The following is a 71,328-nucleotide window of genomic DNA, read 5'->3' as shown; positions in this document are numbered from 1 at the left end:
AGGTTGTTGATTCAAGGGTGGTGATGACTTAATCTCGGACGAACGATTGAACGATTGCTTCAAGTTTTGAGCTTGAAACAATGTGTGGATAATCTTCACTTCTAGCTTTGCATATGACCTGTGGCAAAGGTGATGTTGATGTAGGATTTCATTGATTCAAGGGTCTTGACGACTTGATTTTGAATCAAACGTCGTTACAAGTTTTGAGCTTGCAACAAAGTCTTGAAAGAATCGACACAAGTGCTTGTAGATTCTTCATGGGAATGTATCGGCTTTGGTTGTGCGTTCTTTGAAGAGATCTTTGGCAGCATATTAGTCTTCAATGATTTGGCAAAGGTTCTTCTCAACGTGAGAATTTCGGCCTTTGAATGTAGAAATTGTAGACCTTTATACTTGTATGAGGACCTTGTATTTATAGACTTCTCAAAGCTTGCCTTTGGATGGATTTGGTATTGATTTGTGTCTTAATTCATCCATGGGAGAATTTAGGCATGTTTTGTGTCTTAATTTCAGCCACTTTCCCTTACTTGGCCGAAATCTATAGGGCTTTCTTGCCTATTTTGTGAGAAATCTTCAATTCTTGCTTGTTTTGTGAAGATGTTTTAGCTTTCTTTCTAGTTTTTGGGAGCAATTTGGGCCCCTTGCCGATTTTAAGGAGATTTCTTTCCCTTTGTTGCATTTTAGGATGCTTTTGAGCTTCATTTGCTTGATTGTGCCACGTGGAGCTTTGTGATGTATCATGATGAGTCAATTTCATATTATATATTTTACCCTATTCTTAGTATGTTTTGGTAATTATTTTGGTAGAATTTTGATACTTTGATTTATATTTTCAATATAGGACAACCGACTTCCTCTAGAGAAAAACATGATCAAACGGACGAATTTTAAAGTGATTCAAATTGGAGGATGAGATGAGTTCATGGCCTTCTGGAGATGTGTTCAAAACGCCCCAATCTTCAAAACAAGCTATTATGAGCCGGATTTTGAGGATATTTGAGGCTAAAATGTGGCTGGACAAATACTTTGCAGATTCTCCTAACTTAATTAGGATTTTATTTTCTAAGATATTTTATTATTATTTAGTTTCCTATTGGAAAAAGAAGGCTTTGTTTTCTAGAGAGTGTGCGATGGTTTTTGGGGGATTTAAAAAGGTTTAGCCGGCCCTAGTCTATGGTACGCTTTGTTTTATGCAACTTTGGAGACAGAGAGAATTGCTAGGATTCTTGGAGATTTTCTACTTTAAAGTGTTTTCAATCATTTTCTTAATAATATTTTCTATGATTTTAATTATGAATATGCGTAACCAATTCCTTTTGCTAGGGCGAAGCCTTGAGCCTTAGCATGAATATGTGATTTTTATTTAATTGCTTATGATTGATTGCATGATTATTAATCACCGGGATTAAAATTATCTAATTATCTTAATGCCTGATCACCATTAAGATCTTTAGAAAAGTAATTTGATACAATTTTGGTCGGAAGGTTCCCTGAAATTGACTCTGGCTTCTTGTGATTAATAATTGTAATTTCACTTAGGATGAACACCACATCTTAAGGGTTGCATGGTTTTTCAAAGGGTTTTCATAAAGCATAATGAGTCTTTCATGTTCACATAGATATACGTTCTATGTTTAAGGTTCCAAGTAGAATATAAATTAGGAAAACCTAACCTTCAAAGTGGCATGTGTAGATCATAAATGATTGGTAAAAGTTCATAAGATTGCTAGGTGATGGTGGATCCCTAGTGCTTTCTTAATTTGATTTCTCCAAAACTTCTCCTTTTTTTTCATCTTTAATATTGCAGATTAGTTTACTTTTATTAATTAAATTCGTTTTTAATTTAAGTAGTTTCTAAAATCAATCATCTCAATTTCTACTTTACAATAATTCATTGGAATTTGGTTTGCTTTGAATTATTTAATAATTCATGTGGAGAACGACCTTGCGAGATCCATTTATACTACTATAACCTTGTAATTCTTGCAAGTAATATAGGAGATTTTAACCCTTTTGCGTGCGTGGTAAAATCCTTATCACATCATTTGCATGCAACAAAATTTACGTGTCTACACCTATAATCTTGGAGTCCTTACAGTATAAGGATTGGCATGCGATGCAAGTGATTACTCCTAAGATGATGCAATATCTACTATTTAGATATCCTCATGGATTCTCCCGCTTTAATACGGATTCTACTTTCCTAAAAAGTCATATCCTCGACTATTAGAAATACACCTTTCTAAGGTTAAACTCTGGTAATGCAATATCTCCACACTTATCTCTTGCCCATTGCTTAAGTCTTAATATTTCATACTTACTTGACCATCAAAAAGCCTTTGACTCGCATAACCCCCCCTCTTCTGGTCCTAGGCTTACTCACAGTTATGCGTTCTTTCATAGGTAAACAAATTCGAGCATCTCTATCACTCATGGTGATGCACGAATTTGGTTCCAACAATTGGTATTTTCATTAAGAGCTGAACTTAAGAACCTCTCGACCATATCACTCTACCAATGAACCATGAACCTTGAAAAAAGCTTTGTCAACACTGGCATTGACCAAACACCCAATAGCAGCCTAGCCACATATAACTTGTTGCGCAGGTCAGCGGTAATCATACCTGCAATACTATTACTACCACTTTTGAAGGAATCAATCAAACTTCTAAGGACACAACCACCCCATGGAGTGGCGAGGCTAGTGCTAATAAGTCCCCTCCTGTTATGGAACATGTGTATGATACTTTGTTAAAGATCAACTCTACTGTTGACAAGTTGCAACAAGCCTATACTGCTTCTTACGTGAAGAACTGTGCAAGCTTAGTGGATGTGGAGAAAAGAATGAAGGCTCTGGAGAGCTCCAGTGGAACCAACCTGCAAACTCAATTCCTGGTGCAGGCTGGGAAAGAGGCCACGAAAAGCACACTTGAAGTTAAAGACAGAGAAAATTAAAAAGCCCAAAGCCCAAAGGAGTTAAAAGAAGATATTCTGAGAGCTAAAGTTGACCGCCTGATGGCTTAGTCCAACTAGGTTACATAAAGTACGTTCCAACCGTGAGATGCACGTGGACAGGCTGACATCTTTATGGCACAAATTTCAGGAGCAGGCCTACTCAGATAGTAACTATTTGCCACTTGTCATTCCACGATCAAAATCAAGGGTCTATGAGGGACATAAAGGTAGTCGGATTGCTGCTCAGAAGGACAGGGTTGGTTAACTGAGGCCAAGCAAGTTAGGCGGCACGCATAACTCTAAGAAGGCGTGCAATCCTGAGTGAGAAAACGTCACTTCACTCTCCCAATATCAAATTGATGGATAAAAAGTTGTCAGCAAGTTAGTCAAGAAAAACGGCGCATTAAATGAGAGAGTAAGTGAGGTTAGGTGAGCCCAAGACTTCCGGGTTCATAGAGAGCATATAAAGGGGTGGGAATCTCTTGTAAGGGGATCGGAGGATTGATGTAAGAGAGATTTCTTGTGTTAAGTTGAGCACTATTTGTAATCTTGAAATCAATATAATCCGAGCAACATAGTGGATATAGCCAAATTTTAAGAGGCAAACCACTTAAATTTGAAGTCCATTTTATTCCAATTCATATTCCAAGCCCACCAAGGATTAACTGTTGTAATTTGTTAACTTGCAAGTTTTGAGTGTTAGCAAAATCAACTCATAAAAATAATGTACAAAGACTTCAAAGCGTACTCAAGCTTGGAGTTGCTGACCTCAAAGAGGAGTAAGCGGAGCAGAAAATGGAGGAGGTGGGATTGGTGTAGAGGTCGAGGCAAAGGGGAAGACGATGGTGAACCCGCAGCTCCCCCTTCGACTCTACGCTCCCCCTTCAACTTGTTCCAATAGAATTCTTGAATTCTAGAAAGTTGTTGGAATTTTGGATTCAATTGAGATGGGAGAGTGCGACGAGAGGGAGAGAGGGATGGAACGAAGAGAGCTATGGACGGGCAAAAGTTTTCGGAACAGTGCCATTACGAAATCAACAACCGAAATTTGGGCCCAACAAATCGAAAGAAAATTCAAATTTCTAAAGCCTTCTGTACATTCAAAAAAATAATAGACAGCCTTCTGTACATCCTCAAAATTATTTCTTTTTTCTCATCAACTCCCTAATCCTGATTACTTAACTTCCTAATCCCATGTTTTCGTTTCTGGCTTTATACTTTCAATCGAGCCTGCTAATCCCAATGCGCTTAACCCCAGCATTCCTCACGCCCTCACCCTGTGAGCACGCTGCTCCCTCCATGTAACTCCTCACTTCCTTTCTAATCATCTCCTGCATCACTGACATAAACTCCGGCCCAAACGACATCGTATTGCTGTTATTGACATTCGCCTCCTTCTCCGGCTGCAACGACGCCGTTCTCTGTCCTCGGTGAGGGGCCGATTCATTGGTTGGCAACTCGTGCAACGCCGACTCCGCTCCCGGTAATGACAGAGTCAGCAGAGTCGACGGCTCGCACCACTCAGTCTGACTCGGAGGCGACTCTCGAGTTACGATAGCGGCGGTTCTTGCCACGGGCCGGAATACCTGAGAGGATGAGCTGGCGGGAACGTCAGACTCGCTGACGTCGGATCCGGACGGGCTCCCCGGACTGTAACAGAGACCAGAAAACGACACCGCCGCCGTGGTAGTTTTCTTCTCCGGACGAAGTATACCTTCGTCGATCGTCGCGCCGTCTTCGTTCGGCGAGAGAGCCGAGAACTTCCGCTTCAACGTCGAGTTCCAGTGGTTCTTGATCGCATTGTCCGTACGGCCGTTCAGGAGTCTGGCGATGGTGGCCCACTTATTTCCGTACTTGGCGTGGGCCCCGGAGATGATCTCATCCTCCTCGGGAGTGAACGCCCGGTGCTCCACCTCCGGCGATAGCTGATTGCACCACCGCAGCCGGCAGGACTTGCCCGATCGCCCCGGCACCGACTTGCTTATCACTGACCAGTTGCGAGCGCCGTAACGCTGAACGATTTGCCGTAGCTTCTCATCCTCGTCGGGGCTCCAGGGACCTTTAACCCGATCCAGTTCTCTCTGCACCATCGCAGAAGACTCCATTGCTGCCGACTCTTGTTGATCCATGAATGAATGAAAAACCCTAACCCTAGATAAAAACGAAATCAAAATTTGAAAGGGGATAAATAATCTACACAATTGGAGGAGAGAGGAAGGGAGAGAGAGTCTCGGCCGTGGAGGCTCGGAGAATTGTGAGAGAGGCAGAGACGAGTAGGAGGGGTTTATAAAGGAGGGGCCTAGGGTAACCGAATCGGGTAAAAGGCGTTATGGCAACCGGTACTGCTGCGTTACCCGTTACCCGTTACATCACTCTACAGCTGTATAACCACCACGCGTTGCCACGTCGACCCCTCTGGATTGCTGAGAACCCTCCTCCCCTAAAATATCGGCGCCACGATATTTCTCCAGCGACAGCGTTTTGAGTTCGTTTCCCGTTTTGACTTAAGGAAACAAATTTATCATAATATCGCGACAAATTGGGGAGATAATGGAGTGGCAGTTGAGGATAAGTTTGACTGAGCCAGGCTGGAGAGCATTTACGTGAGAAAGATTTTAAGATTTTTGGTTCCGTTTCGTAAACTTTATTATTTTATTTTGTTTTTATTGTTCTTTTGGGGCGCACGGAACCGCTGATGTGGAGAAAACGACAAGAGCGGTCGCGAAATGGGAAATCGGGTCCTGACTGACAAGCTGTCAGTCCAGCTGTATACCTGGCGCTCGGATGAGACTGTGAGACGCCAACGGCCTTCACTGTCGACCGACACCAGGCGGTCATGATTTAAATTCTAACAGTCTACACCATGGCGTTTTTCTGTGTTTAAAATTTGAATTGGGTTGGGGCAGTGCAAATATGGGGAATTTAATTAATTAATTAATTAATGGGTTAAGCATTTAAAAGATGATAAGCATGAAGGGATTAGTACCAGATTTGAGTCGATACAGCTACCTTCCGACCGTGGGTTGGAGAGGGCACGGTCCAGTTCGGTTTGCTCCACTTTCAAATAGGAATTGGAATCGTAAAATATTAACAACTCAAATTTATTAATAAAATCATACAATTTGATTCACGATGATTTCGGTTCGATTCATATCGGTTTACAGTTATAACCAAAATTATACATATTTAGACAAATCTTCTACTTCTCCAGATATTATGCCCACCCCTATTTAATTTTACTCCACCCCAATACTGAGCTAGAGCATGCCATAAATACATAAATCTGTGCTAGAAAGAAATATAAATTCAATTAATGTCTAACAATACTACTTCCTGCAACGCTCTTAAATAAAATAAATTCTAATTTTGGTAAACCATTAGAAAAATATCAAGGAGAGCTTATAAGAAAGAAAACTTATGCCTGGGATATTATGAGATGGAGGCTACATGTTGGGATAATTGATGAGAAGAAGAACTGAAGAAAATGGAAAAGTGGGGTGGTGCAAAAGAAGAAGAGAGGAAGAGATGAGGAAAAAAAAAACAATAATGAGAGCTTTAAACATTAAGGTTCATTTGGGAAAATATAAAAAATGGGCTAAGTGAAATAGATTTAAAAAATAAATAAATAAACAGTTCGATCCTATTATGGCGGTTCTGTCAAGATGAAAACCGTAATCAGAATCGATATGAACGACTCAGTCCAGTTCTTGAACCTAAGTTGACTTTTTTGTCAACACAGTTTTTTACAGTTTATTTTGTCGCAGTTCGATGCAGTTTTGCAGTTTTTATGTCCACCCCTAGATGCAAGCTCATTGCACACTCGCCTTCTCATTCATTAAATTGTTTAAGAAAAGAATCATTCGGTTTATGTGTGTCTATCTACATTAATTTTAAATTAAAATAATTTAGCATATTCAAAATAAAATACTTGTTGCCAAAAAAAGGGGAAATCAATATGATAAACTGTGTGTTGAAGTTTGGTTGATCTTGTGTATAAAAATAATAGTTTAATGTTGAAGAAAAATGGAAACAAGTATATATATGGCTTTGACTAAAAAGAGAATAAGCATTTCAACTTTTGGTCCTTTTTTCAATTCTTTTTTCCATCATTATCTTCTTAGTATTTCTCTTTGAATTCGTTGATGAATTCATGCAAGAGGGTTTGGATTTAAGCTTTGGGCCGCAAGTGATTGATGAGGCAAGCCTAAAAAATCAAATAGAAACAATCAAAACGAACGAAATCAAGTCGAACCAGTGACATTGTTCGGTTTTATTTTTACAATTTTAACAAAGATGAACCTTTTGATATTTGAACGTAGAACCTATAATACATGAATCTTACTTGTTGGAACAACTTGTAAGTTAATAATCAGCTTTGGGCATAAGCGGTACCACTGTACCGGCCAAAGATTGTCCGACGCACAAGTTGATGGATCAGATCTTTTGATATTTAACCACCTTGAAATGATCATTTACATAAACTAAGGGAAGGCAAAGTAAATAGAATTTAATAAAGGGAAAGTTGATGTACAAAATCAGTACATGTGGTTTGAAATCTTTGTGGGCAATCGAGGATGTTTCGTCTGAGGTAAGTGCATCATGAACAGTGAAATGAATGCTGCTTTTCCCAGGCATTGCACATGATTGCCTTGATTATCCAACACAATGCATCATCATCACCACCTATTTCCTTTACTTCCTATATTTTCATTTAATATATTTAATTATGTTCGCCCGGTCATCGGATGATTTACGAATACATAGTCTATCATTTTTAACTGTGAAGAAACTCTTGTTTACTATTATTGACAGGTAAACCATAATATTCACCACAATAAAAAAAACCATAAAATTAAACTCAATGTAGAGTAATAATAAATGTTGGGAATTTTAACCATAAGCTCCTAGTACTGTTCACTTTAACGAAAAACCACATTTTTACACTAAAAAATCAATTCTGGTGCTATTCACTTTACTTTTTATTTTGTCTTTGTTGCAGTCCTATTAGAATAGGAATGTGATTGTGTAAATCTTAGTATATCTTGGAATATCTCTTATATTCCTATTAGGAGTTGATTACCTATTAAATGTTGTAATCTTAAAGGGAAAGGTTTTTACCTATCCTACTACTATAACTAAAGGCACAATAAGGTGGAATAGAACACACCTACAGTTACACATCTCTCTCTTTCTCTCTATGTGCCACACCCCCTCTCTCTATGGCCTCCTTAATTGTTCAATAAATTATGTCTACAACACGTTATCAGCACACTCTTGACGTTGCGCTAAAGAGAGTTTGATCCTCAATCTGGGGAGTATTACATTTTAATCATTATTTTTATGATTAATTCTTATTTTATTGAATTGATCTACATACTATTGATTCAATTTAATTTTTTCTGTGTTGAACGTGAAACAATGCATTGGAGATGCAATTCTGGCTTTATGAGAAGGATCTTCTACAAATTCAAAGGTTCTTGTTGTTTTCTGCAATCAGGTACGCTTAAAATAAAGTAAGATATTTGAAACGACCTTGAAGCACGAAACCATTCCCCATGATTCATGAATCTCCCTATGTTTATATTTTCCTTCCGATATATATATATATATATATATACACACACACACATATATTGTATATGTTCATATATTTGTCAATATATATATTTGTTTCATGCATTACGTAATTATAAAATCACTATGTGGAATTTGTGAGTTAAAGAATTGAAATAAAATAGAAGCATGATTTTTTTTGGGGTTCTAAAACCCTAGAAATCTGAAGAAAAAAAATAAGGGGAAAGTTGTTGTGCTGCGCCTCGCTAGCCTGAAGCCAAGCCTAGGGGCGTACCCAAAACAATATGGGCTTCTGCATCTGACTGCATTTAGGTCTCGGTTCGCATACCAGCAACCCTTTTCGCATTACTGGGCCTTCTCAGCCCACCTTCTATCAGCCAGCAGCTAACTAGCCCACTCCTTGTTGCAATTACAGATCGCCTAACTTGCATGGGCTGCTCCGTGCCGCCTGGTCATGAGCCCAACAAGCAGCCTTTGCTGCAGGACCCTATTTTGGACAGCAGCTAGCAATCCTTTGTTGGGATGCCTTTAGTTCTCGGCCCAAAGCCATTCTTTGGGCTTGTTTTTTTTTTTCAACCCTCACTCATAAATTTTTTATTTTTGGTGCCCAATTTCATGGCCTTAACCAATTTTAGGTTGTTTCTTTTGTATGGCCCGTAGCCGTCTAGCCCACAAATATGGCCTAAAACTTTGTAATATTTGCTTCTACGATCGACCTTGAATGGTCCCGATCAATTGAATTAATTAAAAGTGACATTGAGTCCATTAATCTGATAATGAATCCAAAATTATTGACCTGAATATCACTTTTGGACATTAACGATTCAATATTTTATTTCTTCTCTTTGAACCGTTGACTCACTTTCGTAGTCCCGAAGTACTCACACTTGAGTTCCCGAAGAAACTCAAATCCGCTACACTTAGTTGTATATTGCATTATGTGTTTCATTGCAGGAACCTCTCTTTTATGAACTAAGCGTTCATAAACTAAATTGAACATGTAGTTTCAAATTTAGTGCCTTTGAAACCCGAAGATTTCATAAAACAATACACCCATGAAAACCATGTCTTGGAACTCGAATATTCTAACTTTGATGTTTATGGATGATTCATTCCCATAGCACCAATCATAATCTTGTTCCATCCAATTCAGTGGATTGTCGAACCGTCACAAGTTTGATTTTTCTGATTTTGACGTTTCTAATATAAATCACTTTATGTGGGGTACAAGACGTGAATCTCCACTTGACTATCAAGAAGCTGAGAAACCATTGAAGCCAACAATGGCATGGTGATGCACTGCTTCTGCAGGGATACACCGAATGGCAATACACTGCTTCGGCAAGGATACATCGAATGGCATATTCTCTTAAAATCCAATTTCGAGTTTGTTTTTACAACATATGGTAGAATCAGGGCCTGCCAAGGTGTGGCATCATGCCCAAAGCATGATCCTTGGTACCTAAGACCTAAAACTTCAAGAATAAAGGATAATATTCCCGAACCTTAACCCTACAAAATCTATTTCTGTCTCGATGGAATAAACCATTGGTTATGCACCTGTTCGTGCCCCTACCAATGTTGTTAAGGAGTACCATTCTAGTAGTTAATACGTGAGACTAATTTTGCTCCACCAAACATCATTGGAAAAAGCATAATTTTGACATCGATGGCCTTGTTGGCCGAATCCCCTTAGTAAACCATTTACTTTGTGAACATTTTTCCATGTTCCTGGATTCAAGTTTGATGTATGTTTTACTTATGGATAATCTTATTGATATTGTCCTCGAATATGAGTTAATTGAATCATGTTTCTTAATACATGTGACCGATTCAATTAAACATGTGACTAGGTAGGAATGTGGGAAAGTTAGTTGTCTGGATGAATGCGTACTACGCATACTAACTTTACACCTAAATCACATCTCTAACAACGACTTCAGGTCTATCCAACCTGATTAAGAGTATTGGCACGCTTCTCGTTGTATGAATTGTACTGCATCACCATATAAGGGACCTTAAATTCTCCCTGACGTTGAGTTTTTAAGGATATTCGAGAGAACAATGATCATCAATGAACCACTGAAGAAAATAGAGTGAAATCTCTTTGCACCACCTCCAAAAATGAGCCAGAAGCTTTGATTTAGGGCCAATGGGTTGTCTCCCAACTAGGAACACACCACATGTGGCCAGCCTGGAGCTAGGTGATTGAGCAGTTTACTTGTTTTGGCACGGCTATTTGGGACACTTAGGTCGAACAATGATGCTACAACGCATCTCCTTACCCGAAGTAAAGATCTTGTGCCTACAAGCATAATTTGTCAAGCCTGCTTATTAAGGAAATCGACTTTCTATATCATCCTTCACAAAGATACGAAATCACCTTTTTTTTCACAGTTGATTCAAGGGAATATACGTGGACTAATCCAACCAAAATGTGGACCATATAAATACTTATGGTTTTGGTTGATGAATCGACAAACTAGTCTCATGTTTGTCTACACACATTGCTGCTAAACCTCATGGCCGATTAAGGGTTCACCACCCTACTTATCCCTTAAAGTCCGTGAGATTGGATAATGCCAGAGAGTTTATATCGACGGTTTTCGATAAAGTATTGCATGTATTTTAGGTTTATAATTGAACATTGAATTCCCATGTTCACCCCAAATAGCCTTGCCTAGCGATCATAAAGCGCAATTTAAATGATTGCCCGAATTTTGGTGAACGTACCAAAGTTTTTGGTTTTTGCCTAGGGTTATGTAATCTTGAACGCAGTTATGTTGGTTTGCCTTGAGGCCCATTGCCACCCAACCTATATGACGTTACAGTTGGTTACTGGGTACGAACCTGACGATTTTCGTATTTACGCATTTGGGTGTGTGCATTCCATGTGCCAAGTTGCGTCGCCACAACGTACCACCATGGGTCCTTAAAGAAAGATGTGTATCTTTTGTCGATCATGATTCTCCTTCACACTAGCTCTCTTCGAGCCCTTGCATGCGATCTCTTACCGCTTATTTACGGGTTGTCACTTTAATGAAACGGTCTTCCTGGCGTTCAGGGGAGATAAGAACGTCAACGTTCCTGTAGAACAACGCGAATTTGCGTGAACGTTGCCCACTATGTCTCATCTCGATCCCCGTACCACACATGTATGATAAGTAAGTGCGATGAATTCTAGATTTCAAAATGTTACTCCAGATGCATTCCTCTGATCTAGCTAAAGCGACGAGATCATATACCAACTGCAAACATGCCCGCAATGATAGACGTACTTAACGGACGTCGAGTCAACATACCTGGAGGGTGTGCCGCCCCTGTTGGACGGTCCGGTACACCGGCGGATAGCCAATCAATCTATCTTGGCCTGGAACATGACAGATCATTCGGTTCGTACGATTCACTTCCCTGGAAGAGGAAGACACGGCACAACAATGAATCTAAACTCGATCGCTGTCTCAAATCATTTCCATCTCATAAGATTAATCCGAATTTCTCCCGAGACTTAAAGTTCTTGGTCCAGTATACTAGTTTGGATTAGCTAAATGGAATTGAAATGAGATTATCATCGATGATGTTTTCACTTATATGGTAGCTACCGACATAAATGAAAAGCGACGATATCGAACTGTGTTCCGTTGATTAAGTGACAACGTGGAACTGATTGGACAACCGAAATTACAATCCAGGTCAAATTCCTTACCAAAGTGTGTATTGGACCTGTTGTCCCTACACTGCCCAAGATAACCCTGTTGTATTACAAGTTGAAATAAAGTGTTATGAGATGAATGAAATAGTGCAATATGATACACGCCTTACGGCGCAAGGTTTCTCTCAAACGTCTTGTGATTGATAGCAGCATTATGAAATGTGGTTAGTGTTTTCTCCATGGGGATATATAGATACAGAGATTTACATGTAAGTTCCCAAGAATTACATAGACTGGTTCAAATAGTTCCAAAACCACGGAACACCCTCTTAACTTGCTTGAAGCGTTCACTTACAATCCGACAAATGTGGTATACCTGTCTAAGTGATTATTTGATCAGTCAAGGATATGAATTATGCCTTTGCGTGTTAAACTATGAAGTCTTATTTCAAATTGCTAGAGTTACAGTTTATGTTAATGACACGAATCTCACTAAGACTCTAGAAGAGCTTAAGAAAACTACCTCGCACCTGAAGACGGAATTTGAGATGAAGGATCTTGGGAAAACTCTTTTATGCCTTGACCTGAAGTTGAAGCATTGTTCTGACGGTATTTTGGTCTACTAGTCGAACTACACCCTAAAGGTGTCACTTTTGAGTATACCTTTGATCGTCCATACGTTATATGCAAATGAGACCCTTGAAGAGGTTATGGAATCTGAAATTCCATATCTAAGTTCAACTCTGCGCTTCGTTGTACTTAGCTCATTGTATTTAAACAGGACATCTCATTCGTTGTTGATCTTAGTAAAGATGCAGCACCGCGCCTACACGCATCCACTAAATTGGTATTAAAGACATACCCTTAAGGTACTACGAGGGCAAATCCCAAAGCATCTCAGCGGATCCAATCCCCCTGATCCTTGAAATGATGCTTGCCTTATAGTTATGCTGACACAGGTTACTTATTAAACCAGCACAAGGCAAAATCCCCAAATGGTTATGTCTTTACCGTTAGGGATTTCACAATATCTTGGAGGTCCACGATATGACCTTAGTTGCGAAATCTTCAAATCGTTCCAAGACTCACCTCACTTCACTACGCCACAAGTGAGACATGGTTAGGAGTTCTTGTTGAGAATATTCGAAGTACTTGCTGTGTTTTCATCCATCGTTGAGTCTTAATGACGATCCATGAAGATTATGTCGCATGTATCAACCTGACCAAGCCATGATACATCAACAAAGTCAACACCAAGACATATTACATCTACATCTACATCAGCAAAGCATCAGGAGATTGAAGTCATGCAAGCCGATCCCAGACAACCTTGTTGACCTCTACACGACGTCACTGCCGAAGTCAACCTTCTAGAAGCTTGTCCGAGGAATTGGTATGCCTAACTATCATATGCAATGCTTGTAGTTCTCTTTTGGAAGTTATATTAAACTCAGGGGGGTATCTAGAAGTATACTCACTTGATCTTAATGTACTCTTTTTCCCTACGATTAGGAGCATTTTTCCCACTGGGTTTTTGCTACCTAACTAGGTTTTAACGAGGCACCCATCTTGGGTTGATCATACCCTTGTGAGCTTTTCTTCTTGCGTCCAAAAGACGTATATTTTTTACTTAATGCAACTTCTCACTTTTCTCTTTAGACTATGGGTTTTTCTCACCTTGGGTTTTACTATAACGAGGTTTTGTGAGTTTTACTTTGGGGTGTGCTATCCACACACCCCAAATTACTTCTCACACACCCTTGTTAATTTCTATCCGTTGATCTTCTTCAATTCATCCGATCCGACGGCCGAAAATTAGAATGGTGTGTGAGAAGTAAAATGAGGTGTGTGGATATCACACCCCTTTACTTTTTATGCATTCTTCCATTGATTTGAGACTCGCATTCGCTCATTGTACCGACGACTTCATCAACTATACTTGCATCATCACTGAAAACATGATGCGTCATTTACTTGAGTATTTACACACTCAAGGGGGAGTGTTGCAGTCCTATTAGAATAGGAATGTGATTGTGTAAATCCTAGTATATCTTGTAATATCTCTTATATTCCTATTAGGAGTTGATTAGCTATTAAATGTTGTAATCCTAAAGGGAAAGGTCTTTACCTATCCTACTACAATAAATAAAGGCACAATATGATGTAATAGAACATACCCACAATTACACATCTATCTCTTTCTCTCTGTGTGCTGCACCCCCTCTCTCTATGGCCTCCTTAATTGTTCAGTAAATTATGTCTACAACAGTCTTTATCGTTAAAACTCAAAATTTTAAAGTGTTTTTCATTAGTTTTCCTATAAATGTTTGATACGCAGATGACTAAAAAAAAGGGAAATGATAAACACACACATTTTATAGCTTCCTACACACCTCTAGCTAATCGTGTCCGTTGTTTTCGTTTGATTTATTCAATCCGATGGCCTGAAATAAAGAAGGGTGTGGAAAAAACTATAAAAGGTGTGTGAAAATCAGCTCTAAAAAAAAAAGTAACGAAAAAACCAAAATCAAACTCTGTCCTTTTTGTTTAATGGGCTACAAGGTCTGAACCAGCAGACCAGACCATATCCTTTGGCAGAAAACATGTTAATTAGGTATAATTTTTCATCATTTTAATATTAGCATTGGATTATTATGGGTTTGCAACTTCGCATTTAAGCATGTGTTATTTTATATTTCAACAACGATTTGCACGTGGTTGGAAGACTCCAGGATGTTTCCTTTACTATTTTTATATGCTCTGCCGTCTGCACCTCCAAAAGGGAAAATAATGCTTAAAGATTTAGCCAATATTTTTAGTTAATTTATGGCTTAATATTCCCTTGATATGTGAGAAAATATAAAAAAAAAAGGGTTTTTGCTGCATTATTTTAACGTTCAACTAGATGATACATCCAACCCCCATCTGAAAAAGGTCTTCAAAATATTCTCCTTCTTTTGATGGCTTAATGGAAATAGTTTTGAATTGTGCTATGTTTTCTCCTTTTTCGAATCGTTGTTTTCACACTCTGGTTTTGTACATTTGCATTCTTCACTTTGTTTTTTGGTCGTTTATTAACAGGTTGGATTTAAAAATTGGCATATTTGCAAACCTTGAGAAGAAAAAGAGAGACGATTTTCACACTATTTTTATTTTTTCTGCATGGACACCTTATTCATTTTTAGCATGTTGGCATGATAAATTTAAGGCAAGAAGGAATTAATGTATAGAGATAAACATGAGTATGTAAAGAGAGAGAGAGAGTGTGCGGTAAACCTGTTGACGGATTGAATTTTGACCCGGATCTAGTGTAACTAATAGGATATGGATCATGACTTTCAATCCGATTATCCGAAGAAGATCTTAATCTGATAATCTGATTATAAATAGATCCAAATATGTGTTGAGGTTGATCCAATTTGATAATGATCTGATCCGACTTAATATAACTTATTATTTAATTTTTATATTATTTATACTTTTGTGTAATGGTAGTTTAAGTTTTCTATACAACAAAAATACTCTTATATCCTATTTTCTTATTATTCAACATGAACATTTAAGTTAAAAATAAAATAATATAATAATAGAATGAGATTATTAATGATATTTTAAACTTTTCTATGTCTCTGTTGAAAATGACTTTTTTTTTATTTCATAGTATGATCTTGAAAACTATCCTTGACACACCCCGATCCAGAGTGTTCACGAAAACACCCGAATCGAATGTGATGGGCAACACCTGAAAGATAACGAAGCCATATAGTGTAGTGATGTGAAAAATGTGAAAGGAAGATTGAGATCCACGTAGAAGGCTTGTGTGGCATCTCAGGATATTTTAGGAATTTCATTGCTATCGAAAATAAAATATATTAAATTTTGAGATGGGATGTCACAATCCTTACCCATGATCAAGGTTCTAAAAGACGCTAGGTTCTAGTTGGGCGGCTAGGAGGGTATAGGCGGGCTAGACAGATTTAAGTAAATCCATTATATTTCCTGTAAATAAGTGTTTGTTTATACTTAAAATATATATGATTTCATCATAAAACTACCAAATAGAATGACATATGTATTATGAAGTATTGAAACATAATGAAAACATGGGAAACAAACATATAGTGTGTGCTCATTTAAGTATTCAACAAGTCTCTTACAATTTATAGAAAAAATTTAATGCAAATTGAAAGTTATCTATTTTCTGTCTAAGTAAGTTGCAACCTAGGCAGGTGCCTAGGTGGGTCTGGGCGGGCGCCTCAACTAGTCTAGGTGCCCTTTCTTAATTTTCAAATGTCTAGGCATTAATTGGGGTAGTGACTAGCCGCCTAGCACCTATGTGGGAATTTTTAGAACAGTGCCCATGATAGCTACGAGTTTACGTCCATGCATGGGTAAGGATCATTTTCAAGAACATATTTGGGCCCTCGTTAATCGTCAAGGCCACATCTCTAAGCCCCTATCTTCTTCTTGAAAACAATAGTAATAATAAATCCTTAGCTTTAGAAATTTCACAACCATCGATCCCTTGCTCCAGCTTGGGGCCGATGGTTGCCCTTCCCACCTTCCTCCTAGTCTCCTTTTGTCCTCCCCTTTGCCCCTCCCCTCCACTTCTCTACCCTTTCTGTTTCCTCCATCCCCTGTTAGCTTTCTTGCCGCCACTCCCTCACTTCCCATTTTCTCTTTCCCCGGTCTAAGGGTGTCTCAAACACTTTTGAAAGTGTAATTAAGTTGGCAATTTCCTAGCAAATGTAAAGAGTCTGTAAGTTGGTTATTCCTAGTCTTAGGATTAATTGTAACTTGCAAAGGTTGGAGCTTGCGTTAAATGAGGAGCATGATTGACCAAAATTACACGGCAAATCAATCTTTAAATAAGGAAGAGGTTTAAATAAGGCCAATCTCTTTGTTTATTAGGTAAAAGAGTTCACCTAGTATATAAAGGGTTGTGTTGGAAGTTTTTAAGAGACCCATTTACACTCTAATCAAAATCGTGAGATTGTTTTATAAGATCAAGGGGGGAGATAAAAGGCTGTTTGGTTCTTAGATTTATCTAGGTGATAGTCTGAGAGCATAACACATCATTCATTTATCATGGAACTTTGTGTAAGCTTTGCTTGTGAGGAAGATCATCAACTTGCGTGAATCAATGTTCATCCAAGAGAAAGTGAAGAGGACGTGTTCATACAAGACAAGAGTATTTGATCAATCTTCTTTTGTGGTGTAAGAAAGTATCAATTGAGTCTTGTATAAGTCCTTAAGTTTTTAGTGAAATTGGCTGTGTGTAGGGATGGGCAAAGTACCCATGGGTTTGGGTAACCGCGGTTACTCGCCCATTTAAAGTTCACGGTTACGGTTATGGGTAACCGTTTAGACGAACAAATGGATCCATGAAATTTAAATGGGCGGTTATGGGTATTACCCACAGTTATAATGGGTATCCATCGATTATGGGTATTACCCGCGGTTATAACAGGTATCCATTTACCCATTTAATTTAATATATGTAAAATTAAAAACCCTAAATTTTCAATTTCTCCACCGAACTCAGTCTTAAACACCCCGTCCCCCGCTCATCTCTCCCTCCTCGCTGCCCTTTGTCTCATCTTTGCCGCTGTAAGGCGAAAACAATTTAAATAAACAATTAAGTGCTAAATCACCTTGTCTATGTAACGATTGATGAGAGCAGGGATATCTGATTTAGGTTCGAGTCCTCCAAAAAAGGATCCCATCAGGGTTTTGCCACTATGAAGGATATCATGAGAGCGAAGGCTCACCTCTGAGGCTCTGACCCTGGCTTGTCGACACCTACCATAATTGTGTCTCCCCAACCCTGAAGTTCAAAAGAACAGTAATATTTCAATAGTGCGGACAAATTATAGTTGCCTACATTCATCCTGATGGTTGATCAGTACGATGCAGAGCATATTCTTGTTTTGTAATTTTCAAGTTGTTAAAAAAAACATGTAGACGGGTGAAAAAAATGTGTAAATAGGTAAAAAAAGGATAAACGGATTCAAAAATGGGTAAATGGTTATGGTTAAATGGGTAAACAATTATGGTTAAATGGGTACATGGTTATAGATATGGTTAACCGTTTATAAACGGTTATGGGTATGGGGTATAACCGTTTATGCAGTTACCCAACGGGTAAACGGTTATGCGGGTATGAACATAAACGATTATGGGTAAATAATCGCGGTTACCCGCCCGCCATAACCTTTGCCCATCCCTAGCTATGTGCCTTGAGGTTTTTCTCTCATGTGTGGAGGGTTTTTTCCTCGTGCAAGATTTCGTACAAATACTCTGTCTTCATCTATTTTCTTAGTTTGTTGTGTTTTGATTTTTGCTATGAAGTATCAAGATTGAATCACATATCAATCCTGCATATTACGTTTAACATTGATCCATCCATGTTTACAATTTCATTCTAAATGATAATGGGCCAATTTTTTTTTTCGCTCCTAATCTATCGAGGGTGTTGGCCATGAGGTTATACCAACGATGGTTCGATTAGGTGCTCGAGGTGGTTTGATGTCAAGACTTCCTCTCAGCGGCTTGGGCTGACATGGGGGTTCCCCTTGGAAGTTATCATTAAGTCCTCTGCTTATGGGTTCGTAGTAGCGGCAGACAACGGGAATACAGCATCGTCGACAGCTTCGGCTTGGCAACCTCTCTACCATACATGCCACTGTTATTGTCCTTGCTACAAATGTGAACCATGTCGGCCAACAGAAACTCTCGACGGCTTATGGCGCAACATAATTTAATTTTATATAGGTCAATGGTTCATGGTGGTAGCGTTGTATTGAGGTCGATAGCAGTGACTCAAGCAGCAGTTTCCCCTACCACCCACCTCTTTGTGCGTTGTTCTTGTTAAAATTGACAACCTACGTTCCCCTCCTACTCACACCGTCTGCCACCTCTGCACCGGTGGTCTCCTCCACAGATACGTACCCGTTGTCTCCTCTACGGAACTGTCATCGACTTTAGCTTTTTAATTTAGTTTAGTTTCTATGTTTCGTGTTTGTACCGCCTAAGTCGGGATTGTGTTGCCTAGGTGATCTATTATGGCCTCAATGTTTACGATGATTTTTATAAGAGTCTTAATGCAAGGTGTATCATGTTTATCGTCTTTTGTGATAAATTTGTTCTGGGACACTCTTAGTTCTAGTGGTCTTTTGTGGTAGCCTTAGGGGTTAAAATTATTGGCATTTTGTGCAAATCATCTTCAGATCATGAAATTAGTTACTGGAGAATATATATTCATCAGATGTCTCTTTTACTTATTGTTGTTGTAATGAAACACTCTATCTCTTTTGTCAATAAGAAAAATTCAAAGTAATTTTACGGTTTAATAGTATTTCTCTTTCACTTATAGGCGAGAAGTATTCAAATCTATAAAAAAAAAAAAAAATTATGTTGAAGGATTTCTCTATTGCATAAGAGAATTGCAAAACTACTTGGCACACTTGAACAAAACGGTCATAGTATAAATCTCAAAAGAGAAAAGTAAAAAACTGTCTGTAGAGCCCAAGCCGCAGCACCAGCCCCGGCCCAAATCTGAACATTTGTAGAAGGAAGCAAATCGCAACATATAAAATCCTCCTCGAATCTGCGACTGGGGCAAAATAAACCCCAAATTTCAACACTGTTTCCGCCATTAGGGTTTTCCGAATCTCAAATCTACAAATTCCGATACCACACTTCATACCTCCGAATCCGAAATTAGGGCTTCTCTTGCACGAAATGTCGTTGGGAAGACCCAAAGACGGGGACATGCAACTAGTGGCGGCGCCGGAGAGGAAACTAGCCCAGCCGCCTGACAGGAAACTAATGCTACCGCCAAGGCCACCGACGGCAGCCGGCTCGACGGCGCTTGTGGAGTATACGCCGCCGGTGTTCAAGGAGGAGGAAGAGGACCTCGAGATCAAGCTCCGGAGGATTCTCGAAAATGTACCGGTTCGCGTCAGTAACACCTCCGGTAGCTCCGCCGGTTCGGGCTCTGGCGACTTCCATCAGGTATTATATTTGGATGCAATATCACAATGGTGACTCTGATTTTCTTGGGATTGTAGTTATTGGATAATGATGCGTATTTGAGTAAATGACGGGATAAATTGGAGTAGATTGAGTGAGGATATAGCCATATAGGGTTGATTATCTTAGGGTGTCTATAGAAATTAGGGTATTCAGAACTTAGACAGCTGAGGGTAGAACATGAGTAGTACAGTAGTTAGGGGCCCTTGGTTTTGATCTCGACAAGAACATGAATTTTTAAATTTGAATTTACTTGTTGGGCATATAATTCCAATACTAAAACACTTACCTATGCCCATGGCAAGAGAACGATAACTTACAATTAGCAGGAAAAAGAAAGGAATTCATTTCGATAAGGTGGTATATGAGCTTGCCGGGGATTAGGGATATTCAAGTTTGGGGTTGAGCAAGTCTTTTCTTTTGTTAGTCAGACTCAATGCTAGATTGCTAGAATGTGGAGGGGGTTAGTCGATTTGTGTATGCCTACGTTAGGGCCAACTGTGTACCATAAAGTAGAAGAATGTGTTAATAAGAGTCAAGCACTATAACTGAGTTGTTCCCGTCTTTTTGGTTTGTGAGATTTTGCAAGGAAGTCTAGCGATTTTTCTTATTTACTGTTATTTTGGAATTGGTGGGAACATTTTGGTACCCATGTTGGCTTAATGGATATGGAGTATGGTTGCTCTCTTATACGGATTATGCGGATTGCAGTACTTGATAGATATTGACTAACTAATCCTTCAGTTAGCAGAGTTGTATCTCTTCTTGATGAATCTCTGTCCATTTCTCTACATTGAATTGGTTTTTTTCTGCTTGAACTTGGGGTTCATTTATAATATAACAATGTAGTATTCTTTGAAAAACTGTAGCTTGATATTATACGCATAAGGATAGCGAAACCTTCGATCTTGAGCAGTGAAATAGAATGCAGTGTTGTCTCCTTTCAAGTTTAAACTTTGGGACAAGAGATGCCCGGAATTGTCTTGTTTGTCTTGCTGCAATAAAATAGCTTCTTTCTCAACAAAAACAAAGTGCCCGGATTTTCACGTACTGCAATACAATGTAGCCAGGTGCAAGCTGAAACTGCTATTTTTCTCTATGATTTTGAGTTTGAGTTTGATGTTGAAGCAATCTTAGATGATAAATAGTTAGTACCAATTAGATAAGGACTGAAGTTCTGAATACGTTAAAAAATATAATTGCCTTTTCATACACCTGCTTTAGTGACATTGGAATATTTGATTGGTTATGATCCGTTGGACTCATTAAGTGGCCGCTAAATTTCATGTAAACTTTTTTCTCACCCCAAGTCGTACATCCACAGTATCGGCAAATGAGACGGAAAGAGCAAGACAGGATTGCTAGGATGGACGTGGACTATCAAAGAAGGAAAGAAGAGGCTGAGTTCAATATGAGAAGGGAGGAAAGACTGAGACAGGCTGAAGAAAAGACAGCAAAGAAGCGTTTGAAACGTCAAAAGAAAAAGCAGAGAAAAAATGAGAAGAAGATGAAAACAAATTCAGGTGGCGAAGAAAAACAGAAAGAAGAGCCCTCGGACGAAGAGGGGAACTCTGATGATCAAACTGAACAAGCTTGTACCAAGTTTTAATTCTTGATGCATCGGTTCAAAGCCTGGTATCCATGGGCATTGCAAAGTCAAGGAGCAAGTATGGACCAATGTAATTGGGATTTTATTTTTCTGAATTCTAGACTTTGTCATGTTTGCGACCTAAGTTCGATTGTATATAATCCGAGATGTAACAACCCAAGGGGTTAGAACAAATTAAATTTTGATTTGGTTCAACTATTTTCTTGATATAAAAATGCAATGTTGAACACGAACGATGTAGTATACGTCGTGATCGGGTGCTCTGTTCTCCTCTAGAATGGCATGTGGCATTTGTTTGCTTGCTTGCAATTGCATCATGCTTGTGAAAGGGTTGGCTACGCACTGCACCAAAACTTCATGTTTGATAATTTGGCAGTTGATCCACATCACATAACCCTGTGAATTTCAAGTTTCAACTAATGCACTACAAAGAGATAGATCCTAGTGGAAACTTAAAACACAAGATTCTATCGTCATCTTCATTTTCTAGAGTTCTTCATTTCGTTTTTAATTTTTTGTTTTTGTAGTTAAATTTAGGGGGGATTGAGCAATGAAATATGGGGTCGGAGGGTATTAAAAAATGGCGTCAGAACAATAGATGAAAAAAGTTGAGGTTATACTATAAGACCAATCGAAAATATAGAAAGTAGTTTAACTACTTATAAGCCTATGTCATTCTCATTAATGTGGAATTCATTCTCCAACAATAGCCAAAGAGATGCGCAAGAAATGCATATGACATTGTGAATGAAATGAAAAACTAAAAAATAGAAAACAATTTCAAAATAGTTGTTTCACAAAAAAGAAAAAAAAAACATGATGAATAGCGTATTGAACTTAATCCAACTTATTTGGAAACCCATCTTTATGATAAGTACGTAAGATTAGAGTTGAGAGTTAAGACCACATGTCGCCCTCAACAAAATTGTTAGGAGGAGGATACTTATTTACTTGTAAAGGACAATTGAATTAAGGCTTAGTTTTTGGTATATCCTAAAACTTGAACTTTATTCCACTTTCTCTTCTGGAACAAAGATGTGTCATTTTGCACCATGAAACTCAATACTCAACAGATTCCACTTCCACTTGTGTTGGAGTCAAAATTAGACCCTTTGAACACAAAGTTCCTAAATCCTTTAAGCTATAACCTTTCAAGGTAACATTTGGTGGGCTGGATGAGATTGAGCCTTAGAGATAGGATTGGATTGGCAAAGACTTGTACGACATGACTTATAAGGATATGTTAGATAACCTACTTTATTGTGAATTCATAACCTATTATGTCTAACCATACACATCTCACATTTTGACACAAAAAAAAAGGATTAGACTCAAGTCCATTTTGATTGATCACAACCTATCATATCCAACCCACCAAACGGGGCTTTAATTCTTCTTTAGTCCTTGTATGAACCCAATTGACGATTGAGGGCAGAGATGTCTAATTCAATGGTATTGGTATTTTGTTTTCAGAGTAAATTGTAGCAATGATTCCTCAACTTTAACTCAATTTGAGCAATGACCCCTCAACTTTAACTCAATTAGAATAATGGTCCTTCAACTAAAACTTTATTACCATTGATCCCTCAACTCATCAAAACGTGCAGCTATGGTCATTTTCGTCAACTCCGTTAGAACTTCAATCAAAATGAGTCATGTGCCTTGCACATGATGCTAAATCAAGGAGCAAATATGGAAATCATATCAGAAAAATTGTATCAATGGTTCCTCAACTTTAATCCAACTAGAGAAATAGTTCATTAACTTTAACCTAATTGGAGCAATGGTCTCTATAAGATCCCACATCGCCCAGGGGTGAGGATCCTATAAGCTTTATATGTATATTTCCATCTCTACCTAGCACGAGACCTTTTGGGAGCTCATTGACTTCGGATTTCGTAGGAACTCTGAAGTTCGCGCGAGTTCACGCGAGTTCACGCGAGAGCATTCCCAGGATGAGTGATGGTGATGCATAACCTAAATATGGTATAAACAAGTGACCTACTGGGAAGTTCTCGTGTGAGTTCCTAGAAACAAAAACGTGAGGGCGTGGTCGGGGCCCAAAGTGAACAATATCATGCTACGGTAGAGTCGAGCCCGAGATGTGGTGGGGGCTCGAGCCGGATGTGATAATTTGGTATCAAAGTCAATCCCTAGCCGAAAGTGTGCTAACGAAGACGTCGGGCCCCTAAGGCGAGGGGTGGATTGTAAGATCTCACATCGCCCAGGGGTGAGGATCTTGTAAGCCTTATATGTATATTTCCATCTCTACCTAGCACGAGGCCTTTTGGGAGCTCATTGGCTTCGGATTATGTAGGAACTCTGAAGTTAAGCGAGTTTACGCGAGAGCATTCCCAGGATGGGTGACCCATTGGGAAGTTTCATGTGAGTTCCCAGAAACAAAACCGTGAGGGCATAGTCGGGGCCCAAAGCGGACAATATCGTGTTACGGCGGAGTCAAGCCCGGGATGTGGTGTGAGCTCGGGCCGGGATGTGACAGTCTCTCAACTTTAACCTAATTGTAGCAATGGTCATTCCAACATAACTCATTTTGACAAAAATTTGACGAAGTTGACGAAAATGACTATAGTTATATGTTTTGATGAGTTTAGGGATTAATGGTAATGAGTTTTTAGTTAAGTGACCATTGCTCTAATTTGATTAAAGTTGAGGGACTATTGCTACAATTTACTCTAGTTTTCAAGTACGTGAGTCCTTACAAGAAGGAAGGCAACTTACTGATTTGATCATTATACCCTTCTCCCTCCCTTATGACAGGTGAACAATGACATTAGCAAAATTCCTTCCACTTTAGCATTTTTTTCAAGAATATTAGCAAAGTAAAGTGAATATTGAGTTTAAGTACAAAGTGACGATATTTTATTTAAAAAATAAAAATAAATTCAAGTTCTAGGTGCATACAAAAACCAACAAGATCCTCTCCGAATCCTTTTGATGAGAATCCTAAAGTTCGTAAATCGTATATATTCATCGTATATTGTGCAATCAGTTTTTGTCAAGTACTATTTGTATTTAATTTTAAATAAAAATATTTAAAATAATTTATAACTGGACGATGTACGATAAACGAAAATGATTCACAAATCTCTAGGATTCTTACAAAAAGGATTCAGATTCATACGAAAAAAATGAGCGTTAAATTAAAGTGCATTATTTTATGGGAGGGCAGGTAATAAAATACAGAGAGAGGCCCAGATTAGCAATTTTGGGCTTTTGTCTTAGTACGAGTTAATTACAGTACAAAAAAAAATTTAAGGGAATCATTTTTTTTGTTTTGGTCAATAATTTTTTTTTTTTTTTTACAGTACAAAAAAGAATTTAAGGGAATCATTGCCGTTTCGTCTTCTTGTTAACATTTCATTTCATTTTGTAATTCCCATCTCCCTCCCTATCAAATTCCATCTCTCTTCTCTTTGAAACCCTAAATCACCATGGGAGAATCTATGCCTCCTCGTCGCAATTCCGTTCATCAAGCTCTCGGAGGTGGCCATGGTACTCTCTATCTCACACACACACACACACACATGCACACACATACATGCACACACATACTTTACACAGATTGATTTGTAATTCCATAGAATTATTTGCGATTCCGCTGTGGTATGGATCGATTCTACTTCCATTGTCGACGGCTAAACAATAATCTCGTTTTTAACATTCGGTAGATTTGAATTATGGAATAATCACTACATTGTTCTTGATCTTAATTTTGTAATTAATTATGTTAATTTTGGGGTTTAATGGTAGTTGCTGATGTGCTCCTGTGGAAGAAATGGAGTGGAGGAGTTTTACTGCTGACCTCTACGACGGCGTCGTGGTTGCTGTTTGAGCGAGCTGGCTACAATCTCTTGTCCTTTGTGGCTAATGTTCTACTGCTACTTGTAGTCATCCTCTTCCTCTGGGCCAAATCGGCTTCTCTTCTCAACAGGTAACCTTCTAATTCTTGGCAATTTGTCGCTGCGTTTCTGGTATACTTTTAACTGATCTTGTTATCCCACCGAGAATTTCCGGGTTCTTTTAGCTTCGATTAGAAGTACATTTACTTGGAAAATTTTATATTTGATCATTGAACTTTTTTTTCCCAAATGTGTTGCAAACAAAGTAACTAAGAAGTAAGAAGTAAGAACACAAGATCAGTTGGGAGAATAGAATTGATGTTTCTGGGAAAGATTCGTGATGATTATACAGTTTGGCACATTGGTTTTAGTTTTGAGGTGATTCTAATGAAAAACGGCGTATGCGGTCATTCAGACCTTTGCCTCCTCTCCCCGATATGGAAATCTCAGAGGCTAATGTAGTGAAGGCTGCTGAGGCACTGCATGCTGGGATTAATCGTGGATTGTCTATTGCACGAGACATTGCTATTGGGAGAAATTGGAAACTCTTCCTTCAGGTAAGGTGTAGTTGCTTCATTCTAGGTTTATGATTTGAATGAGGTGAATAGGTTTTGTAGAATACATAGAACAGGACTTTATTAATATTACTAATTGGAAGTTTTGATCTGCTTCTGCAGGTCGCTTTCTGCTTGTGGCTAGCTTCTTACATCGGAAGTTTCTTCAACTTCCTTACTCTTGTCTACATTGGTAAGCTCTTTACTGCACATTGTATCTATTTATGTTTGGGTGCATGTTCTTGAAAGATTAATGATATTTATGCATGGAAATTTCTTTAACTCTTATGCAGGGGTTCTCCTAAGTCTTTCAGTGCCCATGTTGTATGATAAGTATCAGGACCACATTGATGATAAGCTGCATATAGCAAACAGAGTAATACAAGCACAGTACAGGAAAATTGATGGTAGCATCCTAAAGAAAATTCCTTTGCGGTCAAACAAGGAGAAGAAGCTACAGTAGGTAAGCGTGACGATTTTCGCCTCCGATATACTTCTGTTTATCTATTCATATTATTTCTTCTTCCCCATCATCAAGGCACTGGTGGAATTAATTCAGGCCATATTTGTTATATATGCTGGTTTGCTGAATCTATGTGCACAGTGGATTTGAAGGATGTGATTAGTGTTTTCAGGTAAAGCATCTTGTGAACTATTGAAGTGTGAAAATCTCTTGCTTCATTATGCTTTAGGATGTTTTTTATTGAGAAATGAAGCTATAATATTGCGTAACCAAGTTTACTGATATGGTCTTTGGTAGGAAATTATAAGCAAAACATACTAGTAAAGAAAAGTAGTGTAGTAGTGTGCTCTCTGCCTTGACTCTTTTGATGTTCCTCCCAGCTGGGAAGGACAGAACTTTAAGTGGCTGGAGAGGAATGGAGGATAATCTTTAAAATGGGTGGAGCGAGTATGTATAATTGATTTCTGGTTATGGGTTTGTGTCGAATGAATGGGTGTCTTATTTAGATGTGATGATTGAACGAATACGTGTCTTATGTTGTGGCGTCTGTTTTTAGAAACTGTATTGTTTTGATTGAAAATTTTGTCTAATGAAAGTCTGAATAGACACAAGGGCAGAACCCAGACATTTCTTGGGCAATTGCGTGGGGAAATCTTTACTCCATAATAATTTCTGACATTTATTTACACCTTTAAGACATTTAAACTAGCCCTTTTTTTTTTCTGGTGAAGATAAAACAATACTTCCCTTTCTCTCATTGTCATTCTGGCTCTCTATCCTTTTGTTAATCTTTCTAAAATAAAAAATTGCACCTGTCTATCTAAAACAGAAGAAAACTCTCTCGCACGAAAGAATTATTTTAGATACCATGTTTTCACTGGGATTAGTTTTGGGTAATTAGTAAACTGTACGTATTTCAAACAGAGTATTATTGTTTTAGTTTGTTTTCACTTTGATGAATAAAGTGAAACTCATTTTGAAGTAAGAAATCTCCTTTGTATGAGAAAGCTTCTTACCTATGGTATTGATTTAGAAAGCACGAAATCTCTATTGTTTGAAAAAACTGAGATGATATTTTACCTGTGGTATTGATTGTATGACATGCATCTGCGTATGAAATACTTTAACTATAAATTTTTGTTTGATAGTCCCTGGATACCTATAACGAAATCTGTGTTATTCATAGGATATTGCCTTTAAAATGTATTTGGTGGCAACAGAATTAGTTCATTTAAATTTAATGAATGTAATTTCTTATATTGCATTATCTAATATACACCAGGATCTAAACAACTTAGCTTTTCTTATGCCGATCAGCCTGATTTCGTATGGCATTATCCCTCTCTCTGAAGTTTTCTGGTTTCTCTTTGAATGGATTACCCGTTCATTTTCTTCGGTCTATCTGTGTACACTGGAATCCAAATTGGTGTAGTTTTGGTTGATTTTTGCGCTTTACTCAAATCATCTGAATCCAGATGTTACCTGTGTTCGATTCTATTAGTTGCTGCTGATTTTTACTAAAACACATGTATATACGATGCAGGGTATTATGGAGCGACGAAAAGTGTGATGACGGCCTTTTATAGATGGTTTCGAACATTCCGAGTAGCGTACTTGGGTTATATTTTTGTTGACATGGAGCGACGAAAAGTGTGATAACGGCATAGTTGACAAGATTTGGGTGGTTCCTGTGAGTGTCTACATTGTTTCTGGCTCTGGACCTTATTATATTGTTGGGTGGATCTTGGTGGTTAAAACTTTACGTCTCTATGGGATGAAAGAGAAACTTAAATCATTCTAATGAAATATAGAATGTTTTTGCTTGCCTTGCCAACCTATACACCTTTCATTGTTGGTGCGTGAAATTTCATTTCGTTATTTTCGTTACGGAAATTGCAAAACGTGTGGCACTTGCTACAGTCGATGCTCTGGACTGAATGCTGACCGTGCGATATCATTTTATTTGCATTCAGTACCAACACCCGATGCCCTACCATAATTCTTGTAAGCAAACACGCAATTGGAAAGAGGCAGCAAAACCTACGAAAATAATACAGAAACACGTTTGTCCTATAACATCAGGGAGATGAGAAAAACACTTCCAAAACTGCGGCTTCAAAGCGTCTTCAACAAGATACACCAACGGTAGAGATGAAACTTATGCGAATCTGGGAATGGGAATGCCTTCCGAAGGTGGCAATGTTACTGAGCGCAACAGCTCTAGCGAGAAAACAAGTCCCAAGAAGTGAGAGAGGATAGTGTTCGCCGATGCCTGCAACAGAAACGCCCAACAGATAAATACAAACGTCAGTTTTCTCTGAGTTACAGATTCTTTTCCAGAAAACAGTAATCTAGAGAGTTCCAGAATAGAATGAGAACTAAAGCGAGACATATGAATATACCTGAACCAAGAATACATCCAAGGCAAGAACAGGACTGTAACCAGGAGTGAGACCCTGATACGGATTCGCAGAGGTAGTAAGAGCCTTTGCAACCAACAGTCCCACCGTTGCTTGCATGCCAAGGACAGCAGCACCCATACCCAAAAGGTTCAGAATGATGCCATTCTTTAAGCTTTTTATAACATCAGCGCGCGGAGGAGCCTGTTTATTATAAGCAGTGAAACACAGATGTTATAGGTAAAATAAAAGGTGCCTTCGGAGGAAAATCACAGATAATTATCAGATGCGAACACATCTTTCAAAGCATTTGAGTAGAATCTAAGCTAATTTCAATAAGATGCCCCATGACGGGATGCTAATGACGGAAGAAGATAAAGAAGAACGAAAACAGATTAAGTGCTCACAGGCAATTATAGTTACAAGGATTCCATTTGGGTGACTGGCAGACAACTGCATTGTTATCTTATCCTGGTGAAGGAAACACTTACTAGGATATTTGAAATAAGTTCCGCCTGACTTTTCCTCGTAATTTACTATCAAAGTGTAGATAATTGATTTGATACGGGATAATGGGATAGACCAAAACAGTCATTGGAATCAGTCAAGCATTGTGTTAAAAGTTGAGCATATCAACATCCCATGGAACTTCACATCAAGTACAAAGTCCAGGCAACATCATTTGTCCAAAGACAGTAAAATCGCTTATATGGAATCAATTTCAAGAAGCACGTACAATACAATCACAAGCACATTAGCTTTTCCAAAATTCAAAATATCACAATACCTTTGCAGGGTCACTTGCAGTTCTTCGAAGCTTATCCGAGAGGCGAATGTACCCAAATGACCAAAACACGGAGATGAAACCCGCCACAATCCCACCGGCAGTGGCATAAAAAGTAGGCGGTGAAGAAACCTTGCCGGTGATAACAACAGAAAACGAAAGAATCACTGCCGCCACAACGGTGCTCACCAGCTGCCCCCAAAACCCTAAACTACCCAACCGCTTGAAATACCTCGCTGTGCTCTCTAACCTTTTGGCTACCTACACAGCACAAACCACCCAAAGCACTTCACTTTTCAATCAAATCACCAACAATGCAATGCAAAATTCCAAATTTCAAAACCAATGGATTCGAATCGGGGTCAATTTAGTAACAATTGCTGTAATTTCAATTTATGCTCTTACATTTTCCTACATTTTCTCGGTAACCAAACAGAAAATAGAATAAATTGGGCAAAGTTGAAGGAGAACCTGAAGGAGCTTGGCCTTTTCGGTGTCGTCGTTTGGGGAGGTGAAGGTCTGAGAAATTGGAGTGGAAGAAGCCCTTATGGTGCTGAAGGAGAGCTTTGATCCTCTGTGGGTGGGAGCAGCGTATGAGGCAAGAGACGGAGAAGAAAACGAAGAAGAAGAAGAGAGAGGGAGGCCGGGCACGTGGCGGTCGGAGATTGACCGAAGAGGAAGGTGATAAGCTAGGGGCCGAGTCGTGACAGCTGGAGGTGGCGCCGCCGTGAAGTAGCCGGCGCGAGCCGCGGGCGATAGTAGAGTTTGCATAATTAAACGGTTAGTAGAAAGAGAGAGTGGGAGAGGGAGTGACTCAGCTCCGCTGGTGACCTGGTAGCTTTTGGTTTGGTGAGCTTCTAGCTAGTGAGGCTATTAATGGTCATGGGCTTTTCTGTTGGGCTTTGGGCCATAAATATTTGACATCCTAATTTCGAAAACTTTGGGCAGAAGAGCCCAAACGTTGAAAATGTTGAACCAGGTTGATGGATTGCCCAGCTCAATAATTAGACAAGAAATTATGTTGAAGGCTGTGGCCGGGATGGGCAACAGTTATGACGAACATGTAATCGTGGTTATTTACCCAGAGTCTTTGGCAAAGGGTACTTTAGTTAGCAACTCATGCACTCTACTCCTCAATGTATATGATCCTCCACAGACTTTCGATATTTGTTCTTGAAGGACAAGCGTTTAAGAAAATTTCACTTATAATTAATTTGTTCGACTTTGATCATGTTTATTGACTTGACTGAATATTTAGGGTACATATATCCCTTTAGAGATTCGTTAACTGATTTGAGACCAAGATACTTAAGTTCTAAATGACGATTTTACACCCTAAAACAATCAATCATGTCAATAAATCATATCAAAGCTGAAGAAAATCAAGCTAAAACAAGGTCTTTTTAAAGAACAAACACCTTGGTTTAGGGAAAAGTAAACTCAAGTAAACAAGGTTTTCGTCCATCATAACACTTTGGTTTTGTGTTCTAAACTGACTTTATTTGGTTCAAATAATCAAACCAAACTAAACAAATGAAATATAGATATTCAGTTGATACGTCATATATGTACCAAAATATAAGACAGTTATATATACACGAGCCACCATACCCTTGTAAAGTTCTTACAATATCCTTTGAAGTAAAATGAAAATGAAGTGCAACTTTGAAGTTTGCATTATAACAAAAATGGCCATGAATGATAATAAAAGATAACGTTGGAGCTGTAATGATCGTTTTAAAGTTTATACATGTTGTGAACTAGGAGGAAACATGAGCATATATAATATTAAAATTTAAGGAGCCTGCAGGTTGAGCATGAATTTCTAGCAATCATGAGTTTCTAACTTTGTACCAAATGTGATTGATTTATTGGGGGTTCGCTTAAAGGAAAGGGAAAAACTCCCATCTGCAAATATGCTTGCATACATGAGTTGGAATATTACACATACATACATGTGCGCGCGCGCGTGTGTATTCCCTCATGTCTATGCTTCACTCGTTGAGGGAGGAGGAGTGAGATAGACATGAAAATATACTTGTGTGATAGGTAATTCTCTCTCTCTAACATGGGTTAAGTTTTTAATATTTAGTGTTTGTCTAATATGTTATCAGTCTTTGATTCAAAGATATCATGTGGTCAAAATGCTCATCCTCATATAGTTACAGTTATTTTACATAAGGTAGGATTGCACTTAATCCGTTGCACTTTAGACTGTCTCTCTACGTTCATGATTGGGCAACATGTTATAAAGACATGTTAGCTTGATATATATTGTTAGTTCATTTTTTAATAACTCAGAGATTTTGAGGCCAAGTAATTATCAAATAACTTAAGTAATTAGGAATTTACTAATGCTTTTAATTTCCTCGTACTCTAATATTCGCTTTAATTATAAAATTAAAAAAAAAATCAGCTCCAGTAACCGAATCACGGGAAAGTTTTATTTGGACAAGACACATGACACACATGCAACCCCAATAATCAAATCTGCAGTTGAAATGCTGACCTTTTTATTCACTCAAAAGAAGTTTTGTCCTCATAAGAAATGTCCAAACTCTCGTGTCACTTCAAAACAAAATGCTCACACTGATTTGAGTCTAATTTTTGGTCCTATGAAAAACTTGGTTCTTTAATCTCTCCCAACATATTCAGGACAAACAAGTCCCGACGAATAATAGCTGTTTTTATAACAATTTATTAGCAGAAACAAAAGTGGTTAACTGTACAATTACCCATATAATATTATTTGGTTAACAATGATTTTAATTTGGTTTAGTACCAAGTACTTTCCACAGCATAATATTAAAGGAAAACTAATGAAAAATGCTTGAAAACTTTGAGTTTTAACGATAAGAACAAAATAAAAGGTAAAGTGAATAGTACCATGATTGATTTTTTAATGTAAAAATGTGGTTTTTCGTTAAAGTAAATAATACCGGGAGTTTTTTTGTTAAAGTTCCATATTATTAATGAGAGGGTCGATTCCATTAATCAAAGTAAACACACCTAATCACTTTTCTTCTCCTATAAAGAAATATGGTGCCCTCCAAATTCTCATGTCACACCCCGATCCCTAGATACACTTAAAATTGACATGTGTCAATGTTCCAATCATACACAATATAGCTCAGACGTTCAGTGGAAATAATATTACAATAAAAGTAGGCAACCCCACTCTCTTGAGTGCACCGCCCACACCAGCTAAATCACTTGAAATCCTCTTCTCTAACCGCAAATTGTACTATGCAAGAAATTGTCCCACACCGAGAGAATGGTGCACTGAGCAAAACAAAAACCCGAATAAGATGCGAAGCTCGTGAGAGACAATAAGGACATATGTGATTTAATAAAGTCAGTCCATCTCATCTATAAAACATTTCACAAATCCTTTGCATATAAAAGAGAACCCAAATCACAAAACTTAATTGAATCCACACATGCATTTAATCATCTCTTTCATATATAATAAAATAGTATAGCTAGTAGGCTAACACAAAGTACAATGTTCTGCATTCCAGATGCAGTCATGGAATCAGATAGAAATGATGCAGAAATATAAGAAGTAGGATTCTAGACTCACTTCATGGAATAAAAAAGAAAGGAAGTACTCAAAGAAATTCATATCTACACATGAAACGAGAAAGAAGTATTCTGACGTAATGGTCCTCTACTAGTTGTCCTAGTTGGAGCGAGTCACTATTCCGATTCCATTTGAACGAGCATTCCTACCAATTCCATTTGGAAGGGTAGATCCTATTGATTAACTTGGTCCAGCAGCTGTTCTGGAACCGACATCAATAGCACTACCATGAGTTAACTAAGCAAATGTTGCACCAGTAGACCAGATCGAGATCAAAACCCATACCCACCTCTTCTAGATTGGATCCAACAAGAGCCCATTTCAATTTGCAAACTTTACAAACATGCTAGCCCTTCCAGACTACTACGAACTAGCACAAAGATCGAAGTACTCAGACATGATCAACACCTAAGAAAATACACAAGTCGTATTTTAGAATCCAATAAATTATGAGACACCAGTACAATCCGGGCCACATTGACTAAAAAGTCAACAATCAGTCAAAGTAACCCTACTAGGGTCAACAACACTAGATTCTTCAATCTAGAAGATACAAATGAAGTTTTTTGATCCACAAGTTCTCAAAGGTTCGCCAATCAATAAATATCACGCAAACAAAAGTGCAGGAGGATCCAACAATCAGATTGTTGTTAATTACGAAAAACGAGTGGTAGTATAATTATCCTAAAAATTGAATAACAAAACCATCACATCGAGTTTCAACAAACGAACCTTAGATATGGGTTCAGGGCATCGAGAATGTCTCGCTGTCCAAAATCCATTGCAGCTACTTGGTTTATGGCTTTAATTTGAGCAGCGGATCCTACTCTTCAAACCGAAATACCCACATTAATGGCCAATCTGATTGTAGAATTGAATAAATTGGCAAATAAGAATATTTGTCCATTTGTAATGGAAATTATATTAGTAGAAATATAAGCTGAAACATCTTCTGATTATGTCTTAACTATTGGTAAAGCAGTCATACTTCCTTCACCTAAACGAGAACTTGATTTAACGGCTCTTTCCAAAAGGTGTGAATGTAAATAGAAAACATCTATCGGATAAGCTTCGGGGCCTAGCGGTCTTCGTAATAGAAGAGACATGATACACCTGTGCTTGTTTGGAGAGATCGTCATAAATGATTGAAGATCGCCGGGGTCGAGAAAGAGGGAAATGAGAGACAAAAGACGGAAATGAAAAATAGGGTCCTAGAAATTCACTAAATACCTAAATCTAAAAAAAAAAAAAAACTTAATCCCTAAATCTAGAAACCCCTATTTTTTTTTTCTTCATTCCTAAATCCCCAGAACTGAAGATAGATTGTTTAGCATACCTTAAAAGTTAGTAAATTACCTTAAGTTGGGATAGAGACAAAGATGGTGGGAGGGACCTTGCGAGTTGAGAGGAGATGTTGGTGGTGTTCGGAGTCGAGAGAGAGACTTCAATTTGGGATTAGGAGAGACGGGGACGAAAGAAGTAGCTCGATCGAGTTGGGACTTGGGAGCGAGAGAAATGACTAATGAAGTCACGAACACGAAGTTGGCTGCATCGTTGCAAAGGTGATGTGAGTCTGAGCCTAAGAAAGAGAGAGAGAGAGAGAGAGAGAGAGTGTGTGTCTGTGTGTGTGTGTGTGTGATAGGGGTGAGATTCAAATGTGGAGGTGAGACTAAATCAACGGTGAAAACGGTCCGTGCCGGACCCCTTTTCCACGAATTTTTGGAATGCCCTGCCTCGCTATTTTCGTGGACCTGCCCCGCTCGTCCCATTTTGTGTTTAGAATTTTTAGACCCACCATGTATGATGTACCTACCCTAAATTGCATGAACTTGCACCAACCGACGAGTTGAGGGCCCTTTTACCCTTGGACGCGGCTTCTCTGCCCTCCTAGTTCCCATACACTCTTATCCCCTCCTATTTTGTGCGGTCACGGTTAAGCCACATCAACATTTTATATTGATTTTTTTATCGAGATAATAAGACAAAAAGAAATAGTAATAAAAAATGTTGACGTGACTTAACTGTGACCGCATAAATAGGAGGGGATGGAAGTGTATGGGAACTGGAAGGGCAGAGAAGCCAGGTCATTTACCCTTAGTCCCCTACCCACCCGGAACAGTAGTGATTAATGCTTTCCCGCATGGTTGAAAGGGATTGCATGGCATTCTCTGTGCGGCTTTTCTGAGTAGAGCTTAATTCTATTGTGACTTTTTTTTCAGTCTATCATAATCTCGAAATCTTGAAACTTAATCTACCATTTTTTTTTTCTCAGCAACCATATCTTAAGAATGAGGGGAAAACTTGAGTAAGGAAATCCATGCTATTTGTAAAATTTTACAACAACATGAAACTTCATGTATTCTAGTCTCTCTCAGCTCAACGTTGGTTCCACCAAGCGTAGGATTAAGTATCTGTTGACCCTAAAAACTACCAAGCCTACCTAGCGCACAGGCCAAGTAATCTATAAGCTAACTACGTTATTCGATGAATGCGGGGCGTGCCAACTCGTCGGTCGAGCTCGGCTGAGGAGTAAATTTGTTGATGTTACGTTGGGTGCGCGGCTAACTTCTGCATCTCGCAATTGTGATCGAGGAAGGAACACGTCTCGACCTCTTGGGTTCTTGAACTTGAAGGCAAGGCTACTATTCTTACGAAGTTCACGAATCACCGTTGTTGGATTCGGTCACAGTAATGGTATTCGTCAGAGTAAACTCACGCCGAATTGACACCAAAGTGTAAGGGCATAAATACTCAAAGCAGATATGAGTCTTAATAATGAACATGGTTCGACCGTCTGAATGCCGAACTCTGAATCCTACTTGAGAGTATCTAATCATAAAATAACTCGGCGTGCAATGCGCCGAGCTCAGTAGGCTATAACACCTCGCTTCACCGAGAAGGCTAACGGGATGACCTCAATCAATAAGGATTCAGAAATCCTTCTCGACCGAGACTTGGATAGGTAACCAACCGTCATCGCCGCAGTGCTGTTGATGCCAACGGAAGATACTGTGAGATTGACTGATTCTACGGCGACAGAGCTACTATGCCGATTGAAGATGTCACCGGTTGCTTTCACAGTGCTGTTGATGCCAACGAAAGATGTGTCAGCAAAAAGAGAAAATAAAAATCTCAAAGTTGTTGAGAAAGTTTGCGCAGGGCAGTTGTATGTTGAATTGGAAGGGGCTCGAACGATGCACAGCCTCCTCTATTTATAGCACCGGATACCTTCAAGGTTGAGTTAAAAACCTACCCGGATTATGACTTCTTCTCCCAATCAAACTCCAACTCGACCAGTCATTTTTCACTATACTTTTGAACCCAGTCCTATATTGACCCGGATTCACTTCCAGGTTGTTAATCTCGCCGAGACTCCTCATTGCACCAGGATTCGACTCGTCTTGCAGCATGACTTAACCGACCCAGGTTTGGAAGCCCACGACCTAACCGATCCAGAACTAAACGATCCCTGATAACCTTGTCGTGAGGCCTTCTCGACCGAGAATGATTATCTACTCGGCCCAAGCTGATATTTTGGGCCTAAACATTGCCCCCTCGCTTCTGAGGTCCTCGGCCTGAATCCTCTGGTCGAGCTCCGACCTTGAAGAAGCGAAATTAATACTCAAAATCTAAATACTCTATTTCCAAGGCGCATTTATTGAGCACGATTACACGATCTTGATCTTGCTAACCAATACACCACGTGGCATCCTGTTATACGGCTAATCCCTAATAATGACGTTTAAAGCGTGCGGCTCCCTGAACTGTCATACCATCATGACCTTGTTGCTGAGCACAACCTTGCTGCCTTGATCTGCGAACCATTCAACATCGTGCAGATGCCAAAACGTCTTTCACCATAAATCTCGCCACCACACGCAATCATGTGTCCCCCGAAACATGAAACCCTCGGTCTTCTCAACTGGATTTTCTAAATGTTCATAATGATTAGCGAATTTCTCGGTCGATTTTACCCTTCATTTTGAATTTCGAACGATTGCCCTTCCTTCCACCATTCTATAAATACCGAAATTCTCTTATTTGTACTTTACGCTTTCAAACTCTTTGAAATTCTTGCCATCGCTCTCCAGTGAATCAACTCCTTCTAGAGCTTCATCTTTAAACCCCCTAACCCAGAAAATTTCTCTCGTGTCGCATCTCCAATGGCCTCCTTCATCTCCAAGCTTTCCAAGGAATGTGACCAATGCTAGAAGATTATTGATCGAAGTTCGATCAAAACCATACATTTTGAAAGTGACATGAGCACCCCTCATCAAATCCTGGGTCCTCTCTTCAAAGCGGCAGTACCACCAACCATCATTGGACTTCTTAATGAGCATTGCCTATCACCCTTGCTGCAAGGGTTTGAATGGTCGAAGTGGGACTTGGCAAGGCCTCAAGGTTCGTGGCCCTCGACCACTACAACCTGGGCAGCTTGGGTCGTATGAATGGAAAAAATCTTCGGCGAGCAATGGAAAGCCTTAGGCATTTACAACGCCATTCACTTTTCATCCATGGAATTCATCCTGGACAAGGAGCTTCTCCTAGCGGCTTTATGCTTCTGGTGTTTGGCCACCAACACCATGGTCCTCCCTCTTAGCCCTATTAGTCCCACCATCCCTGACATTACTGCCATCTTGGGGACTTCCCCGACCGGAATCCCAGTCAACGCCGCCCTTTCTGGATACTCGTCGAACCTTGACTTGAAGGCGCTTTTCAAGAAACGGGCCATTGAGACGCTGAGGGGCGAAGGCCAATCGCCCTCAAAAGAAGAGGTTCACAAACTTTACAAGAACTTCTTCAACTATAACACCCTCTATCTATATTTTGCCAGCCGAGGAGAAGAGGCTCTGCGAGAAGGGGAACACGAGGCTTTCCTCTTTTATTGGTACAACAAATTTATCTGTTGTGCCAAATCCAACAAGTGTCTGGTCGAGAACATACTAGTGGCCGAAACCCTAGCTAGAGGTCACACTCTGGCACCTAGCCCGGCCATTCTAGCTCATCTCCTACGCTGCTTGGCCGAAATGACCCTAGATAAGGTTGATCCGTACCAGATTGGTCCCCTCTGGGTCTTCCAACTCTGGCTGCAGGTCTACTTTGCCTCTCTTCGGCCAGAGTTGCCGATTTCTCACCTACGGAAGCGCTCGGCCCTCAACTGGCTTCTCGGCCAACACCTCCTCACCAAGCTGAAGAGGTGTTCAAATACTTTTTTACTTTCGACGATCTCTCTAATGACGAGTTCTTGATTTGTCGTCATCGAGAATACCCTTCGTCGATCAGGCTTTCTTCATCAGCGTGGGGCACGGATGAAGATGCTAACCTTCGTCAATCCTGGGGGTCTTTCGTGCTTACCCGCGACCTGCCTCTCGGCTGTGATGGTCGCCGAGCGGGTTGGGAAGTGTATCATCCCAACTTCCTCGCTCGGCAGCTTGGCTACCTTCAAGGTTGCCAGGTCCCTCTTCTCTCCTCACAGTCCGTCCTAAGCCGCGGACGCGAACCTGGTTCTTTAGAGAAAGAATGTAATGACGCTAAAAAAGAGTTCCAGGAGCGATGCCAAAAATTTCACCTTCGATCAGTCACTCAAGAATCTCTTAGCACCGATACCTTCGGCGACTGGTGGGAAGAATACACTCATAGCTTCTTCAGCATATCGGTCGAATACGTCATTAACAAAATCTTCGGCGACCGTCCCCACAAGGCTTCTGCTCCCCAACCTAAAGAGGCTACCCATGGTATGTAGCTTCCTTTACATATTGAGATATATATATATCCTTACTGTTATTGACTTGGCTCTTAATTTTCAGGTAGCCGAGCGTCGAAAAAGGTAAAAGCGATGGCTGCAATTGCAGCCAAGAAAAAGATAATCCCCTCTTCCAAGCCGAGCAAACGACCCCGACAGGAGACTGAGACGGCCGTCGTAATCTCTCGTCTTATAAAACGCATCAAGAAATTGGCAAACAAAGGGCAACGAGAAATTCACGTCATATCTAGTTAAACGTTGGGAACAACCACTCCCGATGTTTCCCTTTCCGTCCCAGCTGTATGCATCTCAACGGTCGTGCAGCCGGCTCCGATAAGTCAGGCTCCCAAAGCTCGTCCTGACCCTCCAGTCGTGACTGGGCCAAGGGCTGCTCCATTGGTCAAGCTATCTGTAGTTTCGGGGTTGGCCGCTGCACCTGTCGTGGAAGAGGTGGCCCCCTTGGCCGAGACAACTCTCCTTAAAAATCCAAAACACGCGGCAGTCGTTCTAGAAGAGAACGACGGGAACGACGAGATTTCGTTGGCGGGTCACCTCCAACCACGCAATCAACCTCCTCCGACATCCGAGGCAACCGTCCAAGTCGGCCCTTCTACGACCGACCGTGGTAAACGACCTATCGTAGAACCAAATGAGAGCGATGGGAGCGACGAGATTCCACTGACGGGTCATCCTCAACCCCGCAGTCAACCTCTTCCTGCGTCCGAGGTAGCTGTCCCAATCGGCCCTTCTGCGTCCGATCGTGGCAAATGACTTGCCGTAGAGCCAGAAGCGACGACGGAAATGCCCGTTCATCCGCATGACCAGGAATTCACCATTCCTCCCCAAGAAGCCACTTCGACCTTCGTAAGTAACCCTACTGCTTTCCTTGGTTATTTTTCTCTTAGAGCTCTAAACCAAGAAAATATTAAATGTCAGGTGTCTGCCCACTATTTTCATCAAAAATTCTATGTGCCGAAGGGTGTTATCTATATTTCTTGGCCACCTCTGTGGCCATTGAATGTAGATAACCTTCATCGGCCGCGTGAATTGAGGAACAGTCTAAGGCACTGGGCTCAGCCATTAAGTTCTTTAGGTTCAAGCAATGAACCTGAAGACATAGCCGAAGTCTCCTCTCGGCAGGTTTAAAACAAAACCTTCTTGTTATGTTCTTTTGTGATATATTTAAGCTTAAGTTGAGTTTCGTGTGCAGCCTTCATGGGAAGTCGAGTTTAAAGCCCTCATGTCAAGTACTACTGGAGCGGCTGGTTTTTCGGCCCCTACAACTGACCCTGCCGATTCAACTACTCTGGTTCGGGTGCAAGAAGTTTTGTCTCTCTATGCGTCCCAAGTCCTTGAACGCAAAGGCCTCGATTTATTGGGTGCCTGCCTAAACGACCTCGGCGTAAATGGTCAAATGAGCGTTGAGGCCATCGTTCAGGCGTCGTCTGCCTTAGAGTGAGTTCGGGAGACTTTTAGTGTCCTTGAGAACGCTCTTTGGGCTGAACAAGATCTGAAAGCTGCCATGGCCGTCCAAGACGCTCTTCGTCCGAAGATTGATGCTTTAAAGGTGAAAGGGGAAGCCTTGGCCGACCTCGATCGTCAAATAGCCGAACTGGCAAAACGAAGGTCGGCTATTGCTTCTGAGCTTGCGAAAGACTTCGAGTCGGGCGGTAAAGATTGTCTGACCGAGTATGCGGCGAGCACGAAATGAATCGAACAGTTGAAGATGGACAAGAAGAACCGGCAGACTGATGTCATAATGGGCGAGGTGCGGTGGTTGGAGCTTAAGGCTCTTCTCGGCACTATTCTTCCTTCTTCGCCCTGAATTTATTTAAATGTAAACTGATCGACCAACTCAATTTGTGTATTCTTCTATTGACCTTAATGAAATGAATTTCTATTCCCGCATTTCCCATGTGACCGGATAGTACTTCTTTAAAAACTTCCTATTGATTGGCAATTTGTGAACTAAACCAGTCCGGTCTCTAAGATGATATGCGCCTTTGCCGAGAACCTTATATATGACGAAAGACCCTTCCCAAGTTGGCGACCATTTGCCGAACCTAGGGTCTTTAATTCCTACGGGCAACACCGTTTTCCAAACTAATTCTCCTTGGCCAAATGTTTTCTGTCGGACCTTTTGATTGTATGCTTGCTTGGTAATCTGTTTTTGTGCCACCAGCAAGTTATAAGCATCGAGTCGCGCTTTTTCTAAGTCTGCTAACTCCTGTCTCATGGACTGATTATATTCGGCGCTGAACAAACTACTTTGTTCAATTATTCGTAACGAATTTATGCTTAGCTCAACTGGTAACATTACGTCGTGTCCGTAGGTTAGTGCATACGGGGTTGTCCCAGTCGCCGATCGGAGCGATGTTTGATATGCCCATAAAGCCTCATTTGACTTTAAATGCCATATGCCAGGCCTCTATTTTATTATTTTCTCGAGAATGCCGATCAACACTTTGTTACTTGCCTCGGCTTACCCATTTTCTTGTGGATAATATGGTGTAGACTGTTCCAGCCGAATTTTCAAACTTGCCGTATATTCTTTAAACCTCTCGGTTGTAAAGATTATGCCATTGTCAGTTATAATCGTTTCTAGTACGCCGAATCTGGTCACAATGTGTTCTTCCACAAAGTCGCAAACTTCTTTAGACGTTAGCTCGACATATGATTTTGCTTCGACCCACTTAGTGAAGTAATCGGTTGCTACTAGTATCCATGCGTGCTTGGCAGCCCCGGAAGATGGTGTGATTTTACCGATTACGTCCATGGCCCATCCTCTAAACGGCCATGGTTTAGTGACCAAATGTAATGACTCGGCCGAGACCCGTTATATAGGACCATGAATCTGACACTGTATGCACCCTCGTGCGAACTCGATACAATCCTTTAATATTCTTGGCAAAAAATAACCGTGTTGTCGAAGCAACCACCGCATTTTACGTTCGGATTGATGAGCTTCGTAAACCCCTTTATGGACTTCTGTGATTGCTTAAGCACCCTCTTGGGGGCCGAGGCATAGCAGTAATAGACCATCCTCACCCTTTCGGTATAACTTGTTTTGATACGTGACATAGTTTGTGGCGTGAACTCTTGTCTTGCGACTATGTTTTCCATTGGGATTGTCAAGATACTGCATAATGGGCTTTCTCCAATCATCTGGTATTGCCTTGACGGCGTAAACATATATAAAGTCTTGTCGGTCTAACAACGAAGGTAAGGACATGACTCTGGTGCGTAACGTTGTCTCGTCGGAGGACTTGCTGGTTAACCAAGGCCGGGTATAGCTGTCGTAACACGGGTATTTCTCGGCCTAGCTTGCCTCCCAGGAGTTGTGCACCAGAGGCGATTTGAGCCAATTCGTATACATCGGTATTATGGATTCGGGAAATATGTTCAAATGTAATACCGTCGAAGGATTCAGCCAAATAGCTGACGACCATGTGGTACGGTGCCAGGGTACAACTCATGCATCAAAAAGACCCATTAAGTTTGTTAATCATAAGTTCGGACTCACTGAGGATGAGGGCACGGGTTGCCCGCAAGTTATGAAGGATGCCAAGGCCGATGATAAAGGCTTCGTATTCGACCTGATTATTTGTGCATTCAAAATCCAGCTTGAGTGAAAAATACCAATGATCATGGTTTGGGGATTGAATGACAATTCCGACGCCAGCCGAGGATGAAGTACTTGAGCCGTCAAAGTACATCGTCCAGTAGTTATCGCGCGTTTTAACCATGCCGATTTCGACGTCGATGCCCCCAAAACCATAGGAGGAAGGGTGTTGAGCAAGGAAATCAGCCAGTGCTTGGCCTTTGACAGCTTTCTGGGGTACGTATTGCAAGCTAAACTCAGACAACGCCATTGTCCACTTCCCAATTCGGCCTTTTACGATTGGTCGGGTGAGCATGTAGCGGATGACGTCGGTCTGGGCAATGACTTGTGTGACCGATGAGAGCATGTAATGCCGAAGCTTAGAGGTGGTGAAAAATACGGCGAGACAGAGCTTCTCGATGGCGAAATAATTGATCTCCGGTTGATTGAGATTTCGACTGAGGTAGAAAATAGCCTGCTCTCATCTGGCATCGTTGTCTTGCGCGAGGAGGCAGCCGATGGACTCTTCGGCCACCGAGATATATAGCTTGAGAGGCTTACCATGCCGGGGTGGGACAAGGACAAGTGGTGTCATGAGGGAGACTTTGATTTGCGTAAACGCCGCCTGATGCTCGTCTTTCCACTCAAATTTATCTGAGTCCTTAAGTTTCAAAAGCGTAGAGAACGCCTTCATTTTACCTGCCGAGTTAGCTATAAATCTGCGAAGAAAATTTATCTTACCGAGTAAGGACTGTAGTTGTTTCTTCATCGTTAGGGGTAGAGCATTGATGATTGTGCGTGCTTTATTTTCATCCACTTCAATCCCACGGTGATGCACGAGGAAGCCGAGAAAAGTACCGGCCGACACACCGAATGCACATTTGGCAGGATTCGTTTTGAGGTTGTGTTGACGCATACGGAGGAAAGCCAATCGGAGATCATCCAGATGTGTCTACCGGTGTTTAGATTTAATTACAACATCATCAATGTAGACTTCGACGATGGTTCCAATTAAATCATGAAATATGGTGTTCATTGCTCGTTGGTATGTAGCGCCGGTGTTCTTGAGGCCGAATGGCATGACAACCCATTTGTAAGTACCGAGTGCCCCCGGGCAGCGAAAAGCAGTCTTGTGCACATCGACTTCGGTAATGAAAATTTGGTTGTACCTGGCATGTCCATCCATAAAAGATAAGATAGCGTGATTCGTCGTGGCATCGATTAACAAATCCGAAATCGACATTGTATACTCATCTTTGGGAGTTGCCAGATTCAGATTTCTGAAGTCAATGCAAATGCGCAATGCACCACTTTTCTTTAAAACAGGAACGATATTGGGCAACCATTCAACGTATCGAGCTGTCCGAATAAACTCTGCTTTCAAAAGTCGAACCAGTTCATCCTTGATACCGAGTTGCACTTCGATCGAGAATCGTCGAGGTGGTTAACGGAAAGGTTTACACCTAGGTTTAATACGTAACTCATGCTTGACGAGAGTGTTGGAAATATGCCCTGAAAGTCAATATTTGGAAGAAACCTTTCAGAACAATAAATGGATGTATAGATGACTCTTATACATCAAATGGCAAAGATACTATTTAGGACTATCTCTATAAACGATATATGTCCTAAATGGTGAATCCATGGACAATGGATCGATTGAAGAAGTAATCTAATGAAGTTAGACTACATAGACCTTCTTCACATAACCATCATGTCCAAAAGGTTCCTGGTCATAGGATTGTCGGAGGGATACTGACAATGCATAGACCGGTACATACTATGTCCGCTTCGATTAGAAGGATGGAAAGTCTCATCCCATTCGTGTAGTGACACTAAGACAAGTATGTAGGTGCTCATTAAGGGAATGAGTTCACTGAACACAATCGAACGAGAGTACTTGCATGGAGGTCTACTCACATGTCAAGCAAGTAACTCTAATAGTTGGAATAATGTAAGTGGTCCTTTGACCTGAGGCATCATCGTTGTCTTGTGGTTAAGTACTTGATCTTTGATTATGTCAAAGTCACTCCATCCGTGGGTGTCCATGGCATAGTCGGGGTTAAGCCACTTAGTCATGAAGGCAAGTGAATGCGCAACAAGGAATCTCTAATCCTCGTTAAGAGAGGACGAATACTCTAAGATCTGATTCTGGAATCTTTGGCCGAAGTATCGAGCGTAATAAAGGAAAGCGTTCCTATACGACTCAATTGAATCATATAAGAAGGAATAATCACATTAGGGGTTTGACATAATATATCCATACCCTAGTGATGTGATTGAGAGTATTGTTTTAGAGAATGATCGAATTGCATTGTAATTCCAACTGAATAGGTTATCCGAACAACTTCTACATTAGCTTGGGTAGCCATGATATATGGTTAGATGTCACTCATGGCTTGTGAGTTCTTCTAGATGATTAAATGTAGTCGTCAAAGAAGAAGGTGAATTAAAAGTAAGTTTTAATTCACTAAGTGATTGGATTAAATATAATCAATTGGATTGGTGCCAATCACCTCACTGCCTTGCTAATTAGAACCTAAAACGATTGTTCACCAATACACTCTTGTAGTGAGTAACTAATGGATGATGGAAATAATTAATTGGACTAATTAAGTGTTGTGATTAATTAGAAAGTCTAAAGAAATCATAAAAGCGATATAAGATCGTTTTGGGCTTAAAGAAACGTTCGAGTTTAATTGGGCACATTGGCCTTTTATTCAAGCATTGGATGACTTGAAATAAATAAAAGCCCAAAGCCCAAACAACACAAAGGGGGCCGGCCAAAGGAGGGAGAGAAAGGTCAAATGTTGACTTGTTTCTTTTTTGCTATAAAAGGAACTTTATAGCAAATGTTTCATTAGGGTTTTTTGAAGTGTTAAAAGAACCAAAGAGAAAAAGAAAAATATCTTTCTAACACTCAAAGGGCCGGCCACCTTAGGGGAATTTAGCTAATCATCTTTTCACTCCTTTGGTTATTCCTTCATCCTTCTCACTACACTAGTGGGTGAGGATCTTTAGAGGTTTTCAATTTTGGAAACTTGAATAGAACCTAGGAGCACTCATACTAAACAAAGTGGAGGAGGCAAGGAAGGAGGCTAGGCCCAAGGACTTCAAGGAGCAAAGGGCTTGGAAGTGGTCCATCCTTGGTCTAAGATCTAGATCAAGAGGTATAAAACTACTCCTAAACTTTGTCCTTATATAAATTTGTTTTTGATGCATCTTACATAAACCTATGCATCTTGAAGGGGATTTTCATGACTAGAGCTTTGATATTATTTGATAACATGCTTCCGTTGCTTTCGTATATAAATTTTGAATTGTATATGCATGCTAGTCACTAGAAATCCCACATGAATCTCATAGAATTCCCTTTAGAGAGTGCGATCTAAGCCAGACATTTCATGGTAGCTCCAAGTAAAACAATCTTTGAACTTCTCAAGCAGGGCACGAAGTTCGTCTTTCATAGGTTGGGGAAGCAAAGCACTAATAAATAAAGGCCGTGGGTCATCGACCACCCCAACATTAATTTCTTCCAAGGGGTCCTTGACTTGGGGCCGATTGTCTTCGAGCTCGGCCGGGGCAGCTTGAATTTTGTCAAGAGATAAGACAGGACCATTATCTCATTCAGCGAGGAACTCGACGAGGTTAACGCCCGAATTTGGTTGCTTAGATATAGTATACCAATGAGCCAGCAGTCGTTCCATAGTAGATGAAACCATGGCCCGACATTTTTCCTGATCGGTGTCAAACATCGGGGTTGGGGATGAAGTTAGCTAAATCGAGTCTCGCCGAATCCTGGTGGACAGTTTCGGCACCAACCTCGATAGCTTTTTAAACAGAAATCTGAGTCGACCGTCCTTCATCATCGAAACCCTGTAGGGTGATGTAGCCGACGTGGTCATCATAATACCATGCTTGGATCATGTTAGCTTCAAAGGGCTGACTATCGACCGGGTGAACAATGACTGATTTACCGTCCCAAAAAACGAGCACTTGATACAATGATGAAGGAATACAGCTGGTTTAATGAATCCAGTCTCGACCGAGCAGTGCATTATACTCGGTCTTGGAGTCGATGATGAAAAAGACGGTCATGTGATTACAACCGGTAATGTTTACTGCTAAAGGAAGCACCCGTTTAGTTTGGGATTTGTCTCCGACGAAACTGGTCATTGTGATCCCGGAGGGAATAAGTTCATCATTGGAGTGACGTAATGCCTTCATGAAGTTTACATGCATGATATTGACAGTGGCTCCACAGTCGACAAAAACTTTGGAGACTGGATACCCTTCGATATGGGCTGTTACATACAATGGCTTCAAATGATGAAGTTTAGCTGATGATGAGTAAGGAAACAATTCGGCTAAAGCTGCCTTGAGGTTGTCATCTTTTGTTGTCGACTCGACTTCAGCAACAGTTACAAAATCAATATGATCGGCTTCCTCGGTAATTACGTCACCATCGAGGAAATTCGGTTGAGATGTGCTCGATTGAAAATCAGCGGGCAAAACATGGACTATACTGATTTCCATGTTATCCAGGATCGACGGGCCCATCGGGTTACGATTATCCTCTTCAGCCTCTTCTCTTTCCTGGTCACCGACTGCGGCATCTGCTTCCGTCAGAGTTGTACTAAGAGACTCATCTGCTCATTCTTCAATGGTTTGTTCTCGCGGTGTCTCTTCGGAAGCTTGTTTGTTCTGTGTAGATGCCTCAGGTGCGTCTGAAAATGGAATTGTGCCTGGGACCAGGATACGAGCTTGCTCTTGGTACATTATATGGGCATCCCTGGTGTCGAGATAGGCATCCCACCGTGTAACTCGTGTTATTTAATCGGCCGTAAGGCCGAAGAGAGAAACGGTCGAAAAGACTTCGAAGTGGTATCGTAAATACTAAAGGTCCTTCATTAAGAAAGGAAGGTCGGCTGCATCGATATCAGTATATGGGTCGACTTCAAAGCCAAGGACTCGAGCTTCTCGTATGTGCTGGAACCTAGCTTTCAATCCTGGGTCTGAGGTCTTCTGAATAATTCGCTCGGCATCCGGGCAAGTTAGGACGAGATCGATTGTATCTTGACATGCTTTCGGCAAACCATATAGATCGTTGGCGGAATGTTTTTTATGAAACTCTCGCATATATTCCAAGGCCTTCCTGAGAAATGGTGGATGTAAATTCCGTCGAATTTTGATCAAAGGTTCTTGTGTGGTTGGCGGGGACAGTGTGCTTTCAGCTTCTTGCCTGAAATGCTCGAAGCATGCCTTTATTTCTCCGGGCCGAAGAAGAAGTTTGATCCATTTATCAGCCTCCTCAAATGTGGTTTCAACATCTCGATTGAATAGCCGTTTCCCTTGAACCAGCTCTGTCATAATAGTTGGAGATGGTCGTTCATCATCATTGGCAACTGTTTCCTTCGGCCGCCATTTAGGGACTGAAGTTTCCTGGGTTGCTCGTCGGCGGGCCATGCAGTCTATTCTTTGGTGCCAACGTTTCTGGGATTTGGACAGTGCAGTGTAGACACCTTTTGAAGAGTGATATGTATACCAACGCTGGTCTCGAGGTTCGGGAGGTTTGAAAGTTTTTTGGCTCTGCGATGATTCCGAGCTGCTAGAATTGCGTATGTAATAATCTTCGTCATAAAATGAAGCATTAAAATCGAGGCGCCGTTTGACCGAAGGTGTTTCTTCCACCCGCACTTTAGGGCCGAACCTATCAAAAACCCCTTAATGCTGGCCTGTGTTGAGCACTTTTTGTTGTGTTGCGGCTGTAGGTTGTTCCATTATAGCTGGAGATAACTTTTCCTTTGGCTCGGCGTTGACATTTGCTTTACACTTTCTGCATAAAAGTGCCAACCCACCTTCTTTGTCAATGTTGTATTCTGTCATGGGCTTGACAATAGCGGGTCCCGTTAGAGCTGTAGGTGGTTTGTTTGAACGAAAATTAGCAGTGAAACGTGGCCGAGAATTCTGATTCACAAAGCGTTGCGTTGTAACGGCTTCTGCCTTCCCTTTTCCTTTGTCCTTAGGTAGGCGTGCATCTACCATATTTACTGTTGCCGTGGGAAATGAGTCAGTATCAACACTTATCTTCTTCTCCGGAAATCTGAGTTTGCCATTATCAATCCCGCTTTGGACGTTGTCTCGAAACACAACGCAATTATTTGTCATATGTTTGCTTGAATTATGGTATTTGCAATATATCTTTCCTTTAAGCTCTTCGGCCTTGGGAATGTTATGCCCGGGCTGAAGTTTGATGATCTTCGCTGATAACAATTGATCAAAAATTACATCAGCCTTTGTAATATTAAAAGTATAAACTTTTGAGGTTTTCATTGTTTCTTTAGTGGCCGAGCTGGTTTTGACTTCCTTAGAGTCAATTTGAGTCAGTGCCTTGCAAATATATGGCTTATCTATTACTATCTCAGCCGCGTCCACGCTGACGCATTCACCTTCGGTCGATGCGTAACTAACAGTGGGATTTTTGTAGATCGTCCCTCGAGATGGAGCTTTCGAAATCTTCTCTTCGTGGAGCAAATAATCATATTGCTCGACATGCTAGGCTAGTTCATACATATCCCGAAAGTTTGCCCCCAAGAATTTCTTTTTGTATTCTACGTCAACACCGTTCAGAGCAAGTCTGACGAATTTGACTTCGGGGAGAGGTACTCGGTACCAATTCCTGGCTGATTTAAATCTGGTAAGATAATCCATTGGTGACTTGTCGGATGCTTGAACCATCCTTGCTAACGAGGACACTGACATTTCCGTCCCTGGCCGATAAAACTACTCATGAAATTTCTCAACCAACTCCTCCCAGCTCTGGACAGAATTCGGTGGAATGTTGATATACCAAGCAAATGCTGAACCGGTCAGCGAAAAGTTGAAAAGTCGCAGCTTGTGAAAGTCGCTATTGACATCTCCGTATTGCGCGGTGAAACAAGCCACATGTTCTAACGAGGATAAAGATGATTCTCTGGCGAAAAGGCTAAAATCCAGGATTTTGAAACCTCTAGGGTATTCGAACTGTTCCACATAAGCTGGATACGGATGTATAAATTTAGGGAACTTCGACCTTTTCTTCATGGCCGAATCGATCATCTGTTAGACCTCGGTCATATCGACGGGTGTTGCTTCCACTCTCAGGTCGGATCCGTCTGACCTACTATTTGATCCTCCTCATTTTTCCAAGTTAATTGGTTTGAGCTGAGCGGGGATTGACTCGGCTGGTGCAATTGGTAATAGATTATTTCTTGGTGGCAAGTGCTGGGCAAGATCGAAATACCTATTGTCGCTGACCTTACTAACCAGTATTTCGAGTAATCTAGTTTGTGCCTCACTGGTATTGCGTATCACGTCATGAAGTTTATCGATTCCTCGACTAAACATCTGTTCAACCGTCCGAGATTGCTCATCAAGTCGTTTTCGAAAAAACGATCTTGTTAGTGGATCAGATCCCTTGCCACCATCCTCGTCACAATCCTCCATTATCCCTTCATTAAGAACGCATGTGTTCCTATTAGGGATTTCAAGACTGCGAAACTGACCGCCGAGATTAACTTCCCTTTCTCTACGAGTCGCGCTCGTGGACTCAGGTGTCACGGCGCTAATGGGATTCTGCACCTGCGGCACACTTTGTTCTATGTTCTGAATTGGCAAATCGGCTATTGATTTTCCCATAGCTGTTTTCTTTTTTACCGATCGCGTTTCAATTGGCATGAACTTCGTAGTTTAGCACTGGGTCCCACTGGGCGTGCCAAAATGTTGATCCTAAAAACTACCAAGCCTACGTGGTGCACAAGCCGAGTAATCTATAAGCTAACTACGTTCTTCGATGAATGCGGGGCGTGCTAACTCGTCGGCCGAGCTCGACCGAGGAGTAAATTTGTTGATGTTGCGTTGGGTGCGCGGCTGACTTCTGCGTCTTGTGATTGTGACCGAGGAAGGAACACGTCTCGGCCTCTTGGGTTCTCGAACCTGAAGACAAGGCTACTATTCTTACGAAGTTCACGAATCGCCTTCGTTGGATTCGGTCACAGTGATGGTATTCGTCAGAGTAAACTCACGCCGAATCAACACCAAAGTGTAAGGGCACAAATACTCAAAGCAGATATGAGTCTTAATAATGAACGTGGTTCGACCGTCTGAATGTCGAACTCTGAATCCTACTTGAGAGTATCCAATCATAAAATAACTCGGCGTGCAATACGCCGAGCTCAGTAGGCTGTAACACCTCGCTTCACCAAGAAGGCTAATGAGATGACCTCAATCAATAAGGATTCAGAAATCCTTCTCGACCGAGACTTGGATAGGTAACCAACCGTTCTCGCCGCGGTGCTGTTGATGCCAACGGAAGATATTGTGAGATCGGCTGATTCTACGGCGACAGAGCTATCTATGCCGACTGAAGATGTCACCGGTTGCTTTCACAGTGCTGTTGATGCCTACGAAAGATGTGTCAGTGAAAGGAGAAAATAAAAATCTCAAAGTTGTTGAGAGAGTTTGCGCAGGGCAGTTGTATGTTGAATTGGAAGGGGCTCGAATGATGCACAACCTCCTCTATTTATAGCACTGGATACCTTCAAGGTTGAGTTAAAAACCTACCCGGATTAGGACTTCTTCTCCCAATCAAACTCCAACTCGACCAGTCCTTTTTCACTATACTTTTGAACTCAATCCTATATCGAGCCGGATTCACTTCCGGGTTGTTAATCTCACCGAGACTCCTCATTGCACCAGGATTCGACTTGTCTTGCAGCATGACTTAACCGACCCAGGTTTGGAAGCCCACGACCTAACCGATCTAGAACTAAACGATCCCTGATAACCTTGTCGTAAGGCCTTCTGGGCCGAGAATGATTCTCTACTCGGCCCAAGCTGATATTTTGGGCCCAAACAGTATCTCAACTTTTTCTTACTAGAAATAAAAAAGGCACATGGTCATGGGTTTATGGTGAGATTAATTAATTAACTTGATGGTCTTATTATAAGTTTCCCCTATTTGTTGGATCTGTCAAAGGTATCAACATCTGAACTCATAAAGTAAATCAAAAGGAAAGCTTCCTTAATTAAAGAGGAACGTGAATGAGAATAAGGTAGAACTCTCATAGTTTAAAGGTAGATTCACTCTACAACTTCTCTCTGACCATTCTTTTGACAAAGAAGATATATGAGGAAAAGGAATACAAAGTGCAATGGCAATCAGCATTTTATTAGGCATTTTCTTTTCATCTCTTTTTCTGGTGAGGGATTCTGAGTTCTTTCTATAAAATACTTCCTCACATATGTAACGAGTTATCTTTCTTGCAGACGGACATATGCATATAAATTTTATTTTCATAATCGATCTTAATGATTTTAAGGATGAATGGCTTATTCTGCAAGGTCTTAAAAGTTATGTACACGTGGATTGATACGGAATAGTGAGTAAAAAATATTAAGATAAATAGGCAAACAACAAAAATGGGAAACAAGTAGCAGTTTGGGTGGATCGAATTTGACACTATCTTGAACGTATCTTGTTTTGGGTCTTGGAAGCATTACAATTTAAGTTTAGGGTCCCCTCATGAGAGTATTTGCAATGGCCCCATATATTCTTGTGTACCTCTCTCGAGTTTGATCGATCAACTTCCAATAGTCCAACTAACTTTTGTACATTACATATGATGTATTGATCAGTGCATGGATCTGACTCTGATAGGGAGAAGGAAGGACAACTGCCTCTGAGTGGTGCAGTGAGTCCTACAATCTATTATTTCAGTTATGATATGTTGCCATCTGAGATTCTTTACGAACTAAGACCATTCAATCATCTCACAATCCTATCAACAAATTCATATTACCATCCAACGCGTTGTGCTCCATGTTTGTTAGCTCTAGCCTCTAATGCGTTTAGTGGTTCTAAATTTAGAAAGCGCTTTCACAATTATGAGAATATTTGTTTTTCTGTTAGGTTGATAGAGTATGCTACTTAAGTCGCTTCAACACTTTAACTATAATGCTTTATGCATTTAGTGGTGCATCCCCGGCTTGCCTATTTTTTGTATATATAAAACAAAAACTAGGATTGTAAGTCGGTTCAAAACAATTAAATCTTGTGTTCTGTTTGGTTAGGGTTCATGAAAGAAACAACCAATCTTGCACGTTGGTATTTTTTTCACAAGACAACTCTAACTAGATTTTATTCGCTTGAAATGAAATTCATGTTAGAAATTTTGCTTTTAGAGAATTATGTGTACTTTTTTTTACTCGGTTGGTTTACAATCCTCTAAGCTTGTGCATCATGTTAAGCATATATTCTACTAATTATCAATTAATTTTAGATGGAATGCTCTTATTCTAACGCGTGACATGAAATTGTTTTGTTTTTTGTTTGTTTGAGAAACTAAAATACTTCATAATGACCTGCAGGAACCACCTTCTGACCTTGTTTGACTAACTATTCACTCTTGAACAACATCCCTATAAGAAACTCTTTAATTAATAAATAAATACATTGAGTCTCTTGTGCCTTTCCTCGTAATTTATATAATTAATATAAGCACATATGAAAAGAGCATATGAGTAACATAAGTTTAGAGGTCATATGAGTAACATCTGAAGCTCAAGGATCAAATAATTCTAGCCTTTAAAATTTTATTTTATAGTAAAAAACTATTCTAGCTTTCAAAAGTTTTTAATAAGTTCTTTGCTTTTGACCATGAGATCAAATTTTTAAGACCATAATTATTTGATTATTGGACTCCGAATGTATAGATCTAGAGAGGATTTGCTTCAAGGTCATATGACCCAACAAAGCAACAAACCAGATCAGTCTGGCCTGATTTTTTAGGATTAAGTACATTGTTATGTTTCATTTAGAATTAAGTACCAAAACTCTACCTTTTTCCAATAACAATGTATAATTAGAATAAAGGGGGAACATGAGGTGAGGTGAGCCTATTATTAAAAGGGAAGTTGGAGAATGAGAGGAGTAGATTAGTCAATAAAGGGCAAAGTTGGGAGCAGTGGATTAGCTATTGGGATTGGGATGCTACATTTCTGGTGAGAACAAAGGTTTGTTGCAGTGGCTCAAGTCTCGTCTTTAAAGCTTAGCTAATACCAATGCCCTCCAATTAAAAAAAAATAGTGATATTGGTCCATTCTCATAGTGAATAATTGTCCAATTATCAATTTTGCCAGAGATTATTAGATGTTACAAGTTGTATAGGCTTAATATGTATGTTAATGAGTTTATCTCTCTCGTCACGTGATGAGATTTATGAATGTTACACTTGATGATAGAATTGATTTTCTCTCGTTTTACACCGGACCTCAATAGTACAGTTTATAATTCATTGAGCATCTGTCATGTTAGACTTGTGCCCTGCGGTCACTCATGGATTTTTATGTAGTGTGCATAAATTGTGCAACAAACTTTTGGTCAAGTCACCAGACAAGCCAGACTGCAAGAGTAGTCTACACTGCAAAAATAATACAACTGGGCAAAGAAAAAGGGTCAAGAAAGAGAGAAAAAAAATGAAATCCCAATAAAATCAGTTTCCCACAAAAAGGATTTATTAACCGGATATGATAGCGGCACATAATTTTTCTCCTTATTGCACATTTTTTATTTTTTATATTTCTGGTATTGAAACAATTGAATAGAACAACGAATATAATTAAACAAATGTAGTTATCGCTTTTCTTTACCAGACGACACTATGATAACACCGTGATATTTTATACCGATAACACTATTACTATACGTGAATTAAAATTTTCAGAAAATGATGACCTGATTGGTTGTGAATACAATACAACACTTTAACATTCTCGTTTCATACAAATTATTGATATCCCTACATCAGTTAAAAAGTGGGAAGCCAGTACAGATGGATCAAATTTCCATGTGAATGCCCAAACAGGATGGTAGAATTTAAGGCCCCTGCAAAACACGTTATGGGCTCCAACTCACTTCCGTGTCCTCTGCCCTACACTCTCCCGTAATCACCAGAAACAATATTCCCCCTCCCTCCTTTCCCTTCCTAATTATTTCCAATTTTCACAAACTCCACCTAAACTCCTCACTCAGAGTTGGCAGAAAGAAACCATCTCTTCTGCTCAAACCCCCAACCTCAGCTTCCTTAATTACTCCTCTTAGATTTGTTCACCAAAACAACAATCTGTAGTTGGTCACCATCTCTCTCTCTCTCTCTCTCTCTCTCTCTCTCTCTCTAAACCTTTTTCTACCCCATGAACCTGTAAACCCAGCATCTCGTCTTCACCCAGCTCAAGAAGCAATCATGACCTGGTGGAGGGTTGCCTTCAATTTTCTTCTTCTTCTTCTTCCTACAACATTTGCTCTCAACTCAGATGGGGTCCTTCTGCTTTCCTTCAAATACTCAATCCTCAGCGATCCGCTCTCAGTCCTCGACTCCTGGAACTACGAAGACGAAACCCCATGTTCCTGGACTGGCGTCACGTGCACCCAGCTGGGAAGCCCAGGTACCCCAGACATGTTCAGAGTCACCAGCTTAGTCCTCCCCAACAGCCAGCTGCTGGGTTCAATCTCACCCGAGCTGGGTTCACTCCAACACCTTCAAAGACTCGATCTTTCCAACAATTTCTTCAATGGGTCTCTGCCTGTCGCCCTCTTCAATGCCTCGGAGCTTCAGGTCCTCTCTCTCTCCAGCAATGTGATCTCCGGCGACCTGCCGGATCAGTTGGTCTCCGGCCTCAAAGGCCTCCAGTTTCTCAACGTCTCCGACAATGCATTGGCCGGAAGAATCCCAGAAATTCTCACTTCTTTACAAAACCTCACTGTAATTTCTCTAAGGAGTAACTACTTTTCTGGGAATCTACCCACTGGTTTTAAGTCCATTGAGGTTTTGGATCTCTCCTCCAACCTCCTCAACGGGACTCTGCCTCTCGACTTCGGCGGTGAAAACCTGCGCTACTTGAACCTCTCCTACAACAAAATCTCTGGGAAATTTCCAGTTGGTTTCGCGAAAAGGGTTTCGGAGAACTCGACTATTGATCTCTCCTTCAACAATTTGACCGGACCGATACCGGACTCGCGGGCTCTGCTCAGTCAGAAAACAGAGCAGTTTGCTGGAAACAGTGAGCTTTGTGGGAAGCCATTGAAGACCCTCTGTCCCATTCCTTCTACTCTGTCCACACCGCCGAATATGACAACTAGTACCAGTTCTTCTCCGGCGATTGCTGCCATTCCCAGAACGTTTGATACCGGCCCGGAAACGAACACTTCTGGGGGAGCAAATGGGAATCGGAATCAGTCGCAGAGCGGGTTGAAACCTGGCACGATCGCCGGCATTGCCGTCGGAGACTTGGCCGGAATAGCTGTACTAGGATTGGTGATTCTCTATGTCTACCAAGTTAGGAAGAGAAAAAGTCTCAAGTCAAAGGGTGGTAGTGCCAAAGACCTGGAAAATAAGCCAGAAATTGTCACAAAACTAGACCCAGATGAAAAAGGTATGCACTTTCAGTTTTGGAATTGATATTAGATAGATACAATTTAATTTAGTACATTTTACTCAAAATTCTCATATGATTTCTCTCAATATTTGATATATTGTATATTTTCGTTAGGCGTAGTGATCGTCACACTCTCGGTTTCTCCTTTAATTTATGAAAATTAAGCCTAGGAAAAAAAAAAGCATGAGCAGAGAAAGCAGTGCGAAAATCACTTCCCTTCCCCTCACATCAGTACTAACGACATTAGATACAATTTAGTGCATTTCAATATTTTGCGCAATTTTGTATTTTCAGACAGTCGATATTTCTGTTGACATTGAAATATACGATTTTGGATACAATCTAGTACATTTTACACAAAATTTTCCCTTAATTTTTCTCCAAATCAATATTGTGTGTAGTTCTGTATTTTCGAACTCTTGATAGTTCTGTGAACACCGCTACTTAATACGTTTGACACAACGCAGCAAAATCTGCGGCATGGTCATGCCTAACAATCAAAGGGGAAGAAACATCAGAGGCAACAAGCTCAGACAGTGACCATGATGATAAAAATGAACAAATGGGTTGTCTGCAGAATCAGAACGGGGAGTCTCAGAAAAGTGGCATCTTAGTGACCATAGAAGGCGGGGACCAACTGGAGCTGGAACTCGAGACACTGCTGAAAGCATCAGCTTATATATTGGGAGCCAGCGGCCCAAGCATTGTGTACAAGGCAGTGCTGGAGAACAAGACTGAGCTTGCAGTGAGGAGGATAGGAGAGTGTAGGGTTTTGAAGATGAGGGATTTCGAGAGCCAAGTGCGTGCCATTGCAAAGGTGAGACATCCGAATCTGGTTAGGGTTCGTGGGTTTTACTGGGGGGACGATGAGAAGCTTGTTATCTATGACTATGTCTCCAATGGCAGCCTTGCCACCACCACCAACGGTAAGCTCTGTTTCCTCTCTGTTTTTTGGCGTATGTTAGTTAAATTATATATTGTTTTGCTAGGAGCTAGCAAGTTGCCTTCCAAGTTTAATTGAAAATTAAGCCAACAACTTAATGTTTTATAAGAACAATTTTATATAAATAAATTGTCATGATTCTTTGTTGTCTTGTACCTCTGTTTTCCTAAACTAATCAACTTGTTTTGGAGTGTTTTATGTAAATCCAATGTCCATTTTCTAGCTTTATTAGCTAATCTTTTATTAAAATAAATTAAAAAAATTTGTATCAATCTCTGTTGTCAGTTTCTTAATCACCATACACTCTGTTTAATCACAAGTTCCAAATTCCAAATTAGTGAACCATGATATACAAAGATTCATGGAAATCCTGCTACAAAGTGTTGAAATAGTAGAGCCCAGAGGGACCAAACTATATACAAGGTAGATAATGTGGCAATTACTCGTGTCTTATGGTCACATTGAAAAATTTCTGTATTTGTAGTCAATAGTTCAATTGTTATATGTTCCAGTGTGGAACTTTGCTTATTTAGTGTTACTTATCCCTTGTGTTTTCGGTGTGTCAATTCTTATAGAAGTGTCATTGATCTCAAACATATATGAAAATTTTGTAGGAAGAGCTGGGTTGTCGCCGTGTCATCTACCTCTCCAAACTCGGATGAAGATCGCAAGAGGGGTTGCGAAGGGGCTGGCTTACATCCATGAGAAGAAACATGTTCACGGAAACATCAAACCTAGCAACATCCTTTTAAATCCTGATATGGAGCCCATAATTAGTGATTTCGGCCTTGATAAGCTGATGTTAGGCAACATGATTAGTCATAAAGCTAGCGGGTCAGCTCGGGGGTACTTCGGAAGCCTAAAATCCACGGCCACTCGTGAAGGTACACATGACGCGCTCCCAATAGGCAGCAGCCCCACGGCAATGTCATCCGCAGGGAATGCATCTTCGCCTTATCAAGCGCCGGAGTCCCTAAAGAACTTGAAGCCAAACCCCAAGTGGGATGTGTATTCATTTGGTATAGTCTTGCTTGAGCTTCTCATGGGAAGGATACCTTCAGAACGAGAGTTGATTACCCAATGGACACCCGGTTCGCTGACGGAAGAGAAAATTCAGATTCTAGTAATGGTTGACGTGGCGATTAGGGCTGAGGTGGAGGGGAGAGAAGATGCCTTGCTGGCTTGTTTGAAATTAGGGTTTAGTTGTGCTAGTTTTAGTCCACAAAAAAGACCAACCATGAAAGAAGCCTTCCAAACCCTAGACAAAAGTACTCGTCCTTGTTCCACATCTTCAAACTAATGATGCATTGGGTCCCACAAAAGTGGCCTTGTGTTATGTTAAAGCATGCGTTTTGCTTTTGTTTTGCTTCCGTTGAGTTGAACGTTGCATGAAAAGCATTAGAAATATTAATATTGTTGATATAGTTTAATAAGTACTAAGTTTCCGTCAAAGTTTCTGTTACTGTTAGTGTTGTAATCCTCAATGCAATCTATAAACGTAATATGAAATCGTTTAACGTTTTGTTCTTTGTTCGACGATGGTGACGGAATTCTTGTTTGCTTGTCAAATTGAATACTTGTAGAATTGTTTATTCTCCTCAGTGAAAGTAGCAAGCAGCAATCAAGAGATGTCTTTTTTCATCTTGTTCAATTTTGTTCTTCCTCTTTTTGCAAGGTGGTCAATTTTTTTTTTTTAACAAACGATATTATCTTATACTAAGGGGGAAATGGTGGGCTAACAATAATGTGGTTCAAAATCACATTTGGCAAGAATCAAACATAAAAGTTCTTACTTACAAATGACGAGGAATACTCCTAGACCGTTGTGGATGCAAATTTCTTCCTCCTTGATTTTGGACAAAATTGCACCTACAAAACAATTAACACCTTAGGGTTAAGGCCAAGAGCCTCACGCGCCCACGATGAATTGGGGGAAGGGGCTTTGGCCGAAGAACCTCCAATGTCAAAGTTAGAATTTAGAGAGAAAAATGTTTGGAGAGTATTGGGAATTTTGCAAGTGTCTTGAAATGATCTTTTGGTGAAAATGGGAGCCTATTTATAGGGATAGGGTGTAACTTATGGTTTAATGTGTGATTTAATGGATTAATTTGGCAATTAATCCATTAATTGGTTAATCAACACATTTTTGGAATAAATATTTTGGGGGTTATGTAATTTATATAGGATGTTTTGAAGGTTATGAAATAATTATCTTGTGGAAAATATAGGATGAGGATGGATGAAATAACTTTGAATTTGTTACCTATTTTGGGCACTTTTGATTTGGTTGAAGGATGATTGCCTGCTACTCGCACGTAGGAATCTCGTTGTACCTCAAGGGTATTTTTGTCCTCTTTTGTCCAAAAATCCACGTGTCGCCTTGTAATTATTTTTGGCTCCACAAATGCCCCCACACCTGTTGGGCTGCTCGTAGGAAAGGGCAACAAGTCTAGAGATCATCTTGCTTTAGGAAACGTATGATTGCTTCCTATATTCATATAGATTCCCTCTTTAATAGGAAATTAGATCCTTCTAAGAAAATGAAATAAATTTCTCTCAAAGTCTATTTAACTCCACCTTAAGTGGGTTATTAAATCAACTTTGGAGAGCGATTTACCTACCCTACAAGAGAGAGAGAGCTTAGAGGATATTTGTTCCCCCTCCTCTAGCAATCTTCTACATCTTGCATGTGCAAAGGATTGTCTTTCGTTGATTTATTCGTCTTCTCCGTGTCGCACCGATGTAAGAAAAATTCTTCTTCTTGGATAGTGCTGTCGCGGGGCAGCCGTTGGGGTGGTGCAGCACGTCGGCTGGCAGGGGCCAAAAGTCGGCTCGGCATGGGCCGAGGAGGTGTTGTGGCAGGGACCACTGCTTTAGGCTGCTTAACTTGGCTAAAGCCATGGGCAACTTGCGCTGTTGGGACTACAGATTGAAGCTTTGAAATGTAGTGCTAGGTGAACCACATGGCTCATGTCCTTTAGGCTCTTGGACCTGATGCAGGCCAGGCCAACGATTGATGATAAGACAATTTGTAATATTAAAACTAGAGAGAAAAGAAAACAGTTTTGAGAGAAATCAAATTAAGAAAGCACTAGGGTTCCACCATCACCTAGCAATCCTATGAATTTTTACCAATTACTTATAATCTACACATGCCACTTTGAAGGTTAGATTTTCCTAATTCATATTCTACTTGGAACCTCCAACATAGAACGTATATCTAACATGCAACCCGTCCGAACGTTCGGATCAAATCTAAACATGAAAGACTCATTATGCTTTATGAAAATCCTTTGAAAAACCATGCAATCCTTAAGACGTGATATTCATCCTAAGAGAAATTACAATTATTAATCACAAGAAGCCAGAGTCAATTTCAGGGAACCTTCCAACCAAAATTGCATCAAATTACTTTTCTAAAAATCCTAATGGTGATCAGGCATTAAGACAATTAGATAGTTTTTATCCCGGTGATTAACAATTCAAAGTACGCATGCAATCAATCATAAGAAATTAAATAAAAATCACATATTCATGCTAAGGCTCAAGGCTTCGCCCTAGCAAAAGAAATTAGTTCTGCATATTCATAATTGAAATCATAGAAAATATTATTAAGAAAAGGATTGAAAACACCTTCAAGTAGAAAATCTTCAAAACCCTAACAATTCTCTCTGTCTCCAAAATTGCATAAAAGAAAACGTTCTAAAAACTGTAGACGGCCAAGCAATATATTTGCTAAGCCACCACACAAACCCTAATCCCCCTAAAGACAAACATAACCCTAAATTAAAATAGTAAAAATTCGTCCAAAATCTGAACAGCCACGTTTTGACCCATAAGCTGCTCCAAAACTGGCCCAATATAGCTAGATTTAACGTTTGGAGTATTCTGAACACTTTTCCAGAAGGCCACGAACCCATCCGAGGTCATCTTAGGCTCCAAAAACGTCATTTAAGCCCAAAAACGTCATTTTCCAGCACTGCACACTGCTTCTTTATTTCATCGCCAGAAAATAACCGCTTGGTGTAAAAATCCCAAATTTTGATACGATCAAGCTAAGTGACTCATGAACGTCCTCCAACTGGAATTACTCCAAAATTCGTCCATTTGATCCTGTTTTGCTCCAGAGGAAGTCGAAAGTCCTATATTGAAAATACAATTCAAAGTATCAAAATTCTTCCAAAATATTAACCAAAATATACTAAGATTAGGGTAAAATATATAATATAAAATCTACTCATCAGGCAACTTGCGCTGTTGGGACCACAGATTGAAGCTTTGAAATGTAGGGCTAGGTGAACCACATGGCTCATGTCCTTTGGGCTCTTGGACCTGATGCAGGCCAGGCCAACGATTGAGAGAAATAAGGAGGTCGTATGCCTTATGAGCTGCTGGAATGTTGGGCATGCAGGCCTACCTGCTGGAATGCTAGGTTGAGCTCCCCTGCTGAGTACCATGAATGGCGTTGGCTGCTTAGTTCTCTTCGCCGGGAGAAAGGTGGGCTGCTTCCGAGAGATAAGGTAAAGAGGATCGAGGCGAATGCATTGGCTCGTCTGAACACTGTTGTTGAGCCTATTATGAATGAAGGTGGAAAGAAGATATCTTCCCCGCCTGCTCAAGAGATACTGGTTGAGGAAATTGAAGACTTCATCCGCTACTTGTATGGGTCTGCCTATTGCCAAGAATCCTATGATTAACATGACTTTTTCCAATGGGAAGGAAAATGAGGCTGCTAGATCTGAGCATGTGGCGCTTGCCATGTCGAGAATGGCTTGTATGATTGCTGATAGTATTGCTCAGTGTAGAGGTCTTGTCATGCCCCCATTGCCGAAGTCTGCACCAAGACGTCCGTTGAGAGCAAAGTCCGGTTCTCATTCGGAAAAGCTTTCTATTATGAAAAGCGATAAGGTGGACTCTGCTGCTAAAGTGGCACTAAGGCCCACTTCATCTGCTACTAAGATTGATTCGTCTGCTGGGAAGAAGAAGACTGCTCGCGTGGGCAGCTGTGAGAAATCCACTAAGCCTGCTTTTGGGGAAGCTGCTAAGATCTGTGTGCTTTTGAAACCAAATCTGGTTGAAGACATGGATGCTTGTGCCAAGTTTGTTGATGGTGTTAAAAAGGTTGTTTGCCCAAGTTTCTTTGCGAAGCATACAGCCGAGTATATGAAGATTACTCTATTTGCAATGATACAGAAGATGGCTATTCTGGCAGCCGAGTCTATGCTCCTTGACCAAAAAGATACCAAGGCTGCCGATGAGGTGGCAAAGGCTGTGGCAGCTGAAGTTTATTCTTCTGCCAAAAAGATCAAGAGGTTGAAATATGAGCTCGTCACTTTGAATGGGTCTAATGTCTCTGCCCCCACTTCTCTGCAACTTGAGACCACTCGCCAAAAGACTGTTGACTTGAAGACTAGGTTTAACGCAATCCAAGTTAAGTATGAAAGTGCAGGGAATGAGATCGGATGTCACATACCTTAGATTCAAGATCTTGAGGGTGCCATTTTTAAGCTTCGTTCTGTTGCTTATGCAAAGGATGAAGAGTTGATTGCTGCTTATAACCAAGTGATCCACTTCAAAAGAATCATCGATAGGCTTGAATCCCAAGTGTTGGAACTTTAAGGTGTACTGAAGATCAACGAAAGTCTGAAGAAGGAAGTGGTTGAGCTGTAACGCGTCCGTGTTGGTTTGCTCAATGAGGATGAACAATTAAAGGGTGAAAATAATGGGCTCGAGGTTTTGAGACCTTCTCTATTTCTCCGGAAGACTTGCTTGCTTTTACTTTTAAGGCTTCCATTGGTGAAGTAGTTGGAGAAGTTGGTGACTAGGCTAGGGTAGCCAGGGGTGAAGCGTTGGATGATGCCACTGCTAAGAGCGTCTGCTGAATGTGTGATGACCGAGTAGTCGTTGGATGTCTAAGCCGCTGAAGTGTAGTCTTCTAGGTAGCCTTTAGGATTTTTAGGATTTTCTTTGTTTTTCCTTATAGCTCTTATTTTGCTTGAACTCCTTCGGCCTTTGCTAGTTGTTTATAAACATGTTTCCTTCAATTTTATTCATCTTCACTTCTTTTGTTCATGTCCTAACCTTTAGACTTTTATAGACCAATGGCAGGCGTGCTACTTTTCTATAAGTAGACATGCTCGCGTAGCCTATGCAGTCGTAGGTGTTGGTGTAGAACTTTGCAAAGTTGTTAGTCATAGGGTTGGCAGCCGAATGCCTTACTTACAGAAGTAGACAAGTCCGCAAAACCACTAGGCTATTAACCTTGGCTTTCTCCAATTCCGTAGGTTACGTAGCAAGTATCACAACACTTTAGGACTTGGTGTAAGTTGTTCTGCGCTTGGCAGAGGTGAAGCTTATTGACTACGTAGCATGTCGGCAGTGGATAATGCTTCGTATATGCACACTAGCTTGTTTAACCTTTCACAAGAATGTGCAGTTGCATAAGTCTAGCGTGGTTTTACTGCTCGAAGGGCAAGCCGTAGGTAGTCTTCCGGAAACCGTAGGCTACCTTAGTGCACTCGGTAGCAGATTTAAGGTTTCAGGGTAACTGTCTGTAGGGCGTACTGCATAATGTGCCCCCTCCGTCTCTAGGGCCCAGTTCCCCGCGGATTAAGCCAAGAGACCCAAAATCCTTCAGTTAGCTAAGCCTTGAAAAAGACTAGTGTGGCTACTTCTAGGAATCTCGGCACAAGCCATCGTGCATCTAGTTATACTAGGGCAACCAGGCTTATCCATGTCTGGATATTCGGAGTGTAAAGTTCATCCTCTCATCTTGGAGAGCTGACCTATGTGGGTGTAGGGGAATTGGTTTACCCTCTCACACTAGAGAGCAATTAGTTTACCCTCTTGCACTGGAAAGCATGGTTGGTCCCTCGAGGGGTGTAATTCCTGCGATGAATCTCTAAGAAGGGCGCAGTCTTCTTTTGAAGTGCATGAGTGATCAGTTGTTGTAAGCATGCAGTCGAGCCAAGTTATGATTACTTCTGAATTCCTCATTGAAAACGAGTGAAACGAACGAGAACTTAGCTGTAAGGTAGGAACTGCATAACAACTGGATAGTCCTCGATTTGTGAGGTGGTGCCTGTCGAGCTTCTTGAATCTTCGGGCTTTGATGTAGTGGGAGGTCACACATGGTACCTCTTCAGATTGTAGGCGCTCCACTGCTTTTTGATCTTTTTTTTCATTTCATGGTGGCGAATGTGTAATTACTCTTGTCGCTTACTTTGCTAATCTTGTACAGATTTTCCCAGATGAGATTCATCTTTTTGGAGCCTTCTCTGTGGGCAGTGATGAAGGCTTTTCTTAGGACTAGATCTCCAGGCTGGAACTGCCAGATCTTAGCCCTTTTGTTGTAGCTGGAGTTGAGCTGCTGCTGGTAGGTTGCAATGCGGGTGCTGGTCTGCTCGCGCTACTCCTCTGCCAGATCTAAGCTTATGACCATCTCCTTACTGTTCTGCTTAATGCTTGGTAGTAGAGCGGTGATACTTGGCTTGATGACATTGGGATGAATGATTGCTTCCGAACCAAATGCCAAAAAGAAATGAGTCTCACCGGTTGCTCGTCTTTTGATGGTGCAATATGCCCATAGACATCCGGGGAGTTCGTCAGGCCATTTTTCCTTATTGTTGGTGAGGGATTTCTTGAGGTAGTAGAAGATCATTTTCTTCGACTTGCCCATTGCTTTGAGGATATCTCGGCGTAGACATGTGCTGCTTAATGCCATATTTTTTGAAGAACTTCGCCAAATCTTTGCCCACGAATTACGAGCCGTTGTCGGTGACGATGGATTAAGGGATGCCAAATTGGAAAATGATGTTCCTCCATATAAAGCGCTCTATGTCCGTCTAAATCGTGGTCGTCATGGGCTCTGCTTCAACCTATTTGGTGAAGTAGTCAGTTGCCATAATCATCATGTCTTTGCCCTTAGTAGTCTGGCTAGTGATCAGCTGGGAATCAGAATGAATTGAAAGGTTTTTCACCACCAAGTCTTTTGTCATTCGAAGGCCTGCTAGTGGGGCTTCGTACTCTATTTCGTTGTTGGATGCTTTAAGACCTAGAATGATCACCTGCTCGGGTATCGAACTGCTTGGGGTGATAAGGACCACGTCTGCTCCTGAACTTTTGTAGTTGGATGCACCGTCGACATCCAAATGACAGAAGTCTCCATCGGGTGGAGCAAGCACGGCTAGAGTGTGTTCGGCTACTTCCGAGGCATCGTTGGGCAGCTCTGTTGCATCACCTAGGCTCGGCGTGAAGGCACAGTAGGGAGCTGTGAAGATGGGGCCATGTCACATGCAACAGGAGATGCTCAACTGCTGGTATTGGGCCACTCTAGAGTTGAATCATTGAGCAAGGGTTGGCTAGGGCCATGTGACGCGCAGCAGAAGGTAGTGCTCAACTATCGGTATATGTTGCTCTTATGTAGAATCTTCAGTGGCGACGAGGACAAAACTTGCTTCTGAGTGTTCCTTCCAATGTTTGTCTACCCTTGGCGTGTCTTTTGGGCCGAGTTGTTACGTTCGTCAAAAAAATTTGCATCCGCCAAGGTTTACGCCTTTATCGTCGCACGTCTGGATTCGACGAAATAGTGCGTCATGATAATGACTGCGTGCATTTGAAGGTAAAACTTGAGCTTCATGGTTACAACAATTATCGCCAAAGTTAGCTTGAATTTCTAATAGCATCGAGGAGAGCTTTCGAACTATAAAATACAAGTAGTCGGGCCCCCATATCTTTTCGTATGATAGTAGAGCTTATTGCTGCTTCAGATATCGTCAAACATGCGAATGAGTCCTCCGCTGCTTCCGGTTTAGATAGTAAGGAGGTGATGTCGAGTACTTCTGCAAGTCCTTGAATGTGTATTGGCGAGCCTCGTCCCAAAGTGCATGCTTCTCTGCCAGAGCAAAAAAGTTTACCAAAGTTAGATCTTCTTTTATCATCAATTTTCTGAATAGCGAGTGGTCTGCTGTAAGTCATTTTTGGAAGGCTGTTCTAGTTATCGAGTCGTTGCATCCGACTATCTTTGCTTTCTCTGCTTTGAACCTCCTCACATAGTCGCGAAGCGACTCCTTTGGGTTCTTCTTGACGTCGAACAAATGGTCGGACTTCTTTTTGATCGAACGATAGGATGAATATTCTTTGGTGAAAACAAAAGAGAGTTTGTCGAAATTTCGAATGGATTATGACGGCAGGGTGTAGAACCAATCTTGCCCCTCGCCTTGTAGAGTAGTGGCGAATATCTTGCACATGAGATCATCGTTGTTTCGATAGAGGATCATTGCACTTCGTTAGTGCTTTAAGTGTCTCTCCGGGTCTTCATCCCCTTTGAAAGATGTGAAATGTGGCATGCTGAACTCGCATGGAAGCTTTGCCTGCTCGATCTCGTCCGTGAAGGGTGACCTGCTTATGTTGGTCATGTTTCGTCGTAGTGCCTCGTCGGTGACCTCGTTGTGTTGGAAATTACGCAATCGCTTGGTTAAGAGTCTATCTACTTCTTCCTAATTTTCCTTTGTTGAGGTAGTGGAACTCTCCGCTGCCCCCAACCGTGACTTGCTAGTCTAGGCTGCTCTTCCATGTGTTTGGCTCGTCTATGCCACAAATGCGGTGTGTGTAGTGCATTCCTAGTAGGCAAGCGAATTCTTCGCAGACTGTCGGTTGAACTTGAGTCGTATTGAGTGACTGCTTATCTCCGTCCATCGTGCTGCCTACTCCAATATGAGGTGGATGATGCTCCTTGCGGGCTTAGCCGTGAATGAACACTTTGCTTGGAAGGTTGCTCATGTTGACTATCGGAGTGTGACCCCAATCGTAAATGTATGTTTGTTTGTAGGCCTAATCGAGAGTGCACGCTCTTCCGCGCTCTAAGACAAGAGTATACACTATCTCGGGTGCCCAATCAGGAGTGTACACTGCCTGAACGCTCGATTCGTGGCTGGTCGAGTGGCTGCTTGCCGGGAAGTTGCTTGAGAGGTTCTTTGTCTACCCTTGTCCTACTTCGGGACACCTCGTCTAGGGCACGTTGCATCTCGGTGCGCTGCAAGAGCTGGTTCACCAAGGTTGTCTGCTGTGCGAGGGCATTCGTCAACTTTATGACTTGTTGAGACAAGTGTTGTTCGCCACTTGGATTGGAAAAGCTTGGAAGGAATGTGCCTCCTTGGGCAGTGGAAAGGTGGTAGACTCCGAGCTCGAGATTTGAGTTGGGAAATGTCAAATGCGTGGAAAAATATGGTGAGAATGTCCCCAGCTCGATGGTAGGTCCGGATGGTTGAGATAGTCTTGGGCCAACTTGGGTTGCTTTGTGACAGCCCATCCTCGATTTTAAGAGTTTTTAAAGTTTTAATAAAGGATTTTACGAAAATGCCCTTTAAGGCACGCACATTATTCGAGGTTAATCATTGTGTTGTGCCATCTAAGATTTGTTTTCTTAACATATCATCGTAGTACTCGTCGCTACGGAAGCGTGGGCGTAGACGGTTCATTATTTGGAGTTATAACGAAAAAGATTTTAAAGTTTGAAGTTTGGGCATTTTATGAATTTTATTATTAAAATTTGGATGGCCCAGATTAAAGGAAATCTGAAATGGATGGCTTGGATGTAAGGGAAAGAAAATAAAAATAAAAAGATGTTGAAAGGTTTTTATGTGTGTGTGTGTATGTGAAGAAAAAGAAGAAGAAAAGAAAGAAAGAGGAAGGCATCGGGGAAAAGAAAAGAAAAAGAGAAACAGAAAAAAAAAAAAAAAAGGAGAGAAGGGCAAAACTGCCCAATCGGAGCAGGAGAGAGGGAGGAGTTGGGCCAACCAGAAAGAAGAGAAAGTGGAAGACTAATCAGAGGGAGAAGAAAGGAGGAAATGGGTCATCCTTGACCCGTGCGACCCATGCCTTCAAACCGGCGGTTTCTCGCCGTTTTCGTTCAATTTTTCGACGAATTGGATCAAGGTACCACTCCCAATCAACACCTAGGCCTTCCCTCTTCATGTTTCACCCCAAAAATCATGAAATTTGATGGTGGTTTGGTGAAGAACGCACCTGTGGGTGCCGCGACTTTCTTATTCAAATTCTTCAAATCTTGAAATGTTTTCTTTCAATTACTAACACCATTAGCATTCCCTTAAGACCTTGAACAAAGCCCAAGTATTGGTTGGGACGGCGGAGTTGATTTGAAGGTCGAATTGAAAGCACCCAATTCTAGGGTTGGAGCATTTCTAGGACAAATTGGCCTTGGCCACAGGTATAAAGTTTGCTCTACTCTTTGAGATCTTCATTTCTGTAATTTTTGAGAATTTTTTGAAATAGTTGGATTTTCCGACGAGCCGAGGCGGTCCGTGCGGCGGCGCGTAGCCAATAGCCCACCAATGTCATTCTTAGCATGTGTTTAAGGTTCTAGGTTCAGTTTTGATAATTGATTGACGTAAATTGAGTAATTGAACTCAAGTTCGTTACGATTCATGGTTAGGCCAAAAGGTGAATCGACGATCCAACCGTCGGATCGTCACCAAACTTTGATACGTTGTAATATGTAATATTTGAGGATTATAGGAACTTACGGATTGGGAATCCGATTTACGGATCTTCCGGAATTGGAGTTGTAAGTTCATAAAATAGAATGTTAACCGTCACTCGGTTTTGACAATTGACGGAAATCCGACCGTTGGATGGTAAGGAAATTTAAGGATGTTGTTCTAGAGATATATTATGGACTTTTGGAAGTTATGGATTGGAAATCTGAGTTGCAGATCTTCCGGATCGAACTGCATAGTGATGTGTTTTATATAAGTTATATATTCTAGCGATATGATTCCTGGGGTTTGATTTGATGATTGTTCTAGGCACCGATCGTCATGACGCCTCGATGTGTTGTGCTAGGGAGTTGTAGGGCCAACTCCAGGTGAATGGGCAGTTATTTTCTGTATTTACCTATATACTATTGATTTTTCCCAGAAATTGAATTTAAATGAAAGTATGTTCTAAAATGTCATGCATACATATACATGAAATATATGAATTGATAATTGATGCATATATATATATATATATATATGTGTGAATTGGTGATGTGGACGCACAGGTGAGTATCAGGTGAGTTTTATGTTATTCATGTGAATTATTGATGATGTGAATTGTGTTGAGAGCTCATAATCTGCACCCCTGGTGTTAGTGCTTATATTATTCACCCCGCACCGCACACTCACCTTGGATCCAAGTAGGTGCATGTCGTACAGACCATGAGAGGGTTCCGACATGTCATACAGACCATTGAGTGGTTCCAACTATAGGTGATTTTAGATTATTATACAGTTGTTGATGAGATAAGCACTAGAGCGTATTATTACACCATTCTTATCATACAGACTACTTCAAGTAGTTTCGATTTATGTGCAGAGTAGTGTCGTACAGGTCACAGTTGGTGACTCCAGTTGGATTGGATATTGAGCTATAGAATTAACCGTACAGAACCAACTGCAGGGTCTCCGGTTGATTCCTTATTTCACCTGTTATAATGTTGCATCTTTATTATGTTTTGATGCATAGCATGGCATATTTTCTCAAAAAGTGTTAAAGACTTGTGATTTGAGTTTTGAGATTATATATGATTATTTATATACTATTTTCTAGGAAAGTATACATGTTTTACAGCGAGGGGTTAGAAATGTTTTAAATGAACTGTTTTCAAAAAACTTTGTTTTATTGACCCATTCAACTTTGTTTTGCGCCCCTCCAGGTTCAAGATAGCAGAGCTTTGGGTGGCCACGAGTAATCCAACAGTGTTCTGACAGAATTCACAAAAGTAGGATTCACCATCGGGTGTTATATCTTAGTAATGGTATCTTTAAAGCTTTCGAACTGTGTAAATGGTTACGTCACTCTCATGTGACGGCCAGCATGCCCTCATTTGGGACGGAGTGTGTCATGCTTGGAAAGCCACAGGAGCAAACAGGGCCGCGACAGCAGGTTGGGCCACGAGAGCAGACTGGGCCGCTAGTGGGCTGCTCAGCGGGAACAGGCTGGGTCGCGATAGCATGTTGTTCAGCGGGAGCAGGTTGGGCCACGGGAGTGGGCTGCTTATCAGGGGCAGGCTGCTCAATGCGTGATGTATGCGAATGCAATGCTTGGGCTCGGGCCCGTGCAAGCTTGGATGGCACGGCTTGGGCCATGGTGGAACCTCGTAGTGGTGGTACCACTCCGCCTATGACCACATTTAGCCTCGTGGATCGCCGTGGTCCCATTTCTTGAGTATTAGAATTTTCACTTGTGGAATTTTCTAAATTTCTAGCCATTATAATTTTCTTATACATTTTATCAAAGAACCTTTGCAAATAAAAAATTCTAATAATAAGAACATATGAAAAATATTCAAATGGACTAGAAAATAGAGAAAACCCTTTTTATGTGAGAGTCTTCTACGAGTATGGATCTCAACTCTCAATGAAAGCACTAATTTGTAGATGCAAATTTCTTCCTCCTTGATTTTGACAAAATTGCACCAACAAAACAATTAATGGCCAAGGCCTCACGCGCCCACGATGAATGGGGGGGGCTTTGGCCGAAGAACCTCTGATGCCAAAGTTAGAATTTAGAGAGAAAAGTGTTTGGAGAGTATTGGGAATTTTGCAAGTGTCTTGGAATGATCTTTTGTTGAAAATGGGAGCCTATTTATAAGGATAGGGTGTAACTTATGGTTTAATGTGTGATTTAATGGATTAATTGGGCAATTATCCATTAATTGGTTAATCAACACATTTTTGGAATAAATATTTTGGGAGTTATGTAATTTATATGGGATGTTTTGAAGGTTATGAAATAATTACCTTGTGGAAAATATAGGATGAGGATGGATGAAATAATTTTGAATTTGTTACCTATTTTGGGCACTTTTGATTTGGTTGAAAGATGATTGCCCACTACTCGGACGTAGGAATCCCGTTGTACCTTAAGGGTATTTTTGTCCTCTTTTGTCCAAAAATCCATGTTTCGCCTTGTAATTATTTTTGGCTCCACAACCGTAATACTAAATAACTTATCGTGAACGGAGAGGAAACAACACGTTAGGTTACAGTCTTTGCTAGTAAGTTCTATCGTTTTGGATGGATCACATTTTGAGCTA

The 71,328-nt window shown here is 40.7% G+C and overlaps 5 protein-coding genes across 9 annotated transcripts; 3 read left to right on the top strand and 2 right to left on the bottom strand.

Annotated features, from left to right (window-relative positions):
* Positions 1 to 4,002: 4,002 nt before the first annotated feature.
* LOC126624820 (transcription factor MYB44-like) lies at positions 4,003 to 5,223 on the bottom strand. Its single transcript, XM_050293931.1, has one exon. The coding sequence runs from the start codon at positions 5,082 to 5,084 to the stop codon at positions 4,176 to 4,178; it is 909 nt and encodes a 302-aa protein (XP_050149888.1). The 5' UTR covers positions 5,085 to 5,223; the 3' UTR covers positions 4,003 to 4,175.
* Positions 5,224 to 19,785: 14,562 nt separating this feature from the next.
* LOC126624731 (uncharacterized) lies at positions 19,786 to 22,057 on the top strand. Its single transcript, XM_050293838.1, has 2 exons — positions 19,786 to 20,197; positions 21,540 to 22,057. The coding sequence occupies exons 1-2, from the start codon at positions 19,925 to 19,927 to the stop codon at positions 21,822 to 21,824; spliced, it is 558 nt and encodes a 185-aa protein (XP_050149795.1). The 5' UTR covers positions 19,786 to 19,924; the 3' UTR covers positions 21,825 to 22,057.
* Positions 22,058 to 25,171: 3,114 nt separating this feature from the next.
* LOC126623413 (reticulon-like protein B11) lies at positions 25,172 to 28,535 on the top strand. Of its 5 annotated transcripts, none has more exons than XR_007623751.1 (7): positions 25,172 to 25,337; positions 25,596 to 25,776; positions 26,100 to 26,241; positions 26,362 to 26,431; positions 26,532 to 26,701; positions 26,798 to 26,873; positions 28,245 to 28,535. XR_007623751.1 is itself a non-coding variant. In XM_050292300.1 (7 exons), exons 1-5 carry the CDS (start codon positions 25,277 to 25,279, stop codon positions 26,699 to 26,701), a joined length of 624 nt encoding a protein of 207 aa, XP_050148257.1. In that variant the 5' UTR covers positions 25,172 to 25,276; the 3' UTR covers positions 26,843 to 26,873; positions 28,245 to 28,535. The 5 variants fall into 5 exon arrangements, 2 of the variants coding, with proteins under 2 accessions (XP_050148257.1, XP_050148256.1); XR_007623752.1 differs by having other exon boundaries at positions 26,777 to 26,873; XM_050292300.1 differs by having other exon boundaries at positions 26,843 to 26,873.
* A 186-nt stretch (positions 28,536 to 28,721) lies between these two features.
* On the bottom strand, positions 28,722 to 30,735 carry LOC126623412 (protein TIC 21, chloroplastic-like). Its single transcript, XM_050292297.1, has 4 exons — positions 30,356 to 30,735; positions 29,888 to 30,145; positions 29,104 to 29,304; positions 28,722 to 28,973 (listed from the first exon to the last, which is right to left on the bottom strand). The coding sequence occupies exons 1-4, from the start codon at positions 30,653 to 30,655 to the stop codon at positions 28,860 to 28,862; spliced, it is 873 nt and encodes a 290-aa protein (XP_050148254.1). The 5' UTR covers positions 30,656 to 30,735; the 3' UTR covers positions 28,722 to 28,859.
* Positions 30,736 to 54,740: 24,005 nt separating this feature from the next.
* On the top strand, positions 54,741 to 58,749 carry LOC126624670 (receptor protein kinase-like protein At4g34220). Its single transcript, XM_050293757.1, has 3 exons — positions 54,741 to 56,281; positions 56,752 to 57,210; positions 57,842 to 58,749. The coding sequence occupies exons 1-3, from the start codon at positions 55,093 to 55,095 to the stop codon at positions 58,525 to 58,527; spliced, it is 2,334 nt and encodes a 777-aa protein (XP_050149714.1). The 5' UTR covers positions 54,741 to 55,092; the 3' UTR covers positions 58,528 to 58,749.
* The last annotated feature ends 12,579 nt before the right edge of the window (positions 58,750 to 71,328 follow it).

Source organism: Malus sylvestris, chromosome 5, assembly GCF_916048215.2.
Source record: "Malus sylvestris chromosome 5, drMalSylv7.2, whole genome shotgun sequence".
Classification (NCBI taxonomy): Eukaryota; Viridiplantae; Streptophyta; class Magnoliopsida; order Rosales; family Rosaceae; genus Malus; species Malus sylvestris.
The sequence above is the reverse complement of the archived record's forward strand: the minus strand, read 5'-3'. Positions and strand labels throughout refer to the sequence as shown.

Coding starts and splice junctions, on each gene's coding strand:
- LOC126624820 (XM_050293931.1), bottom strand. CDS start 5,084: ATGGATCAACAAGAGTCGGCAGCAATGGAGTCTTCTGCGATGGTGCAG.
- LOC126624670 (XM_050293757.1), top strand. CDS start 55,093: ATGACCTGGTGGAGGGTTGCCTTCAATTTTCTTCTTCTTCTTCTTCCT. Junction 56,282..56,751: donor ACTAGACCCAGATGAAAAAG/GTATGCACTTTC, acceptor GACACAACGCAG/CAAAATCTGCGGCATGGTCA. Junction 57,211..57,841: donor CCTTGCCACCACCACCAACG/GTAAGCTCTGTT, acceptor AAAATTTTGTAG/GAAGAGCTGGGTTGTCGCCG.
- LOC126623412 (XM_050292297.1), bottom strand. CDS start 30,655: ATGCAAACTCTACTATCGCCCGCGGCTCGCGCCGGCTACTTCACGGCG. Junction 30,146..30,355: donor AAAAGGCCAAGCTCCTTCAG/GTTCTCCTTCAA, acceptor TGTGCTGTGTAG/GTAGCCAAAAGGTTAGAGAG. Junction 29,305..29,887: donor CTGCAAGTGACCCTGCAAAG/GTATTGTGATAT, acceptor TATAATAAACAG/GCTCCTCCGCGCGCTGATGT.
- LOC126624731 (XM_050293838.1), top strand. CDS start 19,925: ATGTCGTTGGGAAGACCCAAAGACGGGGACATGCAACTAGTGGCGGCG. Junction 20,198..21,539: donor GCTCTGGCGACTTCCATCAG/GTATTATATTTG, acceptor GTACATCCACAG/TATCGGCAAATGAGACGGAA.
- LOC126623413 (XM_050292299.1), top strand. CDS start 25,277: ATGGGAGAATCTATGCCTCCTCGTCGCAATTCCGTTCATCAAGCTCTC. Junction 26,242..26,361: donor ATTGGAAACTCTTCCTTCAG/GTAAGGTGTAGT, acceptor CTGCTTCTGCAG/GTCGCTTTCTGCTTGTGGCT. Junction 26,432..26,531: donor CCTTACTCTTGTCTACATTG/GTAAGCTCTTTA, acceptor ACTCTTATGCAG/GGGTTCTCCTAAGTCTTTCA.